A 65898-nucleotide genomic window follows, 5' to 3' on the forward strand; every position below is an offset into this window, starting at 1 on the left:
GTGAGTGCTCTGCCTGGTCTTTGCTGCAAGTGTGTGTGCAGTACACATGGATGCCAGAAGAGGGCATCAGATCCCCCTTGCCCCTACCTCCCTACCCCTACCCCTACCCCGAGAACTGGAGTTACAGATGCTTGTGAGCTGTAATATGGAGGCCAGGAACTAGACCTGGGTCTTCTGCAAGAGCTACAAGTCCTCTTAACTACTGAGCCACCTCTCTAGCCCCCCCCCTCAAGTGATCAACTCCTTAATTTTTGCTTTATGTTTACTAAAAATTAGAATAAACTTTAAAAGTCCAAACAAAGTAGTGAGGTGTAAAAGAAAATATCAATCTCCTCCCTAACTGTCATACTTCTTCCTCAAAGATGAATAATACGGATAATTTATTGAGTGTCCTTCCTAGAAGTATCTACACACATGTCATGATGTCAACAAGCAAACATGTGATGGTGCTAAGGAATATAAACAGTCAACTAAAATGGAGCCTAGTAAGAGTCAGTTTTCCTAATCCATGTGTTGATCTGATCTGATCAGATTCAGAAGGAACCCTGGAATAAAGAACCTCCCTTCTGCTCATGGCTATACGAGCCCAGCAGATACCCAAAACTTTGGGATGATACTCTATGGGACCAACATGTACGTGTGTGTCTTAGAGGGGAAAACAGTTCTGTTCTGGGTTTAGAAAGCCTGTTTTGTAACTAAGCCACTGTCTCCATCTTCTTCTGAGAAAGAGGTGTTCAGCAATCTAGTCCTTTTTATAAATTAGGGAAACTGGTTAGGTGGCTTGGGCCCCAGCAGAAAAAAGAAACCATGGACTCACCAGGAGGAGGCAAAGCCTATGACTTCCCCTGAAGGTCTTTTGTGATCTAGGGAAGAGTCCTAGGTCAGGTGGACACATGAGCAATTAGTAGGGAGGAAGGATACATTCATCTATGGACCCAGTTGTGAAGATAACAAGCTAATTACAAATAACAGATTCCATTTAAAATATTCATGTGTACTTTATATATGTGTGTGCATGTTTATGTATATATGTGGTATAATTTTCCCTTGCAATTTATGGGGAACAGGTTCAGTAATACTTGAGTGTACTAAACCCTTTGGATGCTCAAATCCTTTACATAACATGGCTTAATATTTGTTTATAGCCTACACATATGTTCCTAATACAATATGAAAGATATAGAAGCCAAAGTTAGATACATTGCTTAGAGAATAAAAACAAGAACAAACACTCACTCATGTTCAATAAAGTTGCAATTTTTTCCCAATGTTTTTATCTGTAGTTGCAGAGACCATGTGTGTGTACAGTCCTTACATATGCTGTTCTTTGGAGAACTACTTAATTTAATAACATATTGAACTATTTCTATATTTGTATTTCTACTCATTTCCTTAAATGAGTATATGTAACTTTATTATACATATTTACTGCCAGTGATTTAACTAGTTCCTTACCAAAGGACCTAAACTCCTCTAAGTTATTTACCATTACAAACAATAGGGTAGTATGTGTCCTTGCATGTTTATGTTTACACATCAGTGAGATAAACTCTTAGAAGTGAATTTTCTTGTCAAAAGAATGTAAGAAGAGAGTGTATACTGCCATATTGGTCTTCAAAAATTATTTTCTCAGTTTATACTCCTTTGAATATAATACAAACCATTTTCTATATTTTTGTATGGTACAGAGAATTAACTATATGTGTTTTCCTTTTGTACTTTGTTGGTGAAAAATCCTATTTTATTTGATGTTGCAGAAAATATCAGGAAATAAAAAATACTCTACCAGTTTTTCCAATAAGGAAGCCAATGTTGAAAATGATGATACGGCTTATTATATTTCTAGAAAACAAAGGACCTGGAGAGGTGGTGCAGCTGTCAAGAGCCCTTGCTGCTCTTGTAAAGGACCCAGGTTCAGTTCCCAGCACCCAGCACTCAACAATAAGTAACTCCAGTTCCAGGGGATCTAGCGCTCTCTTCTGGTCTCAGTGGGCACAAGGCACAAACATGGTACACAGATATACATGCAGGCTAAACACTCATACACATAAAATAAAATTTTAAGAAATCTTCAAAAATATAGAAGGGTAGGGTGATGTGTTTGATGACAAACCATCATTCGTTCATTGACTCAGTTACTTAGCTTTGTGACTTTTCAGCACTGGTCTAAGAATACAACAAATGCTTGTTTTATCTTTATATCAAGTCTTCAAGGCATATACAGCTGATAGTCTCACTTCAAAAATGAGGTGGCTGTGGCAATAAGGAGTCACTGGCTTCAAGTTGAGTACCTAGTAAGTGTCAAAGTTGTGGCTGGAACCTCAGCTGTGTGATTTAAGGTTGTCTTCAACTCATCAACAAACTCATAAGACTTTTCACTTAGCAAAAAGGGGGAAAATAGTTCTCCTAATGTTCTCAGGCTACATGCCAGTGTTTGAGCATAAAGAAATACATGTGGACCAAGGAGAACCATTTCAGTGGGCTTATATCACATATATTATAATATTCACCCATTTCCACCATCTCTATTTCCACCTGTCTCTAAATGAGACATAGACTCTTTAGCTTCATGTGTGTGTGTGTGTGTGTGTGTGTGTGTGTGTGTGTGTGTGTGTGTTATATGTTCATATGTGTGTGAATGCAGGACCACACACACCACAAAGCACATGTAGAGGGTTGAGTATAGGACAATGTCCCCCTTGTTGACTGGTACATAAGCTGGGCTAGCTGGACCCTGAGTTCCTGGTAACTTTCTGTCTCCCATCTCCTGTTAGGGTGTGCTGGGATTGCTGACATGTGAGCTGCTATGACTGGCTTCCTTGACGTAGGTTCTGAACATCTGTACACCTGTCATCAGGTTTGTACAGCAAGTACTTTACCCACTGACTCATCTCCCTGGACCAGTTGTTGGTCTTTTCTATTCAAAGCTCCACATGCTTTATGAGCTTAGGTTCAGGGAACCAGCTGTGCCACATCCATTGCACCTGACTTGCTCTAAACACCATGGGTAAGTATAGGCCTGAATAGTATTGGCAGGTCATAATCTTAATGAAAAGCTTAGAGAAAAGCAAAAAAGACACATTATTTCTAATATTTTTCATAATCAAACCATTTTATGATAGATAATTTTGCAACTAAGTAAACCCTAAATTAGCATTTTATGATAGTTTTATAACTTATTAAGCCCTCAATTAGCCTTATTTGAATAGAAGATGAAATGCTACATTGTCTTGTTATATCCATATAAATCAGCATCTTATGAAGGTAAATATAAAACATAGTTATCTAAATAACAATTATACAATTCTAATGAGAAAACTGGTTATAAAAGATCACCGAATAGTCCCATCGAATACAAAGGACCTTATTAGGTTTGCCATCTTTATGTGTGTTGCACATGAATATCCAGTGCAATAGCTCACAAAGAGGATCCCAGCCAGCACTTAAGAGGTTGAGTGAGGAGGATGATCAAGTTGTGGCCTAGCCTAGGCTGGGGATATGGTACATACCATCCTCAGTCAACCACGTGTTTGCCATACAAGAATAAGGCCTCGAGTTCAGTCCCTAGCACCAGCATAAAATAGCCAGGCATGACAGCATGTGCTTGTTACTCAAGAGACAAAACAAGGGAATTCTCGGGGTGTGCCAGCTAGCCTGTCAGCCTACCCAAACCAGTGAACCCCAAAGCAGTAAAAGATCCTGTCATACAAACAAGGTGGTCGACTTCTGGAGAACAACATTTGAGGAAGAACTCTGGTTTACACACACACACACACACACCACAAATCATTTACACAGCTGATATTAATAGGCACCAGGTCTATCAACGTTTGCAGTCTGCAAACTAAGGCAGCTCTGAAGGCCTTTGATCTAGGCACGGGCAAGCACTGTCCAGGCTCACATTTCACATTCCGCACCTTCTATTCTTACAAAGCCCCAACCAATGCCAAAAAGGATATCATTAATTAGGCTTCTTAATCGACATTAGTACACAGAAACTACTTTCCTGGGCTATGGGGAGCAGCCTCTTTACTGAGACAGCGTTTCTTTGGTGGCTATGGCTTTCTCCAGTCAATAATGCCAACGACCGTTCAGGTGAAAACTTTGTACTTGTCCCCTTCATAATAATCTCACTTTTGAAATGATAATTTAACCAGTATCTTTTAGGACTTAAGCATCGTAATAATTTTCCGCAAACTGAAATGCACCTTGGAAATAACAGAAGCTCTTTGAAATAGCTTGGCACTAGCTGGGGGGGGGGGGGGCATTAGCATAACAATATTCTCAACTACTCCCCCCCCCACCTTGCATCTTTCCCGTTTCTCCCTCTCTGACACCCAGGCTATCCCCTCTAGATTGCTATGTATTGAGAAACAGAGATGGGCTCTGAAGCATGATGGGGTATCAATAAGTTTTAAAGGCAATTTGATAAAGAGGCATGCAGTTCGAGATCGATCGGCCTGATTCCCGTGAAGCCTAAAGTAATTACACTGAAGACTGCACTCATTTGGAGGATAGGCCTGACAGAACTCTGTCATATACTTTTAAATATATATTACATCATGCTATTAAGCTCTATTATAGAGAAAGAAACACTCGACTCAGTTGTTAAGAGGTACAGTAATCAAATAGGCATCGCAGCCTGGTCTAAACAATAGGAAAGTATTCATCCATCTGCCCACACACCCGTTCATTCACTCATTTGGTGGCAGGTACCTCATTAGTTGGCTCCCTGCTAACTTTTAGAAATACAGCAGAGGCATCTCACTTTATGGTGATGAAGACCTGCAATTAACATACTGTGGAAGATGACAGAAGTAGGTCACAAGATGATCCGTGTTTCGATGACTAAAGCAGAGACAGGGAAGTCAGGAGAAGACCGTTTAAAGCCAAGCATCATACAAGGCCTCCAAAAGGGTAGAGTCAACTAAATATTTACCCAGTGGGAGAAAGACAGCTACGGACATTGATAAGGAAGAGGACCATGGTAGAAACAATAGTAGGTACTTTTATAGGTCTGCTATAAAAAAAAAAAAAGTCCTGGGTAAAGTGGGCTAATCTTAAAGTGATTGGCTTTTCCTTTGAATGAGAGGGCAAGCTGAGGATACAACTGAGCAGAGAAGACCTGTGAGTGGGGATCATTCCTTAGCTATGCTGAGACGTCTGAAGGCGGCTAGAATCACCCAGAGGGAAGGCAGCAGATTGAACTCTGTGGTAGCCACATGGGTGACGAGAGAAGGTTATATACTCTGAAGTCCTTAAAGGCAGCAACAAGGAGACATGTTGACTCATTGGAGGTTGGATTGAGAGGAAACAAAGAACTAGAGACAAATCTGAGGTCTTTGACTAAGGAAATGGGAGGGTAGGAAAAAAATGTCAAAATGAGCAGAGAGGCTGGGGAAAAATAAATATAACATTAAACAGTATTGAAAATATCACTGGCCAAACAGGAGAGAATCTACTACTATTCCTTTGTTCAATGAGGACAATATCCAACTGTCTTTTACATACTGGTCTCTCTCTCCATAGATCAGTGCAGCCACCTCAGTCCTCATCAGAGAAGCTTCCTGTGGCAGGAATGGAGGCTAATATAGATTCACCACTGGTCAACATGCAGAGAAGAAATGTCTGGGAAGTGCTCGGCCATAAGCAACCTGTAGTCTCAATTTTCTTAACCAATATATTTTATTACAACTTATTAACTGAGCACACGTCACTTATAACCCGACTAACCAAAACAATAGGAAAAGAGGATTAAGGAACATACTAACAAAACCGTAAGGATACCAGTTCCAAGGAACGATTCTTCTGGCGTAATCAGCAGGATTTCTTCTGCTGGAACCTGGTGTAACCAGAACCTGGAACTTCAACAGGATCCTGAGACCGAAGCCTTCCTCGAGTGGTTCTCTCTAGGAGAGCCTCGAAGTGCAGCGATGAACAGCCAAAACTATCCAAAGTCTCCAAAAGCCCCGCCTCCAGCTCTGGGCTCATTTATATATCTCCTCCCAGAGTTCGTTCACGGGATCTTTTCAGCTGGCAACAATCAAGCTCCCCACTCCAATGAGGTGGTTGGTCTTCTAGTGAATTAACATCACCTGTTCTCTGACGAGACCATTTCGATCCCACACTTGGGATCATGAAAAACAAGTTTATCTCTCCTTCAACAACCTACCTCCTCCTCCTCCTCCTCCTCCTCCTCCTTCTCCTTCTCCTTCTCCTTCCCCTTCTCTCAAAGGGATAGCTGGAAAACAGGACCTTCTGGAAAGGACAGGGCCGTTGCTTTCATGAACTCACAGCAGCCATGGTTGCAGGCACAAGACCTGTACAAGATCAAGCCAATGAGGTTTTCAGTATGTAAGGGGAGGGGCTGATGAGCCCCCTACACTTAGCTGAGGAGCTGTTAGCAGTTGATATCTGATGTGGGAGAGTTAAGTTTTCTTTGGGGATATTTCACTGCTAAATTAAATTGCCCGTGCTCCAGTGGGTGCCTCAGACTCTTGCACACATTTGTACACATGCAGGCAGCACTAGTTAGACTCAATAGGGTAGCTTTTTAAAAAAACAGGATATGAAAATGTGAGAGAATCCCAGAGGAGTCCAGGAAGAGCTGAAACAGAGGAAGAAGGGGTGGATATGATCAAAATTCATTGTATACATATATGAAATCCTCAAAGAATTATTAAAAATAGGCTCCTTTTTAAGATTTGTAAAATGCCTCTGGCCAAATGGAGAAAAAAAATATTTCCATCGCCTTTAATCACCCACGGTCAGAAAGGATGAAGCAAAGATGACCCCTAACTGGAGATCAGTTTTTTTTATATGGGGTACTTATAACATACAGATAGTAAACATCTTTGGATCCGCAGATTGTAAATATCTTTTGCTCTGAGAATACCTTTCAAGCTTAAAACATGATTCTAGAAACATAGGTTTTGTTCATTTTGGGCATTGGTTCTCCATTGCATAAATGAAATTGTTCACTTGGGGGGAAAATAAATAGTCAACACCTATTATAGACCAGGCAAGATGCCGAGCAACGTCAGTGGAAACGCTAGGCATTGGGGGTATAATTATGAACAGTGCATGCTTTCATTTGTTGCCTTTTCATCTTTTTCTAGCATTTTGATAATATGCCTCTGTTATAAATAGGCTATTAGGAGGTAAACAGTACTGTGCAGTCTCCAACCTGGACACTGATTTAGCCAGAAATGACTGGTAGGAATCTTGATCTGAAAGCGCCAAGCAGGGAGAATGAAGGGGAACGCTGCTTTTGAAATGGATGTTAAATATGAGTGTGACCTACGAGAGAGCGAGGCCATTCATATTTACTATGTAAAATGTTTTCCATTACAGAGACACTTCGGCTGTGCCATCTTCTAGATTAGGAAAATCAGACATGCCACATTAGCGATTTCTCTGGGGCCATGAAGCTCTCAGGAGCTTGGGGGAAACCATACATCAGAGTAATAATGGCTATGCTAACGTTAGACCGGTGGAGAAGGAGGAAAACACTGGAGATGGATTGAAAATGCCACTAAATCAAAATGACTGAGGCAGCGCACTAAATTGGCAGAATTAATCAAAGGGTAACTTTGACGGGGGTTCACAGGGGTGAGGAGCATGGCACCTGATTGTCAGCAGGAACCCTAGAGGCGCAGAAGCCACAGTGGACTCGCCCCACTCACCCCTGCCACAGAACTGTCAGCAGCCACTGAGAGGCATAGTGGACTGTTTCTTGGCAGTTCCCAAACGCAGTCTGATTTTCTTGAGCACACTCAGTCTTGTGCTAGTCTTTGACTCCTTTTTAACTTTAATTTTAATTTTGATTTTTTTTTTCTCCCTGCTAGGGAAGTAAATTTCTTATTTGAGATCCAAAGATATGGTAGAGTCCCAAATCTCCCCTTTGCTTTATCAGAAAGCGTGCATGCTCACGTTGACCCGCATGTACCGTACCGCTTGTCACAGTTTTTTTTTCTTTTTTTAAAAACCACTTATTTGCAGTATAAAACTTCTACAGAGTCTGGGTTGAAATGTTATTAAAAGTGTCTCTTTGTATTCATCCTTTTGGAAGTAATTAGCAAGTTACTTTTTTCACTAGTATTAATTTTAAGGCATTTTCCTTCTCATTATTAAAGATTCACTTCTTCTGTTCTTATGGATGAGGTACAGAGTCACAGAGGTGAGGTCTCAGGAAATCACCCAGGGCTGGGCATTAAATCGGTTATGCCTTTCTCCAGGCCCCTCCTGACTTTTAGATCAATCAGATTTTACTTTTGAATGTTTTTGAGCTTCAACGAGAGAATCCACTAACTGAGCTGGAATGCACCCCGCCACTTCTGTCCAAAGCCAGCCCAGAGACAAAGGAGCTGGCCTCTCTGTGTGTCACCTAATGGAATCTCTCCCAGGTCCCCAGCTAAGTGCAGGAAAACTCAAGTTTTAGGCCGGTCTTCAACTTCCTAATCCCACCCTGGGGCCTTTCTGCTTGACCTGGCCATCACTGCTTAGCAGACTGGTCTAGGCAGGCTGGACAGCCTCCTGCACCCCTGGTGTTGAGGGGAGTCTGAAGGGAGCCTCACTGTTCTGGCTTCGAAAACGCCCTGGTGGCCTGACTAATACTCAGCTTCTAGGGGAGCTCTTCTTCCCGCCTTGTTTAATGAGCTAGATCTTTTTCTTTCTCCTTTTTTTTTTTTTTTTTTGTTACCGCGTTGTCTGGGGGAGGGGGTGCAGGATAGTATTTTGGCCACCAACCGATAAGTTAGAGAAAAGTTCCTTTATGGGAATCCTTGTTCTGACTGACTTTTCAAAACAATTTCCATTTGACTTTCACAATGGCTACAACATAAAAGTGATTTGTTGGGTGTCACTAATGACCTTTCCCTGGAAAGCCGGATTCAGATTCCTGACGACAGTAAACAACATCTATCAAAATCTTCCTGCAGCACCTTGGAGCCAACAACTGTCCCGACATTGCCTCTTAGTCCTTCTAAATTAACCACATCCTGCGCACCACATAAGCGCGCTCGTGCACACATGAGGCTGATTGATTTACACGTGTATTTTTGGCATTTATAGTTGATGAAGATGGAAATTGGGAGCATTCTCCAGGCAGAAGAAACTCATCTGAAGTTCTGGGAAAATCATGGATCCTCATTTGTAACTTTGATACCCATGTTCCCACTGTGAAGTTTTAGAGATAATTAGCATGTGCCTATCATTGGGAAGAACGGGACATCAGTGCAGTCTTTTTCTTAAAGCTGGAGGAGGCAGCTGAGGACACAGATCAGAGAGCATCACAGAAGAATGTTTCAGCCCCTCACAAGAATAAGGCAGCTTTACACCAGTTGTTCTTAAAAAGAGGGCTATTCTTCAAAAGTGGTTGTATTCTCTATTTCAATGAGAAAACATTCCACCCACAGTGACAAGCATTTATGTAAAAATGTCAAATCTCAAAGCCTGAGCAGAGGGCTGAGTCTCTGCAAACATCAAGACCTGAGTTCAAAGCCCCAACACTCAGGTAAAAAGCTAGGCAGTGCTGTGTGCGCCTGTGCTCATAACCTCATAACTGGAGGGAAGAGATGGGTAGATTCCAAGAACTCACCATCCAGATGGACGACCGGGTAAACCGGCCAGCCTCTGCTTCAGTGAGAGAACCTTCATCCAAGCAGTGAGGCAGACAGAGACACCTGAAGTCCTGCTCCATCATATGCACACACCCAGTCAAACACACACAAATGTTTAAATAAAAATAAAAATAAAAAAAGACTGAATCCCATTGTTTCAGGCTCACATACCTCAGTAACTGACATTCGTCATCATGACATGACCTCACCAGAGAGGACTGTTTGGGACCCTTTTGATTACTCTTTGCCATTTTAGAACAAGGCAGGCAAGGCGATGCTCACAAGAAGGTAAACCACTGATACTTGGTTATGCAATTTAATCTTTGATGCTTAAAGGATAAACACTACAGTGATAGCAGAAGGAGTAATAAAATCAGTGTATGCAACTTTACACTAAGTGAATTAAGAATACCAAAAGACCTAAAAAACAGGACCACCAGCACCAACAGGAGACCTTTCTTCGACCTCACAACTGCGAAGATGACCGTTGTGATCTCTTCCCAATACACTAAGGGACTTAAGATGTAGAAAGCTCAAATGGGTTGCTCAAAGCTTGGTCAGCCATGCCTCCAAAGGCATGGCTCTAGGGAAGAAGTGCTGAAGGAAAACACAGCAGGAAGTGAAGCTTTCAGGCGGTAAAGAGGCCAGTGTTGGTGGCCAGATAGCGAGGGAAGGTGAAGGAAAAGATTGGGTATCAAATCGGACTCATTCCAGGTATGTTTGATAGATGATAACACGTTGATACACATCAAGTATGACCACGTAATTTCACAGCATAAGTAGTAAATCCTGGGGAAATCTGTGTTAAAAGTATGCTTAGATTTATGGGTCCCCCTTCCCACAAACTTTAACACATACACCAAGTGTTGCTTATAGTTCCTGGTGCTTGGAAATTACCTAAAATTCAAGACCTAAAATTTAGTGAAGGAACTCCTTGACGAACCCCTGCTCTTGAATAGAGATGACCTAAGTCCCAAGGGTTCTTCTTCCTGCTGGGCCACCATTATCTCTGCAGTGATTCACAACTGCTGAATAGAACCTCCCTGGGGGTTGCCCCCAGAGTTCCTCCCCTGGGGGCAAAGGTTGACTAGCTTCTGAGCATGCTCTGCTAACACCTTCTGCACGAATTTTAACCACAGTTCCACCAGCTGCTTCTGGGAAAGGAATCAAGCTTATTAGGAAATCACAAGAAGTTCCCAGTCTTCAGGCTACCCCTTAAAGAAATCACAGACATGGGCTGGGCGTGGTGGCGCACGCCTTTAATCCCAGCACTCGGGAGGCAGAGGCAGGTGGATCGCTGTGAGTTCGAATCCAGCCTGGTCTACAAAGCGAGTCTAGGACAGCTAAGGCTACACAGAGAAACCTTGTCTCAAAAAAACTCAAAACAAAAACAAACAAAAAGCAAAGAAATCACAGACTTGCCTCAATTTCTGTGAAAACAAGAAAACAAAGTCTAGAGATCAGACCTATCATAAACGCATTTCTCACTAATCTTTACTCCTTAGAAGACATTTTGGTGATCTATTTTTGTTAGCGTTAAATTAATCATGTCCCAAAATGTTTTGCAAGTCCTGTTTTGTGCATGTCAACACTTCAGAAAGCGAGAGTCTCCTGAGCTAATTTGTACTTAGTGACATAAACAGGTTGATAAACTCAGATTATTGCTGAGGATGAAAAGATTTGATCCATTCTAGGTCTATGCTGATTTGAGATTTTTATCTGGTCATGCAACATCTATGCCTTCTGTATCCTGTTTGGCAGTTATGATTTTTTTTTCAATATTTTTGTTGTTGTTGTTGTTGTATCCAAGGGCACATGTGCCATAGTGCAGTGGAAGATATCACAGAACAACTTTGTGGTGTGTCTTTTCTCCTTCAGTCTTTAAGTGGGCTCCAGAGAGCTCATATTGCCAGGCTTGTGTGGCAGCAACTTACCCACGGAGCCATTTTGCAGCGTCCCCCCAATCCCACTCCCCAGAAGCTACTACTTTCTGTTCCAGAATATAACTGAACTGAGGGGTGTCCTTGTTGAGTTTTATACTCTGTTCCCATGGTCAGTCTTTCAATGTCTAAGTGCTTTACCTTAACTTCACTTTTATGGCCCATGGACCTTTATTAAAGGGGGTCTTTTGGCTTTCAAAAGGAAGTGTTCGAAATGGAAAGGAGAAGAAAGAAGGAGCCAAACTAGAGAAGAGAAAAGGCAGAAGAATATGAAGACTCAGCAGCAGGAGTACAAATCCAGAGCCAGTCAGCAAAGAAGTGTGATGTCAGAGACGGAAGAGGCAAGAAGAGAATACGGAGGGAAGGTGGTATGGGAGGACCAAAGGCCAAAGATGGTGTCTGGAATGAAGAAAGGGCTTAATAAACATTAGTTGCTGTAGCTATTGTTCAGGACACTTATTAAACAATGTAGCTTGTTAATAAGTGTGTGTGTGTGTGTGTGTGTATGTGTGTGTGTGTGTGTGTGTGTGTACGATTATATTTGGGGAGTATAAGAGCTTCCTAATGTTTTCCTTATACTGACCCTTTTGATATTCAACAGTGGATCTTCAAACTCAGAAAGGACTGAGCGAAAAAAATAAAAGAGAAGTACCTTTCTTTAGAAGTTGAAAGCTTGGCCTTTGAGGTCTCAGCTGTGCGGGCCCGGAGAGGATGCAGGCAAGAAGACTTGGTGAGATAACGGAGATTTCATCCTTCTCTCTAAGAGCCATGGGGTTCCCTGGGTCCTGGGGCTGTGGTTGGACAGTGATTGGTGGCCAGCAGGGAGAAGGAGAAGCTAGCCATAGGGGCTGGTCAGACCAGAGACAGTATGGACAGAAACAAGCACAGGGATGGCATGTAGATCTGCCAACACATCAATGGCAGGCACTACTCATGTCATAAGAGAAGGGATGGCTTACGTCACATTAGCAGATGCTAATGACAGTCACAGGACATCTGCAGCCCATTGTTGAATTCCTACGGTAAGCCTCCTGAAGCACCTTATATATACCAAACCTCATCGACTCAACTGCCCTAAAAGGTAGATATTAGTTGTGAATTCCATGTAGTTAAATGCTCACCAAGTCGTTAAGTCACTATGGAAGGCCATATAACTTAGCTAATAAGTATTGAGTACAAATAAATGATTTGAGAAAATTTTTTATCTGGAGCCTACAGGAGAGACTAGAGGGGTGCACGGACTGGATTTGCAGGAATTAGAGAAAAGAGAGAACTGAATCAGGCAGGGATGTGAAGGGGTACATATAGAGAGTCTGGGGCCTGAGGGAAGATACTTTCAGGTGTCAAGGATGACTCCAGACTTTCTGGTCCCTGTGTCTGGGAGATCAGAAACACAGAGAAGCAGAGGATTAAGAGTGGAGAGATAAGTCATATCAGAAAGAAGCTTGGGCTCAATCCCGCCTTAAAGTCAGGGCAAAGATTGCAACACAGCAGAAACCATCACAACACACCATCATCCATAATCGATAAGTAATTCAACTGCAATTTCTCATCTCATCAGATGCCTGATAATCGATCCCTGTGTCTAATTGCTTAAGTCACAAAATTGAGAGCATTATGACATGGCACTAAATCAAGACCAATGAAGACGATGGAAAGATGTAGCATCCAGAATTCCTTCTTAAAATATTTCACAGATAAAACCAGATAATAGGATTCTGGCCTTGGATTTTTAAAAAATCAAATTTTAAAGGACTTGTGCAAGGTAGAATAATGGTCCCTCAAAGATGCTGTCTTAGCTCAGGCTGCTACATAACAGCTTATTACAGACATGTAGCTTAAATAGCATACTTCATTTCAGATAGGTAGGTGTGGGAGTCCAAGAACAAAGCATTATAAGATCAATTGTCTGATGATGAAGCCTCTCTTCCAAGTTCCTAGCCGTCACCTTCTCACTATGTCTTTGCATGGCAAAAAGAAAAAAACCAAAGAGATCACAGACGCCCTTCTCATGAGGGTATAGGTCCCGCAGGGAAAAGCTCCTCTCACCCCCACCCCCCAGTGAGAATAAATTACTTGTCAAAGGTTCCAGCTTCTAACAGTATCACGTTGGTAGTTATAGTTTTAGCCTATAAACATTAGAAAAACACAGTCAGTCCACTATAGATGCCCATAACCTCATTTCCAAATGTTGTGAATAGTTTAGGTTATTTGGTAAAAGAGGGATTAAAGTTGCTGATGAAATTAGGACTGTTTGTCAACCTTAAGTCTAACTTTAACTAAAGGAATTGCTTTAGTTTATCCAAGGTGGACTACATGATCACAAGGTATTTTAAAAGGTTGGGGGTATGACAGAAGATAACTGGAAAGATGGCCAACATCAGAGAGGTGCTCCAACACTGCTTATTTTAATGATGGAAGGAAATGTTTTTAACAGAAGGCATACATGTACTCTCTAGAAGCAAGGCAAAGTTTGCAATCACATTTTCCCTTAGAGCTTCCAGAAAAGAATGCACCTAAGCTAGCACCTAGATTTGGGCCCAGTGGGACCCATTTTGTACTTCTGACATTCAGACGGTTAGATGATGCATGTCCGTTATCTTAAGCCCCTAAGCTTGCAGTTATTTGTTACAGCTGTCATGAGGAACGAATATGGCACATTGGAAAACAAACTATTTCTTCAGATAGTTCAGATTTTCATTTCAGCCACGGATCTGCAGAATGACACTTGTCTATGTGAAACAAACAATCACCGATTTCCACTTGTGTTCCTCGCCATGTGGACAGCCAACTAAGAACTGAGCATAAAAATGTCTAACTTGGTCATCTTTTAGTCAACATTTACACTGGAGACAAGTCTAGCATCTCCTGAGAGAAAAAAATCTTCCTTTTACCTGGGTGTATCCCCTTGAAAACCAAAGGTGGCCAAAACTAGCAATTTGTCTTAAAAAAAAAAAAAAAAAAAAAGGAAGAACTGTGATCCTTTGTTTTAGCATCATGACATAAGCGAAGAGAGCCTGGCTTCAGGAAAACTTCTTAAACTGTCAGTAGTTGACACAAAAAGATGGTTGTATCATTTCCTTACAGTCAGGTTCCTCCCTGGGCCCTCTGTCAGTCACTATAGCTGCTCTTCCTGCTATGGCTTCAGGGTCTTCTGAGCAGGATGCAGGGTTAAGGGTCATGTAGTCCCATTCAGATCAGTGCCACCCTTAACCTTATTAAGAAACAGGACAAGAAAAAAAATAAAAATAAAAAAAAATAAAAAAATAAAAATAAAAATAAAGAAACAGGACAAGAGAACTCCAGGCAGTGTGCGGGGCTGTAGTCCCATTAAACTTCCTTTAACCAGGTCCCCGGTGGAGGGTGATAACACAACGGACGCTGCCTTCAAATGTAGAATGAAACCTACCCTGTTCGGGGGTCAGAAAATAGGGGAGAGCTCCGTGTGGTTAAAAGAGCACTTTGGTTCATTTAGTATGACTTACTGCTTGGGGGCACCTGGGATGGAACCAGCTTTGTGCTAACTCAACATTATCACCTGCGCAGGAAACTGCATTACCCACCTGCTTAACTCAAGTCCGTTACAGAAAACAGCACCTCTGACCTCACTTTCAGGCTTTGAATTTCATGAGCGAACACAGATCCTTTAATAGAATCAATTGACCTCTAGCCGCATCAGGAGCCAATGTCAAAAAACATAAGCGTCGTCCTAGGAGGAAAAGAACAAAAGCGGTAGCCAAATAGAAATCCGTATCAGTTGCTGAGAATTCCTTCTGCCAACGAGTGCTCAGACCTCAGCTTCTTTTTCCTGTCCCAATAGTCAGGTGTTTAATGATCAACCAAGAATTTCTGAGAGTTTGGCCAGGCATAGTGGACAGACCCAACAAGTATGCTTAATGCAAGCATGCTTAATGCTGTCTAGAAATTTGTAATTAAGTTAGGAAAATCATCCAGAGATGGTTACAATGAGTACTGTATGCTTCGTTATGTATTTGCTGGTCTTGCCTCTATACCATAGACGCAAGGACATGTGTCTTATACTATTATATCCCTGGTGTCACGCATAGGCGTGTATTCAACATATGTATGTATCTGTGAATGTATGTATGTATGTATGTATGTATGTACATATATGTATTTTTAATTGAAGCTATAGACATAGGAACAGTAGCACCAAAATTTATTTGAAGATTTTAAAATGCAAAAGCATTTTTGTTGTTGTTGTTGTTTTGTTTTGTTTTGTTTTGGGGAGCCTCCTAGGTGATTGATTGGCCATGTCAGGGTGAAGCTGAACATCTCCTTCCCAGCCACGGACTGTCACAAACTCAGCGAACACAAGCAAGCCCTGTTCTATGAGAAGCGCATGGCTGCAGGGGTAGCTGCTGGTGCTCTGGGTGAAGAGTAGAAGAGCCGGCTGTGTGGTCCAGATCAGTTGTGGGGATGACAAACAAGGCGTTCCCACAAAGCAAGGTGTAATGACCCACTGTAGACTCTGCCTGCCATCAAGCCGTCAAGTAAAGGCCACTCTTGACATGGACCAAGGAGAACTGGAGGGAGGAAGCACTGTCTGTTTGCAGACATAGTGTAGATGCCAGTCTGAATGCTCTCAACTTGGTTATGGTTGTTGAAAACTGGAGAGAAGGACTGACGGATACCACTGTGCCTCCAGCCTAGGGCCCAAAAGAACTCGGAGAAACTGAATGATTTTCAGTCTCTCTGAAGAAATGACGCTTGCCAATGTATTGTCAGAAAGACAATGTTTAATTACCTTAAACAAAGAAAGCAAGAATCTCAAGACCAAGACACCCAAGACTCAGCATACTGTTACTCCGCATGTTCTGCAACACAGATGCTGACGTACTGCTCTAATGAAACAATGCACTAAAAAATAAAATAAAATAAGGAGGATGCAGCAGAGTATGCAAAACATTTGGTCAATAGAATGAAGGAAACCAAAGTAAAACAGCAGGAACTCACTGTCAAGAGACATAGGCTGTCCTCCTCTCTCAGAGCCTCTATTTCTGAGTCCAGTCAAAAATAAGCACTTAAGAATCCACAAGTAATAAACACATGGTTTGACGATGAGAAATGAAGATCGTGAAATGTAGCATAGGAATTATGTTATACTAAGTGTTTAAAGCCACATTTCCCAACACTACACGTAAGATTAAGAATATGCTACGTGCACATAAGAAACACATGTATGTATGTGCACCTATATATGTATGGAAGAAATTTAAGAGACCAAAGGACCTCATGTATTATAGAATGAATCCTGAAGAAGTTAACCATCCATCAATTGCTCTTTATTTGGATACAGAGTTCAAGTAAAAGATCAAATTTATGGAGTTAAGAAAGATTGTTCCAGTTGGGCATGTGGCTAAATGGATAAACTGATTGTATCCCAAATATAAGGACTACAATTTGGAGCCTCAGAACCCACATAATATGCAGGAACACTTGTAATCCCAACACTTAGGAAGCAGAGGGAAAGGATCTCAGGGCAGTCTAGCCAGCTGGATTACCCAATTGATGAGCTCTAGGTTCTGCTGAGAGACTTTATCTCAATAAGTAAAATGAAAAAAATGGGGAGTGTTAGGAAGATACCTGACATCAACTTCAAGCCTATACTCTATCTATCAGTCTATCTGTCTGTCTATCTATCTATCTATCTGTCTGTCTATCTATCTATCTATCTATCTCTTGCCTCTCTCTTTCTTTCTCTCTCTCTCTCTCTCACATGCACGAATATGCACACACCTGCACATTAACATATATACACAGGTGTGCACACACACACACATGCACAGTAACACAAACACATAGATGTGCCCATGCACATATGAACACATACATAAGCACATAAATAACACACACACATACACATAAGATAAAGAAAGATTATTTTCACTTGTTCATTTTCCAAAGAGTAGTGAAAGACACATTCAACTCCACAGTCCTTAGCTTCCTACTTCAAGAAGAAGCATAAAGAAATCTGTAGTACTATATGAGAGCAGAAGAAGGGGCTCTAGAAAGTTGGCGATTCAAAGCAAGTTGGCCACTCTTTCATCTTTGTGAAATACAGTGTAGCTCTAAGTCCTATACTCTTGACCTTGCTCTGGGTCTCGCAAGCTATGAGACCTAAGGAAACTGTGTGCCTCACACATGCCTACCTGTGGGTAAGGGTTAGTAACATTAACTACGTTGCAGGCTAAGGAATAATGGCAGAGACAACAATACAGTGTGCTATGTGGTTGGTTCCATCTCTAATTCTCCTTTCAGACTCTCTGATAGTGGACAGTGAGCAAAACTAACAGGTATCACCTCTTGACCACCAAAGAACTCAGGAGCTGACACGCAATCATCCATGTTATCTCCCTTTGTTATGGGGTGCCCAAAAGAGATGACCACTCAGACACAGGTTACAGCCAACTGAAATTCTTCATTGCAGCCAGCTGGGACTACACTGAGATGTTTGGGTCGCAAGTATAGCTCTCAGCATTTAGAGCAAGAAGCTTGTGAAGGCAAAAACCACATCCTGGTGTCTTACTTGGCAGCTACAGGGGTGACTTTTGCACAAGCAAGCCATTTAACAGAAGCTAAAGTAAGCTAGCTGGAGCATCTTGATAGTCCTAGAGTAGAGCTAGGTAATTTTCCATCAGGAAGATCAATTTCTAGTTAAACCTTAACAGGCCTCGGCAAGAATACAAGATGGAGGAACTTCTGCATGGTCTTGCCCTGTTAACATTCCCCACTGGTTCTATGGGCATCAATCAAATTCTTGATTCATACTGTCTAGGGGAGCATAGTTTGTCCTAAGGACCAGTATTTTAACTGGGTTTGCTCTCTGTTTGATGTAGTTGGCTATGCAGTTTATGATGCAGGGTCCTGCTGTTCACCTGATCAGAATAAGACTCAACTGTCTATCTAGTGATGACAATAAGGTCATGGAGAACAGCTAAGCAGGGACTGATACCAATTATCTGATTTGTATCTACTTTCTTTTCTTTACTTGATTTTTTTTTTAACCATGTTAAAAGTTTTCCTAATTTCCACTGATTGGTTGGCATAGAAACAGCAAGTTTCTCCTAAAGCCATGCAAAACCCTCCCTGTTTCATAAAAATGGGGTCCATCCAAGCTCCTTGAGTTCCATGGGACTACCTCTGCAAGGTAGTCAATTTGGCTCTCCAGCTTGGAGATAAAAGTCTTTAAATAGCCTGAGTCTAAATCTATCTGGAAACTGAGTTCCCTAAGTTGTTGGTTCCCAACAATCAAGGCAGAGGTGTCTTTGGCAATTGTACCAATATAACTGCTCCTACTGGAACCAGGACAAGAAATGGAACCTGTTTGACCTGTATGAACATTGAGTTAAGGTCAATATGAGATCTCTCTTTTTCTCCCTTGTGGGGAGTAAACTTTCCAGCAAATCAGAGGAGGCACATTTAGTCAAACCATTTGTATAAGCATACCATGTAATTTGAGGAAATGGCGCGGGTACCTTGTCCTTGGCGAGACAACCCACCATTGGCAGGGCATGCACAAAAATGAAATCCCCAAAGGCCTTCTTCTAGCCAGTCTTCTCTACTGAACCCATGCTTCCCCTGAATCCATAACACTCCAAGCCTGGTAGAGACTTAAGAGAGCAGAGACCTACCCAAAAGACAGATTACCATCCCCAGTTTTTCTGAATTCCCATATTCATGTTTGGGGTTAATGGGGATTTTACATCTTAGATTATTAAACTCTAGGCAGTACTATCTTTAAGGGGTCCAAATCCCAAGTGATGGTTCAACTGTCCTCAGTGGCCTTTTCCCCCAAGGGATAACACCAGCCACTTTGACAGCAGTTGGGGTGGTGAGCATCCCTTTCAGGCAGGTTCCAGAGTCCAGGCAAGAATCCTCTTGATCCAAACCAAGTCTCTTGACTGAAATAGTGGGTGGATTTGGAGGTGGGAGAAGGCAGGATTCCCTCAAAGTCTTGACAGTAGCCCAGCAAACTTTATTGCAAAGCCAGAAAAGACTTGATAAGAGAGTGATGAGACATTTCTGTCTGGGGAATATCTCAGAGGTGGTCTCTGAGGCATCATTTCCAAAGCCCCTAGTGGTGAGGAGTATATCAGGCCCCGAACAGGGGGACAGGGAGGAGGTCGGCTCAAGTTTTCACTGGTTTCCAGGACCATTTTGGTCAGAGTCTCCTTAAGAGTTTTACTCATCTTTTCTACCTGACATGCACTCTGTGGCCTATACACCCAGTGAATTTTCCAATTAATATTTAATACCTTTGTTAGAACTTGAGACACTCTGGCTGTGAAGGCCAGACTATTGTCAGATCCCAATGCTAAAGGCAGTCCAAACCTAGGAATTATTTCCTGAAAAACTTTCTTAGTAATTATTGGCGCAGTCTGTTTGGATGGGGTAGGCCTCCACCCATCCTGAGAAGGTGTCTGCAAACACGAACAAATATTACTAGCCAAAAACAGTAGGCCAGATTTCAATAAAGTCCAACTCCCAGTGTCCCCCAAGCTCATATCATTGAGCCTAGATCCTTGTAGGGGTTTACCTGAGTGTAGGCAGCACATCTGAAAGTAGTGTCTCTAATTATGCTTTCCAAAATTGGAGCATAAGACCTGGATCTGCAGAGATCAGCAGTTCTGGTGGTTCCTAGGCGGGTGGCTTGGTAGAAATCAAAAACCGGTCTCCCTCCCAGACCCTAGACCCATGGGAAGGGTGAGAGTGTTCTGTCTGGAAGCACCCACTATCCTTGCTTATCCTGTGCGCCCGGTTGTTGTTATACCCAGTCCATCTTGCTCAGGGTGTACTAGTAAACTGGGCTATGTCAGGGCTACCAAGACTTGGGGAGCCACCTCCAAGGTAGCCAAGTCAGCTGCTCTGTTGCTTCTAGCTTTTGAGGACCCTCCTTGTTGGTGTCCTTTGCAACAGGCAATGGCCACCCTCTTTTGGAACCAGATAGCTTAAAACGGGGCTAAGGTTTCTTCTCTACTTTGAATTTCTTTTCTTCCCGAGGTTCGCAATCCTTTTGCCTTGTGTACAGCCCCATGGCCATGGGTGTGGCAAAAGCATATCCACGATCATATACATTTATATGGCAAGAGCCTTATCTTTCTACCAAAGGAGTGTTTGAGTCAAAGCTAAATTTTCAGTCTATTGCGCTGAGGTTCCCCTGCTTAAAGATTGTGCCCAGGTAGTCTTATCTCAGGCCACCCCAACTGCCCCTAAATCCCATCATGAACAAAACTGGTTCTTCAGTGGTTGTTTATATGAGAAGGCTGCCTACATACCAAAGCAGGGTGCTTTGTAGATATTTTTTGACAGTGGCCATGCAGGGTCTGCAGGGAACAGCATATGAGTGCTTCACTGATGGGACTCTACGCAGCAAGGCCCATAGAAACCCCTTCCCACTTGTCAAGCGCCTGTGGGTGAATTTCGGTGGCCTCTGTGCTTATTAGCTAGACCGTGTGTGCGACAAGCTCTCTTTGCTTTCCCTATGCTGTTTATATTCCTAGTACTATAGTTTCACTTTGTCAGTCATGGGCAATGCTAGGAACACACAGGCCAAAAGCCCCATGGATGATTCTATGTTTACCTCAAACTCTTTCAAGGGGTAAAACTCTCTCTATCAATCCTCCACATGTGACCATTAATCTTGGGTAATTTGGGGCACACAATCATGTCTTGAGAGAAATAGCTAGTCACACTGAGTAAGCCTTAACAGTTGTGGGGTGCAATTGGGGTCCTGCTTGAATAACTGTTCTGGGGAAGGTACGTCTTATCAGCAGAGACTTAAAACAATGGATCTTGATGGGATGGAGAGATGGCTCAGAGGTAAAGAGCACTGGCTGTTCTTCCAGAGGTCCTGAGTTCAATTCTTAGCAACCACAGGGTGGCTCACAACCATCTATAATGAGATATGCTGTCCTCTTCTGGTGTGTGGGCCTACATGTAGGCAGAACCATAAATATATCTTTAAAAACAAAATTTAAAAATGGCTCTTGAAGAGATGGCATTGGAAATCGATGGGTACATATCAGAAAGGTTGCTTGGTACAAATGAGCACATCTCTGCAATTAGAAGTATTATGACAGGATGCTCTATTTGATGCCTTGGCGTAAGATCAACTTTAAATTGTACTTTCAAGGATAGAGGGGGATGGACTTATGCCCACAAATGGTTAATCTGTCTCTCACCTTGGACCACTGTGTAACCACATTGCTGCCAGCTAGGTATGTGCTCATGTCCACAGGACGTGCCTGGCTCAACATTTATTTTTGGCTTGCTGAAATTGTGCTTAGTAGTGCAAAATAAGGTTAGGAGCTGATCGTCCTAGTGGGAGGGGGAAGGAGGTAGGGAAACTCTGGGGGGGCTTTTATGATGATGGGCCTTTTATTATGCTGTTATATGAGTTTTAAAATAAAATATCAAATACTATCACTGCTCGGGTAACCAGGCTTGTGATTGTATAAATAAGGATGGTTCCAGCTATTTGGGGGCCATTTGCTTGAACACCAACAGGCACTCAGTGTCCTCATTTACACTGATGCCCCTTTCCTGTCTCAGGTTTGAACCCACCAGAGCAGGTCTTGGGCAATTTTTGTCTAAATTTCAACAGAATCTGTCCTCAGGATTTTCACAAAACAATGTTAATGAGCTTTTTGAACTGTTTCTCCTGGTCTATTTCTCCTATTTTCTCTCTGGTCTCCTTCCCTAAGGCAGTGATCTGCATGTGGGACAGTTCCTTTCTCTGCTTGCCTTCCTCTGAATCACAACTATTGGAAACATACTGAGCAATTTCAAGAAGTTGAGAGCTACTCATCCTTTCAAATCCATCTAATTTCTGGAGCTTTCTCTGTATGTCTTTGGCAACTGCATGGCAAAGGCAATATTAGAGGCTCACTGGTTTTAGGGGCCGTCTGGATCTACAGGAGTAAATACCTGATCTGCCTCACAGAGTCTTTCCAGAATCCCAGAGCGTGGTTTGTCAGGTCCTTAAATGGCCTGACTTAGATAAATTGGTATGTTTTCTGCCTTCCACTTTTAACCCTCACCCCCACTCCCCAAGTAATGTTTGGTGAAGAAGTGTCAACACCCTCTTAGATAGTTTCCAACAGGCTGATGAGGGCTTATGGCTTCTCCAGAGAAAGGGGGAGTTTGGGGTCTTCCAATTGTATATGTCACTGATAGAGAACCATGAATGGAGAAGGAATTCAACTTCCATCTTTTCTGGGGGGGCACTGGGGGGAACTATTTTCACTATTTTCTCCTTCTTAGGGCACAAGTAGCAGGGAGGGAGGGAGGAGGAAGAGGAGGGAGAGAGAGGGAGAGAGAGAGAGGAGCTGAGCAAACAAGGAAAAGTTTTGGGTTTCTCTGAGCAATCCAGCCAGGATTCAGATCCCCAAGAAAAGGGCCTAGGTTTTAAGCCAAGGAGAAGTCTCACCCCAGAGAAAGCTATTGGCTATTACAGGAAAACCAATGGCTATCACTGCTACTCCAGCCACCAGTATAGAAACAGTTACAGCATCAGCCAGCTGCCAGCACTGTGCCCACTGTTGCTGTGGGAAGAGCGGTGCCAAGGCACAGGTGGGCATCCCAGCACAGCCTTGAGTCTGAAGGACATCACACCCCATCTGGGGACAGCAGTGGCTGTAGTCTCACAATAGCTCATTTCCCCTTCCCCTTCAGATCTCTTTCTTCAACCAACTAAACTGACTGAAACACAAAGAAAGAGACATAAGGAGACATAGTCATACAGAGAGAACATTCAGCAGAGACATCCAGGGGTGGCCACCACACATTCATACACTGGAACACACCAGAGGAATGGATCCTGCACACGGGATCTACCATCATGTCTGACCTTCCCTCTTGTGTCCTAACCAGATGATGTCTCCTATAGAGCAAACTTAACCTTTGGAGGTGTTCAGACAACGTGACTTTTGATTTATCTCTTCTTCTTTTGGGTGGAGGCATTGGAGTCCCTCCGTAGCACAGAACAGCAATCAATCAGAAAGAATTGTCCCATGGCCTTGGGACGTCTCAGGTTGTGCATTCCCTAGGAGCCCTCCCCAGCCAGAACACTATTCCCTGCTCCAGGTGCATCCCAAGGCACCTAAGTGTCAAGGTCCAGTTTCTGGGCAGCTCTCTGAGGACATAAAAAATGTTATAGGGAGCCTATCAGAGATAAGCACTCAAACACAGTTTGTAGCCAATTGAAAGTCTCTACTCCAACCAGCTGGGACAATACTCATGTATTCAGAGTTTCAAGCATTTAGTGTAAGAGTCCTCTGAAAGCAAAATTGTCTCCTGATTGTTACTCAGTAGCTGAAGGGGGGAGGTTTTGCACAAGCAAGCAGTTTAACAGAAGCTAAGAGAAGCTAGCCAGGGAATCTTGACCTCAGGTTCCTAGAAAAGAGTTGGATATTTTTCAAAGGGATTCTCCATCAAGGAGATGAAACTTTAGTTTAGCCTAAAATGGCCACAGGAAGAACACAAGATAGAGGAAGCTTTGCATGTCTTGCCCTGTCACACCTCAGAACTGTGATGCTGGTTATTGAAGATAGTAGAGCCTCTGCCATCTTGAGTGCCCAAGTAACCACATGGAGAAGAACATCCTTATTACTGTACACATTGCACAGGTTTCATGAAGATAAATCAATCTGTGTCCCAGATTTCAGGATGAAGTTATTACAAGAGTTCAACTTCATCCTCGAGAACTAACACAGAGAGAATTATACTGGAAACAATAACTTGATACCCAGGTATGAGGGCTCATACCTTTAATCCTGGCACTTGGGAGGCTGAGGCAGAAGAAATTCAAGGTTTGAGGCCACCACAGACTACACAGTGAGTTCAAGGCTGGTCTGGATTACAAGTTTGAGGAGCTGTCTCAAAAGTCCCAAAACAAGTAAATAGAAGAAAATTAATCTCTTAAAGGAGTAATGCAAAAACATAGCTAATAAGTTATGTTAGCTATATATAACATATATTATATAGCTACATATAGCTGTATAATATGCTGATAGCTACTTGTTGAATAAATGAACACATGTCAAATATTAACCATGAGCTTCAAGTTCAAGATGACCTTTCTTAAGATAAGCCTTCTTATTTCATTGTCAGAAGAATTTCAAGTCTCTCTTCTGGCTACTGCAACGGTGAAAGGCTTAGACGTTCCAAGCATTGTCTTAGTCACTGTTCGTTCTATTGCTGTGAAGAGACACCACGGCCAAGGCAGTTCTTAGAAAAGAAACCATTTAATGGGCACTTGTTTACACTTTCGGAGTGTTGCTCCATTATCGTCATGGTGGGGAGCACGGCATCACAAAAGCAGGCATGGTGTTGGAGAACTAGCTGAGGGTTACACCTTGATCCACAGACATCAAGGAGGAGAGAGAGAGGAAGGAGGAAAAGGAAGAGGAGGAGGAGGAGGGGAGGAGACTGGGCCTACTATGAGCTTTTGAAACCTCAAAGCCCCACTCTAGTGCCACGCCTACTCCACACCTCCTAATCCTTCCTGGACAGCTCATCAACTGGGGACTAAGCTTGAAAATAGATGAGCTTACATGAAGCTACCTCATTCCAAGCAACACATGCATCTTTTGCCCTCTGTCACCCATACTGTTTTGTCCCATGATTACCTTGATGCTGCTCTTAGGCTTGTCTCCGTTTGCTTCAAAAAAATGTAACCATGCCAGTTAAATAGCTTTTCAAAGATTCATGCAGTGAACACATAAGATACCACAAACATCATTGAAAACACAAAGTACTCTGAAAATACCTCTTCCAACTTGTTGTTTCTCGTCCCCTGTACTTCTGCTTTCTCTGCTATCCATGGAATCTTCTGGGCATTTTTCTCACTTCTGAAGACAAAGGACATATACACCAACAGCCCCTATACCAATGTATCACAAGCCAAATGACTTTGAACAACAGAAGAATTTGTTTGTTTGTTTGTTTGTTTGTTTGTCTCAGAGACATGTCGGAGGCAATTTTTCCTTTACTTCTCATCCAGATACAGCAGTTGTCGTCAATCTTCAGCATAAAGACTTATCCCTCCAATTTGTCTCCATCTTTTCAGGCCATTCTTCCTATGTCATTGTGTCCACACGTGACTGTGTTCATAGAAGAGCAGCAATATATTGGACTAGCACCTATCAAAGACACCCATACGACCTTAGCTTAACCAACTGTACTGGCAATAACAATATTTCTTTACTAGACCCATTCTGAGGCACCTGGGTTTTCAGAGACAGGAATATAACTTGACCTGCACTTGAATCACTTCAATTGCATTCCTAGGGAAACAGAATCAACTCCCATGAATTTGTCAACTTCATTACGTATTTGGTATTCTTCATGCCTTACACAATGTCCATCGCATCTCAGCTATTGTGCCAAAAGTCTTTTCTACAGAAGAAATCCACTATGATTTCCACCAAGAGTAACTGAAAATTAAAGACTTCAATATTAAAATGCATCAGCCAACTGGAGACAGCCAGAAGAAGAGGAAATAAAATTCCCGACAGTAGGATGCGCACTAAACAAAGACATATTGACATTGTGCAACTGTTTTGATGATTCTGAATGCAGGGCAAGGGCAAGAAATTTAGATTGTGAGCAGAAGGAAGGCTGGAGATAAGAAAGACAAGAATTTCTGCCATGTTTTGGGCAGGAAGACACAAAATTTGAGGCATTATGAGCCAAGATTTTGGTAACAAGGGAAACATCGACTGCTAAGCCTGACTTTGCATTTGGCCATTCCCATAAGCACATGCCAAACAGTACAACTCAGCCAAGTGGCTTAAAACTAAGCAGATACACTGAAAATCAGAGCAGAGTTTTTTTATGCTTTTGTGTCACAAGAAACAAAGAACAGGAGTTTAGGACCTGGCAAGGTGAAAGACTTAGAGAACTCCACTAACTCTTCAGAGCTTTTGGCCATAGAAGTAAAGGGAGCCAACAAACCGAGACATAGCCAAATTGAAATGTATCGTTTATTATGGTTAAGAAATAGCAGCATAAGTCAGGCATGGTGGTGCACGCCTTTAATCCCAGCACTCTGGAGGCAGAGGCAGACAGATCTCTATGAGTTCAAGACCAGCCTGTTCTACAGAGCAAGTCCAAGACAGCCAGGGCTACACAGAGAAATCATATCTTGAAAAACAAGAAGAAGAAGGAGGAGGAGAAGGAGGTAGTGGTAGAGGAGGAGGAAGAAAAGGAGGAGAAGGAGGAAAAGAAATAGGAGGATAAAAGATATCAACTCTGGGTTGGAGAAAATAACATTATCTAGAGACACTATAACTTTCTATTTATAATAGGAGAAAAGTAGCAAAAATTATTATTAGGCAGGTCAAGAAATAGGGCATGTTCAAATACCCAAAAACATTCTCATAATTGGTTCATATATTAGAGTTAGAAGAAAAAAAGTCTTGAAAATGTCTCTGGGTTATAAGTTCAAAACAATAAAGTAGAAGAATTTTCAAATAGATGAAAAGATGAGGAATTTTATCAAAGATCTGAAATGTAGAAGCAAAGAGTCAAATGAGAACTCTAGAAATGAAGCCTATAATTACTGAAATTAAACCAACTGGAAATTAAGACTAATTACTAAATTAGAAACTTAATACCACAGAAGACAGCGGAGATACAACTTTTGGATGGAAGGTAATGTGATAAAAATACTGATAGAAAGAGGCAGAAAGAGTCCAAAAATTAAAAAAGAGAACAGAAACACATGTGAGATAGTAATGAAAAGTCTAACATATTTAATTAATGTTTCAAAAATACACAATAAGAGGTTGATATTTAAAAGGATGCCTGAAAAGTCTCCTGGACTCATGAACATGGTAACACAAAGTTTGGGGAATCCTGAGGACCTTAAGCAAAGTCAGTATCCCCTAAAATGCACCCCAAAAGATTAAATCTACCCACATCCCACCAGACTGCTGAAAACCACGGGTAATAGCAAGGAAACATTTCAAGGAGAAGGGGGGAAAAGATGCTGTCTTTAGGAAGCATCAGTAGCTAAGTTCTTATCAGAGATGAAGCCGATCAGAAGACCACGAGAGGCCATGATGAAAGTGCACAGAGAAAACTGCCAATCAAGAGGTCTATCCTCAAAACTAAAGGGGAGACTGGGATAGCAACAAAGCTCCTCCATAGCAAGGATACATTGGTAGCACATCTAAGCTAAACAGTGAAACTGTTTTTTAAAAAAGGGGCCTTTTTTTCCATATAGAAGGAAACTGTTTCCAAATAGCAACAAGAAAACACAGGAAGCAACAGAGAGCCAACCTTTTCCACAATCCGCTGGTAGCCCTCATCACAGCCACACCTTCAGCTACTTATAGCTGGGCCCCAGCAAGCTGTTGATCTCTCGGTAAGTCCTTAATGGTTAGAATCATGTTATGTCACCTGTACTCCAAATGTTTGTTTGTTTGTTTGTTTGTTTTTGATAGTTCTTGTCTTTGGGGGTTTACTGTTGTTTTTGAGTCAGGATCTCACTATGTAGCCCTGACTATGCCAGAAGTCAACATGTAGGCCAGACTGGCCTCAATCTCACTTCCTTTGCCCCTGCCTCCCCCAACCCAGTGCTGGGATTAAAGGTGTGCACTACCACACTAGGTTCAAATGAATATTTCTTCAGTCTCATCATCATAGGACTCAGAGAAATTGTCTATTCATATTATCAGACAAACTTTATAGAGTCAGCGTAAAGTTTAATCTTCTTGGATCCACAGAGAATGCAAATGCCTAAGTCATACACACTACAGACCCCAGACTTCGTCTCACATGACATCTCTTCTCAAGAGAAATTACTGCACTGCCTTTGTAAAGGGAGCCTTGCAGATCAGCTGGGTTTTCTTATACACACCAGTAGTAAAGATCGAGAGCCTTTTGTTTATTATACTGAGCTTAAGTGTTTGTTTGTTTGTTTGTTTGCTTGCTTGCTTCATTTGGTTTCACTGAGCCGACCCTTAGTGTAGAAATCAAACTGACCTCAAACCCATCTCAGTCCTTTGGCCTCAGCCTCGCTTGCCTGGGATGACAGGTATCAGCCAGCCTGCTGGAGCGCTAATGAACTTTATCCACGGTCCAGGAAGCTGCAGGAAAGATGGTGTGGGGGGAAAGGGGGAGGGGGAGGTCATCTTTTGGGTTCCTTCTATGAGCTGTGCATGCTATTTCATTACTCAACAGCCACCAAGAGCTCTCCATGAACCATTAAAGATTTAAGTTCCCGAAGATGTAATGAACTAATTCTTTCCTCTACCCCCTTTACAGAAACAACAGTCAGGTGATAGGGAGAGGGGAAAAATAAAATAGGCTGTGACCAGGAAAATAATGCTGCCTGCCTTCTTTTTATTCTAAAGACTCTGCAGCCACTGGCTTTTTTTGACCACTCTCCTTAGGGGCAGAGCACTACACAGCTTTTTCCAAGGCTCAGAAACTAACTACCCCGCAGTGAACGCGCCCTCCTGATGGGGCTTCAGAGGGCACTTCCTCCTGTCTTATTTGCAGCTCTCAACAATAAGCCCTCTCCCACACAAATACATATTTTTCCTTATCTTATTTTTAGAAATGCAATTTGAAGAAGGGAAACCGGGAACGTGATCTGACATTCTAATTGTACTAGATTCTTCCATCTGAGGCTCTGGCTAGGATCTGGCTGTACATACAGCAGCGCGCCAATGGAGCGCAGCCTAGCGGGCAGGCAAGCAGCCCTGCTCACCCTGATTGCAGACCATGCGCATTGCAACTGCAGGGAGGCCTTTCCACGCATTCATTAGTGAAAAGCCACCGTGCACTGTTATCGCTCCTTATTGCACTGCTGTCTGCTGTGGACTGCGGTTGTAGGAAATGAGTTCGGGCTTCTGTGATCCAACGAATTTGGATTTTCTGCCTTAAATTAGCTGCAATTCCTGCAAGCCACAAGTGTTTATTCTGTGGATTCCATCGGTACTTTTTACGTCAGGTCTTGGAAGATGGCCCGCTTAGTAAGATGTTCGCTTTGCAAGCATGAGGACCTGGGTTCCACCCCCAGAACCCACGTAATAGAAGACAAAAAAGAAAGAAGACCCGCTGTGGTGGCACACACTCATAGCCCCAGGATCAGGAGAGATGAAGACAGGTGGTCTCTGCGGTTAGGAGGTCAGCCACCCTGGCTGCTTAGTGAGTTACGAGCCAGAAAAAGACTATATCTAAATGTAAAGAAAAGGAAGGAGGAGGAGCAGGAAAAGGAGGAGAGGGAGAGGGAGGAAGAGGAGGACGTGAGGGAGGGGCAGGGGGAGAGGGAGGGGGAGGCAGAAGACGGGAAGGAGGAAGCAGGATGGGGAGGAGAAGCAGGATGAGAGAATCTGAGGAACAGCAGCTTGGCTTGGCCTCCACACCATCCGTGCATGCGTGCATGTGTACCTGCACACCCACAAACACGAACACACAAAATACGCTTCATGCCAATACCAATTTTTAAATTAATTAATATGTGTGCTAGTAGGACCTTAATTAACTGACTCAGACATATTCTTAGAAAGGGGAGATTGCCTTTCAACCTAGGGATTTGGTTCTCTCAAAAACACTAACTCTATTCCCTCTTTCACACTTTCCTTTACTCCATCTCTCTTGCCTTCCCCCTTTTCCCCCCGCCTCCTTCTTGCCACTCTTTCCTTTACGGATAATTATCTCAGCACCTAAGATGCTCCCCACACTCCAGGAGGAGCCAAACGGACAAAGAAAATCAGCCGTTGCCTCACTCATGTTGGGGAATGCAGATAAACAAGACCAAAAACTCATCAGACTGCAAAGTAAGATGGATGGGTCGGGCTCTGATGTGTGGGGAGGGAGCAGGCGTGGGAAGGAGACAGATCTGAGTCAGAGAACAAAGAACTAAGCATCCCTGCTTCCTAAAGTGGTCCTCACACTTGGACTGGCCCTGTTGCCTCCAGAAGGACTAGTATTGGGTGATTGGTGTTTCAGCTTCAGAGCCCAGGGAAAGTAGTCAGTAGAGGGGCCAGTAGGAACAGTCTGTCTCAATGTACCAAACAGCAAATGTTGCTTCTGTACTTACTGCCTGGTAGGTACTCTGTGGGAGACTGAAGAACGCATGGCTGTGCAAAGAAGATGTGGCCCCTGGCCCCTAGGAAGCTGCCGGCAACAATGTAGCTCTGCACCTTAGTTCCTTTTTAATGGAGTCATGTGTAGCTGCTGGGCCAGAGGAAGGTGTTACGGACTCAGTGTCCTCGTTAGTTTCAGGGGGACTGTGTGACAGGAAGGTGTGGACAGGGTTACTAGGGACCCATGTGATGACGTGCAGAGGTAAAGAGACCATCCCTACGGTGCTTTGGAAATCCTCCGATGACACTTGATAGAGGCACCTCAACCAGTCAGTTAGAACCAGGGAAACAGAGCTGAAAGTTTTGTTATGTAGAGAAGGAGATTGCTTTTGAAGAATTTAGTGTATGGGGTTTCCAGTGACTTGACAGCCTGAAGTCCATAAGAAAGTTGGAAACCCAGGATGCTTTGGTTACGTATATTATATCCATGGAGCATCCCTCCTTTTCTGGGAAAAACCTAGCACTGCTCTGAAGGCCTTCAACCCACTGGGTGAGATGTTCCCCCACATCGCAGTGTGCCTCATTTTAAATTAATACATTTCACTCACATAACAAAAATCATCCAGTAACAGCATGGGTACCAGTGTCCAGCCAAATAGCTAGGTGCCGGAGCACAGATTGGGGGGGGGGGGCACTTGAGACTAGTCGTCACTGCATCAAATGGAGAATTCTTATCACACAGTACAGACACAGCTGTTCACAGCATGGACTCAAGATACCAGCAAGCGTGGCAGTGGTGGCCAGTGGTGAGGTAGAGAACAAAATTTGAGGACTCTCATGAGCACATATGATAAGTTCCGTGTATTCCCTGAACCATGAGACCAAAAAGGAGTCTGCTGGTACGTGGTACGTGCTGAAGTAGCTGACGTACAGACTTACACACACACACACACACACACACACACATACACACACACACACACACATTGAACTCCATTAACTTAAATGAGAGACTTGGTAGCGTCGTCAAAGGGATGCGTTTTGAAAATGGAATAAAGCTACACTATAGTCTATGGACGGAAAGAACCCCAGATGGGTGTCTTTTTGTCACAAAAAGGCCATAAGGAACGAAAAACAGAGAAGAAGACATGGGTGGGCTGGGCAGGCTCTGTATGTAAGTTTGGAAGGATGGAAGACCCTAAGTGTGACACATGGGGTTAGGCATCCCTTGTGGTTATAGTTTTCATGGATGACATATCCGTTGTCCCACTAATCTACTCTTTAAGACTGCAGTGATCTATTGGCTAGATCTTAACAGGAGGTCGAGGTTTACTGCAGGCATTCTCCTTGGCTGGTACAGCAGTTTGTGCAGGACCCCTGGGTCCAGATCCACCAGCCTTGATGGTCTTCTTGTAGGGTTCCTGGACCCTCTCCCCATTTTTCTATACCTCTCTAACCTGGAGTCCAATAGCCAGTCCCAGCATCTGTCGCAATCCCCTGCTGAGTGAAGACTCTCAGAGGACATCCATGTTGGGCTAGTCTCCAATTATAAGTGAATATTCTCCACAGTTGTGTGGAGAACAGGGACTGACTCTGACATGAACTCTGGCGCCCTCTATTTGACCACTTCCCTTTGGTGGGGAGGCCTGGTGGCACTCAGAGGAAGAGGAAGCAGGCTATTCAGATGAGAACTGAGAAGCTATGATCACATGGTGGGGGAGGAGGTCCCTTTCTGTCACGGGCCTAGAGGAGGGGAATAGGGTGAAAAAGGGAGGGAGGGTGAACACGCAGGTACAAGTGAGGGGATAACAATCAGGATATAACCTGAATGAATTAGTTAAAGAAAAAAGAAGAAGAAGAAAGACTGTAGCGATTCAAACTACCACCCTGTTTCCCCAGTGTCCAAGGCTAAGTGCCTTGAGCTGATGAAATAGTCCAGTGGGGATTGGTCCACAGTTAACATAATTGTCTCCCCCAAGCCAGCTTCTCCTGCTACAGTCCACTTGTGTGCAGGCAAAGATGCCATTCAGCCATTTAGTCACCTGGAGGAAGTCCTTAGCACATCTACCCAGCTTCAGCCATTCGCTGACCTTGGCATTACACACACACACACTCACACACACACACACACACAGAGAGAGAGAGAGAGAGAGAGAGAGAGAGAGAGAGAGAGAGAGAGAGAGAGAGACAGAGACAGAGACAGAGACACAGAGACACAGAGACACAGAGACACAGAGACAGAGACAGAGAGACAGAGAGACAGAGACAGAGAGACAGAGACAGAGAGACAGAGACAGAGACAGAGACAGAGACAGAGAGACAGAGAAACAGAGACAGAGACAGACACAGACAGACAGACAGACAGACAGACTGACTGACTGACTGACTGACTTACTATTTAATCAGCTGGGTCCTACCTACTGCCTCGAACTCTCAGTCACCTCCGACCCAGATTTCCCATCGCTGCTAAGCAGACGGTGACTCCGACCTGACAACCCATCAGTATTATTTTCCATCTCCAAAGCCCGTAAGGATGAAAATGGGACACCCAGCTTGAGAAACCCCTTATCACCGCCCTTGTTGGCTGGCTTCTCCCATCTTACCCACACCTGGCAAAGTCAACCCTCACCTTTCCTTTCTTCTTGCGAATGGCTATTCAGTCCTTCCCCTTCCTTACCTGGGATCTATGTCTACTCGTTGACCCCTGACTTAAACACATTTTTCCCCGACCATACCTCCAGACTTTCATCTCATACACACACAGGGATGAGTTCGTCTAACTCTGCCCTATCCCCAGCCCTGCCAGTCCAGTTCTGAGCACCACTAAAGTTCTAGACTCAGCACTGATGTCTTATCAACCCTAAGCGTAAGATGGGGTTTCTGCAAAGGATGCTCAGGGAGTGCTAGGGCCCAGTCATTTCAGGCACAAGGACAGTGATGCCTGGCATTTATTGGAGCCATGTGTTTTGTCACGACGCAACTTAAACAAAGGACAAAGCTGCACAAAGAGACAGTCGCTCTCCTGGTGCTCTGCCTTGAAAGACACAGCAGCACCTCAGCAGCCTCCACAGCGGGGTTACTCAGACTACAGTTCGCCCAAGTATTGGTTTACCTTATCAGCACCCTTTCTCTATCAGTTAACAATGAGTAGCTCTTCTAAAAATAGGTAAATAAAGACAAATCAAAAGAGCAATAATTTCTATTATTCTCCAGCCAAATGCAGGGATGGCAAAGAGGACAGGTCTTTGGTGGGGGCGGGGGCGGGGGCAGGGGTGGGGGTAGGGGGAATGTGATGTATGGTTTGGCATTCAGTAAAGTAAAGCTAAAAGAAAGTTCACATTGTCTGTTGTCAATATAGGTGAATGGCAGGTAAGGTCACTCACCTGCCAGATGACATTTGGTGCTATCAAGACAGCCACTTAGAGAAATGCAGTGGATTAAAGGAATCCTTTGCAAGAAAAAGACATCTGACAGTGCAGGGACAATTGAGGGTTTAACTCCAGAGAGAGTGGAGCTCCAGCCTAGAAAACCAAGCATAGGGGAAATGGAATAAGAAAAACAACTAGGGCAATTCCTTCCATGCCCATCCCCCACCCCTACACACACACACACACATATACACGCACACACGCACACACACACACGTGTATGCACATGCACTCACACTTGCACTGTGGGCCCAGGCACATGGGCACAGGTGCACATACATAGCCCAATACCTTGCTTGATCACTGCTACATTTTCCAGTGTACCCTGGCCAGAGAAACCGTTCTTCTGGCGATAAGCAAATAACAAATTAACTCAAGACTCAAGACTCATGCTAAGTTCATAGAGCTGATACAACAGTGGCCGATATAACAGCTGAGGTGTAGTTATTATCTCTTAAATAAAATGAGAAACTAATTCACATCCGTGTGATTCAGAGGGTGGTGGTAGGTACACGTCTCATTCATTCATTTGTGAAGAACTCCTCACTCATTCATTATCTATTACAGGGGCAACCGCATAAAGGCAGTATACACGTCAGCAAAATAACAGAAGCCACCATCAAATTAAAGGCCGAAACTTCACAGCCCAATTGCTAACTCAGAGATCTCAGACACGTTCTTAGATGTCTGCATACTGTGCTCTCAACTTTAAAATGGGGACACGAGAGTATTGTTGTCCCATAAGATAGTTATGAAAAATAATTAAGTTTGTAAATATGAAGTCCTTATTGTACTTGCCTTCTGAGACGTAAGTTAACAATAACAAAAGAATCGGGAAGCTACAACTCGTTTTAACTGAGCATCTACTACATGGCATTATCATCATCATTACTATTATTCTTAGTCGTGCTATTTATTAGCATTATTTCTTGGATCTTTTACTTTTGGATTCTATTTTATAGTGTGTGTGTGTGTGTGTGTGTGTGTGTGTGTGTTATATGTTCCTGTGTGAATTGGCATGAGTCATTCGGCAACCTGCTCCATCAATCTTTGCCTTGTTCCTTTGGCACAGTGTTTCTCACTGAACCTGGAACTATGTGGTGGTAAGCAAGACTCAGAGATCTGCTTGTCCTCTCTGCCCCCCACTGAAGGAGAGATAAACCTGTTTTTGTTATGATCCTAAGTGTGGGATCAGAACGGTCTTGTGAGAACAGGTGAGGTTAATCCACTAGAAGACAAACCACCTCATGCGGGAGCTTGACTGTTGCCAGCTGAAAAGATCCCGTGAACAGACTCCGGGAGGAGATATGTAAGTGAGTCCAGAACTGGAGGAAGGCCTTTGGAGACTTGGGAAAGTTTTGGCTGTTCGTCGCTCCCCTTCAAGATGCTCCTAGAGAGAACGGTTCGAGGGAAGGCTTCGGGGCTCCAGGCTCCTGCTGAGGTTCCGGGTTCTGGTTACTCCAGGTTCCAGCAGAAGAAATCCTGCGAATTATGTCAGGAGAATCGTTCCTCAGAACTGATATCCTTACAGTTTTGTTATTCTTTAATCCTCTTTTCCTATTGTTTCAGTTAGTCGGGTTATAAGGCACGTATGCTTGGTTAATAAATTTGTAATAAAATATATTGGTTAAGAAAACTGTGTGTATATTTGCCCAAAATCTAGCATACTCTAGGTATATAAGTAGTAAAGAACATCATGCTCAAAGCCAAGAAGAAGCCATGTCTTCTTGGATGTTGTTTGACAAAGCAAAGCAATAATAGAAGTCTGATTCAGAAGAAGGGTGGAAAACAACAATAACAATAATAATAATGGTAGGGATCTGGGCGAGGGGCAGGGAAGCATGAGGCTGTGTCCAGAAAAATCAGCAAGGACCAAGGCAGTCCTGTGAGCCAAGGGATGTGAGAAGGACCATGCCCTCCATATGCTGAGCCAAGAAACTGAAACACGATAGAAAGCAACAAAACAAAAAACTGAGCCAAACGTCAGAAAGTCTAATCATGGATAGCAACACAATGGTCAAGCTTGTCTAAGGCAGTGGCTCTCAACCCATGGGTGACAACCCCTTTGGCAGTTAAACAGCCCTTTCACGGAGTCTCATATCGGATATCCTGCATATCAGATACATGAGTCATGATTCATAACAGTAGCAATACTTCAGTTAAGAAGTAGCAAGGGAATAATTTTATGGTTGGGGTCAGCACCACACGAGGAACTGTACAAAAGTGTCACAGCATTAGGAAGGTTGAGAGCCACTGCTCTCTAAGGACATATGGGCGGTGGTCCTCATCTTTTTCCTCACTGCCCTGGCAATGTGTGGGCACCCAAACGGTGTTGGCTTGGCTGCTATAATGTTGTTTGTTTTTGTTCTTCTCTGTGGAATGATTCGCATGGCAGACTATGCTTACATTGGCTCTCTCTTCCACTCCTGAGATTGGAAGTACTTAAAAAGTTTCAAATGCTTCCCCAACTTGGCAGTCCCAGAGAAACGTTCACATTATAGATATTCAGTACACGTTTCCTGAATGAATGAAGACCTACCATGGGCAAATTAACAGACACCAGGGTAGCATGATCTTGAGCCAAATGCCTTCTGAGAGAATCATTCCTTACAACCTCCCCCATCCAGAGCAAAACGGTTTCAGGGTGTGGGGACATCTGTTGGTGATGCCTGCCAAGAATTGACAGTGCCATCCTCTGAGAAGAGCAAATCAGTTCTGCTTTGGGGAGCTACCCTACCCCGCCCCCTCCCGGCTAAGAGTGTTCTAAGAGCATAGCCAAGTCTCTTTCTACCCCAGAAATGTTAATCTTAAGCAAAACTTAAGAGGACAGGAAGCTGGCTCAACCCAGCAGTGACAGAGAGTCTGCACATTAGGTTCTGCTACCTGGGTTGGCTTGCATCCATTCTCTGGGAGACCTGGTAACCCTGGTAACGCAGCTCTTCCTTTGAGCCACTTAACTCCTCATCCTTCTAACCATTTTCTCTCGTAAGTTAGCAAGTTACTAGCGACATAGTAAGTTCGTCCATTTCAAGAGCTCTAAACTAAGAATCGACCAGGCATGATGGTACATGCTTGTAACCCCATTACTCAGGAAGCTGAGGCAGGAGGATCATATTGGCAATATAAATGACCTTGTCTCTTCATACCAAACCAAAGATAAACTGAGAATTCAACTGATGGCGCACACTGACACTTGACTCTCCAACAGTGTATTTCTCAGTCTCGGCTCACATTGGACTCCTCGGGGAGTTTTTAAGATGACAGCATTCAGGCCAGACCTCACACCTATTAAACAGGACTGCTTGGTCCATTAGGACTTTTTAAAGCCTCCCCAGGGGATTCTAATGTGCAGCCACGGTGGAGGATCACTGCTCTCAAGATGAGAGTAAATCTGCCGACCTGCCTACTCTAAGGAAACGAGGAAGCAAGGGGAAATTTATAAGCAGCGTACTGAGAACAGGAAATGTACCTCCACTCAGAGATCATGCTCTCCGCTCCCCCTGAATTCAACGCCTAGAACTGGATTTTCCTCTTCAATTACTTTGAGTGAGTGTTCATGCATATGGGCCTGGGTATGGGGTGCTTGTGGAGACTAGAAGAGGGCATCAGATTTCATGGAGCTGGGTTACAGGCTGTCACTCAATATCAGTGCTGGGAACCAAACTGCAGTTCTCTGAGAGTGCATCAAGGATTCTTTACCCCTGAGCCATCTTGTCAGCCTGCAGAAATGCCCTCTTTTACCACCAGCTAAAATTAAAGAACCTCACAACTGTGTGTACCTTCTAATTTTGTTAACAACACAGTGTAACACAGCACCAGGGATGAAACTATTGCATTTCACAGATCGCCACAATCTATTCCAAGCTTGGAAGTAGTTTTACAGAGAAACCCTAGAGCTAAGTTTAAAGGGATGCTACTTTTTTGTGTGTGTGTGACATCCGTTGACTAGAAGGTGAGCCTGACAGGAAAAGAAACTAAACAAATCAACAATTTTCACCCCCTCTACTCATCTTGCTTTGGGAAGACCATATTTTGTTTTGTTTTTCACTTTTTAAAAATATTTTTTATTACCGGGCGGTGGTGGCGCACGCCTTTAATCCCAGCACTCGGGAGGCAGAGGCAGGCAGATCGCTGTGAGTTCGAGACCAGCCTGGTCTACAAAGTGAGTCCAGGATGGCCAAGGCTACACAGAGAAACCCTGTCTCGAAAAACCAAAAAAAAAAAAAAAAGAAAAAAAATATTTTTTATTAATTTATTCATATTATATCTCAATTATTATCCCATCCCTTGTATCCTCCCATTCCTCCCTCCCTCCCATTTTCCTCTTATTCCCCTCCCCTATGACTGTGACTGAGGGGGACCTCCTCCCCCTGTATATGCTCATAGGGTATCAAGTCTCTTCTTGGTAGCCTGCTATCCTTCCTCTGAGTGCCGCCAGGCCTCCCCATCCAGGGGACGTGGTCAAATATGAGGCACCAGAGTTCATGTGAAAGTCAGACCCCACTCTTCACTCAATTGTGGAGAATGTTCTGTCCATTGGCTAGATCTGGGTAGGAGTTCGAAGTTTACTGCCTGTATTGTCCTTGGCTGGTGCCATAGTTTGAGCAGGACCCCTGGGCCCAGATCTGCCCATCACAATGTTCTTCTTGTAGGTTCCTAGGACCCTTGGGATCCTTCTGTTTCCCCATTCTCCCATGTTTCTCTCACCTAGAGTCCCAGTAGGATGTCCTCCCCACTGTCTTACTTTCCTGGTAAGTGAAGACTTTCATGGGATGTATCCCTTGGGCTAGTGTCCAGATATAAGTGAGTATATACCATTTGACTCTTCTTCTGGGTTAACTCACTCATTAATATCTCTTTTTTCTTTGACTAAAGTTACTTATTCATTTATTGTCATCCTATGTGCATGGGTGTTTGCCTGCATGCACATCTGTACACCATGTGTATGCCCTGACTACTGGGGCCAGAAGAGGGTATCAGATCCACTGGACCTGAGATTACAGGTGGCTGTGAGGTCTAGGAGTGGAGCCAAGGTTCTCTGCAAGAGTAGGTAGCAGGAAAAGCCTAGCCAGGAAGCAAAGCAATTAAATTAACAACCACAAAGACACTGTTGAAATACCTGACATTTCATTTCCTAAAGCAAGGACTTGCCAGGTCATATGAATGATTTCTATACAAGGGCAACCTGGTGACCATCCTAAAATCCAGCTGTTGGAACACACAGTGCACAGGGAATCCAATAGTCACACAAAGACTCAGAAAATGATCTCTTGGTGGCCCAGCACCGTGGGCTGGCTCTCATACCCTGGGCTAGCTCTAGCACCCTGAGCTTGCTCTCACACCCTGGGCTTGCTCTTGTGCCCTGGGCTGGCTCTAGCACCCTGGGCTGGCTCTAGTACCTTCAGTTTGGCTCTAGCACCTTGGGCTGGCTCTCAGTCATTCACATTGCTCTCTCTTGACTAGGACTCTTCTCCAATGCACAAAGAACTATATTAAAAGGTCACAGCATCAGTAAGGTTGAGATCTACTGCTCTTCCCTGAAGATCAAGCCTCCAATATGTGAAGAACCCTTGAAGGACAAGCAAACCAGATCCAAGCCATGGCCCTTAAGTTAATGATGTGTTATGCAAAAAGGGATATGGGAGGATTTTAAAGTTCAGAGTCAGGCAAAGGGACTAGACTCAATAAACACACATATGGACTGAAAATACTTTCATATTAGTATGAACAGAGTGAAGGGCAGAATTCAGCAAATCAAAGCACTGAAATTACTAAATCTCACTCGATGCTTATTTCTTTGTGATTTTAAGTGTAAGGAAATGTTTCATGTTCCGAATATGTGTGTGTGTGTGTGTGTGTGTGTGTGTGTGTGTGTGTGTGTGTAGTAAAAGCATTTGTACAGGGTCTGGTAATAAAAACATAACAACTATTTAATAAGTACTTGTATGGTAGATATTTTATAAACAGCATCAAAACAGTACCAAATATACTTTTGTCCCCCTTTTATGGTTAGGAGGCCTAATGTGATTCCTCCAAGGTTGGGGCTGGTGAGTAGTCATGGCAGGTCCTGGCACTGTCCCAACTTAACTCCTCTCTGTACCCATCCCACACTAAGAAGGCTGAAGAGCTGCAGTTTTCAGCTTCTTTTGTTCTGTGAACTCGGTTCTGCCAGGCAGATCAAGCCCAGAATACCAGGAAGGCAGACATGAGCAGCAAGTGGAGGTGTGGGATTCTTGGGCACTGAGTCCTGCCTTTGGTTGGGGCAGGAGCGTGTTGCCATGTGTGGGAGCGGCAAGCTGTAGTCAGAGCTGGCAGTGGGGTCCGGCCCCAAGCAGTCCCTGACTATTTTGGAGTGTTTCTCCTAGCAGGATTATTTCTGTCTCTGTGGACTTTATTCCCTGACTTTCCCAGAAAGTCTCTAAATTACCCATTGCCCTGCAATGAAGGGATTTTTGCTTAAATTAACTAGGACGAATCGTGTTTTGCAACTGGAAGAAAGGGGACCAAATCAATGATCTCTTAAACCTTGTGACATTGAACTATATCTATAAGAGCCTTGCCATTAAAAAATGGGGTTTTGGGTTGTTGTTGTTGTTGTTGTTGTTGTTGTTGTGTTTTGGATTTAAGGGTGGTTGTTTTTTTTCCTGGAAATTATCTAGAAAGAAAACAAGTAACAATTGCATTATCATCATCAACATCAAAAATAACAATAACAACAAGACAACCTAGATTTGAGCCTCTTAAGACTACACAGATGACTCTAGCACAGCAGAGAGTTGATTGCCAGAGAAAAGAACCAAACTAGTTCAGAGAACTAAGCTTTTGGGGAGTGGACTCTGGGGAAGACTCAAATCAACAGAAGTGTGGGAAAGCCACAGAAAGCAGAGCCCCCTTTTCAGCTAGGGTGAGAGAGAAGTTGAAAGCATCTGGGCAGATGGTTCAGGATGAGTCTACTGTAGCCCTGCTGGGGGACAAAACACAGCAATGTGACCTGAACCCCCCCCCCTTACTGGCTCAAAGACTGCAGGCTTTAAAAAGCAGGTACAGTCCTGGCTGCTAGCTCACAACGTATGATTCAGAAACAACTTCTCAACCACTGGCTTTCTTTTAAAAAGTCAAGTTCTTTCTATTGAAATATCTCTGTGCCAACCATTTGCATATTGCCTATAGGTGCTTTCAGGCCATAAAAATCCATCTAGCCTACAAAGCTTGAGATGTTTACGAGCTGAGCCTTTTGACAGAAACATCTGCCAACCCTCAGTCTAGGTGGATGGGAGGACAAAGCCATTTGAAACTGATGTCCGTTTAATGTCTCTGACAATGAGCAAGGGAGAGAGGAGTGTGGATATATGAGCAGACGGAGTGCGGGGTTGCTTCCTAGCAGGAAGAAAAGTTTTGACCCCTGTGGTGGAAGCAGTATCCGTGAGTATTCAGTCTGCAGGCATCCCTGTGTGGGTGGAGAAGGGACTGGAGTTGAGGTACACCACAGAGACTAAAGGGAAGAGGGAGCCAAGGGAGCTTGAAAGCAATGAAGCAGTAAGCCAGAGGGCAAAGATGGTAAACCAGGAGAAAAAGAACGGAAAAGGTTTTTAAAAAAAAAAAACTCCAGACAACACTCAGCAAGGTGTCCAAGGGATTCAAGGGCCCTAAAGAAGGGTTACCTGTCATTCAGAGGCATGACAGGTGGCCCATGCCTCAGGGGCCCCAACAAGAGTTCTTAATTGCTCTATGAACATCTATTATGTACCAGGTCATCAGATTCTGTGGAGAAGCTGAGGGGTAGGTCGTGGCCTTGAAACAGTGGAGTAGCTGGATGAGCTGACTCTGGATGAGACGGGACTGTTGCCTTCAGCAAGAGTCGAGCATGGGGGGGTGCTCTGGAGGGCTCCCCCTCTGGTGATTTAGACACTGGCCTCTTCTGAAAGAGGTCTGCCGGAATTTCAAAGAGCAAGATGGAATGCTGTTTCCGGGAAGTGATTAAGATGAAAGGAAGGAGATGAAAAGCGAACTAGAAGGCGAAAATGGGTCTCATGATGCTTTCTGAAAGATGGGTGCTATAACCAAAAGCTTTTTTCATCCACAGACATGTCAACTGGGCAGCGTTCATTGTAATAGAATTTGACCTATAGGTGAGGACTTTCCATTTTCTCTGGCAACAAGGGACCCCCCCTCCCCCGACAGCTGTGTTTTAGACAAATAGAAAAGAATACCAACTCTATTGAAAAATCACAATCCATGCTGCCCACCTTATGAGGGGGGGCGTCTAGTTTACCTCAGAGTAACGAGAGGGTGAACAGAGGAAAAGAACTCTTTGGTCTTTCTTAGCTGCAGTTGGAGTTGCCGTGGAGGAAGTGCAGACAAGAAGGCTGAGCCCATCTGAGGGACGGAGCACAAGAAAAAAAAAAAATCATGTTAAATAATCAGCAAACCTGGCCTTGCTGGAAATGCGGTGCTGTTGTCGTGTTTGTCTTCCATGGAAAGTGAGAAAGCAGCTCAGACACATGGGGCGTTGCCTAAGCTAGGGAAAGCAGGGAAGAGAATCATACAAGCTAAAGTCTGGAGAGACTACAAAGGAAAGCTGAGTCCTTTATCTCCTGGCCACTTTGTGTCACCTCGGAAGGCTCACAACTTGGCAGACGTCACAACGTTCTCCTGTCCCTCTTTGTCCATCGGAGAGGATGGTTGATAAAGCCCTTGCCTCCAGTCTTTCCATCTACATCATCATCATCATCTTAGCCAACAAGCTTTCCAGTCTGTCTGGTGAGACGGACATTGTGCTGTTTCCACTTCCGTCTTGGCTGGGGAAATGCCATCACATGACGTGATTTTTTCTGAACTTTGGTTTCTTCCTCTGTAAAATGGGGCACACCGTTTTTGCACTGAGGTTTCCCAAGTAGTTGTTATAGGATGACATTTGTGCCTAACTGTATCCCATGGCAACACACATCATGAGCCCAAAAAAAAAAAAGGAGAATGGTTGATAAAAATTATCTCTCACTATTCAACAAATTTGAACTACTGATATGACTAGTGACATCATTATGTTTAATGAAAGAAAATAATTATGGGAAGGCATAGGTACTGACCTCTAGTGATTTTTCCCCATTTCTGAAAAAAAATCAAATGTTAATATTTGGAAGCCAAGTGTGCATGAAAGGAGAGACCCTCCAGGGTCTGGGAGAACCTCCTTGCCAAGTGGCAGCCCTGTGGGTCCCATCACTAGATGGACCAAATCAAGGCACACAGGTAAAGGGTCAGTGCAGTTGGGGAAAGGAAAGCTTGCAGAACACAGTATGTCCAATGGATTCTACCGCCGAGCCACTTGGAGTAGAATCCCAGCTCTTCCAGTTTTGACATGTGATCCTTTAAAAACGTCTCAGGCTCTCCAAGCCTCAGCCTCATCATGTATGGAGTATACATCACACACACACACACACACAATATATATATATATATATATATATATATATATATATATATATATATATATAATTATAATATAAACAGGTACCACTACTTGCCTCTCCATTTTGTTATACTCTTCTTTCAGAGCCAAGAAAAAAAAATTGAAGATGAGAGACGGGAAATACTGCTGCTTTACGGAGCAGCCTACTGGTATCCCAGAGTGAGAAGTAGGAAGTGATAATATTAGATGGAGAGATCTAGTTATGGAAAAATCTGGCTTTGCATTCCCTAGCTAGGAAATCTGTGGTCCTTGGAAGATACTGTGAGAAAAGAGGTACTCACTGGGAGACCTGGGGCATCATCGTGCAGACAGAGCCCTTGGTTAAGGACCAAAACTTGTGAACCACAGGAGGCTCAGATGTTGCCGTTGGTCTAATTGCACTGTCAAACGCGTAGTGGATGGAAGGAGAGACAGTGACCTCACGGGAGCCTTTTCATTGCTCTCATTGGTAGCATGAGAAGCCCAGAGCCTCACACACGCTGAGTGTAAGTCACAGACCCCCTCAAGCAACTGAGTTATACGCCAGCCCCTTGACAGACTGTTGCTAATCAGGGCACTCAACTCTTCTCTGGCTACAAAATGCTATCAAGAAGTAAACCAGGAAAGTAAGCTAGTCAAGAAGCCAGGAAGCCCACGCTTATATTGTTAGGTGGCACTTTCCAAGCGTTAGCTAAATACAGCCTTTGTTTTCTGTTTGCAGCGACTTGACAAAGTCAAATATTACTTTCAAGGCAATGAGAAAATAAAAACAATATTAGAAGCCTTTCCCAAATTAAGTTATGTGGCCTGCTCTTTTAGATTCGGCAAACATCTTTCCTCCCGCCATGTTGTCCTTTATTAAAATCTGATACTAACGTGGGGCTAATGTGACAGCCCCAAGCACACAGACAAAGTTAGAAAGGAAATAGGCTTTTATTACTTTTCTAAAGACAAAGCAATAACTTAGAATAACAGAATAATGTTTAAACTTTCTGCCACGTGTCACCCTCAAATTTCCCCCTTTCTCTTTGTCCCTATCTCAGGGATATTTTTTTTTTGAAACAATGGAGGTTCTAGTTACAAGTTCATGATAGGTGGGTAAGCAAGTATGGTATCTCTTCTGTGACATCTTCTAGAAGCAGGGAAAACTTCCTGTGACGTCAGTCTACAAATTTACTCTTTCCTTTTTTTTTTTTTATTCTCAGGTATCACAAATAAACTAATACAGTGATTGGACCTGGGTCCTCTCCCTGTCACTCATCCCACACATCTAAATTAGTCACAGAGTTTGTTAACCTTCCTAGTTTGCAGTCCTTACACCCCCCCCCCACTCCCTCCCCCTCTTGGATTTTAGACACTGTTTTTTTTAATGTATTCTTCTAGAACCTGAATTGGGCTGTTTTCAAAGTGCACATCTCATCCCTTCCCCGTCTCTTTAAAATTTCAAGGATTTCCCATCAATTAGCCTGGCATAGCCATATTTCCACTCCCTTGGACCCCCACCAGCTCTCTCCTCGACCTTTTCCGCATCCTCCTGTTCCCCACCCACACCTTTATGGTCACTACCTCCCACCAGCAGCGTTGCAAAGCCTACGGTACTCTCATCCAACCATGCAATACAGATGTCCACTTTTCACATTCTGTGTCTTGTGTGCTATTCTACATCCCTGCTCGTTGGATTTAATAATTAGAGTGTACGTGCCCTCAGCCAGCCCCTATATAACAAGTTTTATGAATGCTAAACATCCTGAAGCATACAGTAAGCTTGTAGGAAAGGCATTACCCTCCTCCCTTAATAGACAGGGTCAGGTTACAAAACTAACTCAAAACACACGGTTAAGAGGAAACGTGATGTCGGGTTAGATGGTGCAGCTCTTGAGTTCAAGCCCTTGCTCACACCTTGCACTAAATCTCCCCGCTCAGTCCAATTCAGGCACCGTTAGTGAACAGCCCGCTCTGACCACAACCCTCAATTGCTAGCCCATCCTTCCTAGGAACTTCAGGAAGAGGCTCATTACATGCTTTCATGGCTCTTCTGCTCATCTTCGACCATAAGTTACTAGAAGGCAGACACCATAATTCATCATGGGATCCTCAACACAGGTGCTCAATACTTGTTTGATGAATGGCCCAATAAGGATGATAGATAGTCTTATTACATGTCCCGTAGTTGGCATAAGAAGAACGTCAAAGGAAGTACATACAAAGGAGTGTTTGTTTCTTTTAGACTGCTTCTAGCAAACATTATATCTAAGCCATAAGCCATAGGGATACTTTGCATGTCCCCACTGCACCCAGTTCCTAAATTCAGTAGTTGTGTTTTGTAGACCAACACTACCATCCAGAATGTTCGAAGATCCTACTAATGTTCTATGTCTGTGTTATCCAATAAAGGTACATTGAACACGAGCCTAGGGACTGAAGAACTGAATCTTCCACCGTGTTTAATTTTAATTCTCTAATGTTTAAATAGGTACACGTAGCTAGTTATATAAAACACAACACGATTTGGACCCGTTAGCAAAGGGGCAGAGGACAGGGCGGTGACGGGAATAAGTGGAACTCAAAAGTAACCCTGTGTGCTGGGTTTGTCTGGGCCTGAAGAATCAGCCAGGATGGTCAGTGCTAAAACCGTGACAGTCCTGGGCAGACGGGGACAGTGAATCATGTTACTCAATGCCTAGTAGTTTGACACAGGACCTATACTCAAAGCAGGAAAGGCAGCTGGAGAAAGCCTGAGCTTAGACAAGGAGGAAGACCTAGGTGCATGACAGAGGAGGGGACAGCCATCCCAGAAGCAATTGTCTCTCGTCTCTTGATGTCTCAATGTAGCTACACATCCTAACACCTGGTTTCCAGCATAGAGATTTCAAACAAACATGTGTGACACTCTTTGATGCCTGCTCCCTTTCAAATGCACGTGCTTTGTTTTACTCATCTGCCTCTTAGCTGGAGAAGCCAAGACGGCAGCCTACTCAGCGCTCTTTGATCTGCCATTTAAATTTCCATTTTCGTCCCATAATCTGTTAATCTTTCCAGTATCTCGGTGCAAGGTTGAATTAAATTCCCATATTGAATCCCAACATGAAAGGCATTTCTTTGTGAGAGGCTCAGTAAAATGCTCGTCGAAATGACATTTAAAATGTTCTGCTCTGTAATGGAATGATAAAACAGGGCTCCTGGTGTTAGTACACACTGGCAAAAAGAACATTTTTTTATTAGTCAGAAACTAAAAAAGATAGAACAAGATAATTTTTTAAAAGTTTATTTCTGCTAGACTGCCATGGTGGTATTATGACTCAAAATATAATAGTCACTGAATTCCTGTAGGACTCTAACTTCTTAAGGAGACATCAGACATCAAAGCCTGAGTCACATCACATTAACCACCAGTGGCCAGAGCAAAGTTTGAATGCCACTGGAAAAGCTAAATATTAGATTTTCCCTGAAACACTTAAACCCAAAGAAGCCAGCCTTGCAGTTGTCACACAGTCTTGTGTGCATTCTTTATAGGCCTACAGACAGATCATTGCATACCCCACTTCTGTTGCTATGGTGACCCAAATAAATTCTCTCCTGAGATCCATTTTTCTCAGATGCCATTGCATCGGGTCAAGAAGGCAGGCAGGGTAGCAAATAACGCACTGGCCCTAAACATTCTCACACTCTCCAGGCAACTACAAAAGAACCATCTCCTCACACATCACACCCAATCTCAACATTTCTGAGATTCTAATTCCATGATAGCCAGTAAAAGAAAAAAACAATTACCTCATGTTTTGCTATTTCTTTTATTTGCTTAACCATCAAAATGAGTGTTGCAAAAGGCCGAAAGGGAGAGAAAGGAAGAAGAAAAATTTTCTGCTATCTATCCATTATCTCTTCATGCACCTTCAAGACTACTCAGAGGAACGCATAAAGCCGGGGACTCTTGCTGTCCGCCCTCCGTATATTAACATGACATTAGTAGTATTAAATACAGTAGTTAATGCTCAGAAGTAGGACTAGGGGGAGATTGTGAAGGAAACAGCTACTGCCCAAGACTCCTGCAGGAAAGCATTGACTCATAGGAAATATGCAACAATTCTCTACTAGAAGAAATCACTTTGAAAGTGTCCGTCACTACAAATGTTCTCTCATAAAGTGGCTGGTGCCTAAGACTTGCCATATATATCAACTACATCACGTGTCATATCAAATAGACATGTCTCAAGATGACCACCTACACAGGCAGAATTTCACAGTGACCATATATGCGGAACAGGAAACATTCTAAACCCACCCCTAAAGGTTCGAGTCTATTCATTTCACCTGAAGATGTAAACTGTACTGATGGCAAAACCAACTCAAGGGATTTTAATATGGTAGAGTAACGTGGGAGCCCTCCCCCAAGGCATACTGATAATAAACAGGAATGGGTACCACGCAACACATCATGCCTTGCCTCCATCCACTTAGCGATGGTTAATTCTGTTCTCCAGATGAGGAGACTGAGAAACAGCGGAGTGGATAGCGTGCAAAGGTCTTGGCACTGAGCCAAGAAAGGGTCCTGGCGCGTGTATCCTATCTTGGCAATCTGGGTTTGCAACTGTGTCTTGCCCTGTGTCTCTGGTGGTATGCGATACGGCTGGACAAAGAGGGTTTCTACCCTTAAAGCTTCGAGTTTCTCATTTCTTTTTTTTTTTTATTATTATCAATTTATTCTTGTTACATCTCAATGGTTATCCCATCCCTTGTATCCTCCCATTCTTCCCTCCCTCCCATTTTCCCCTTATTCCCCTCCCCTATGACTGTTCCTGAGGGGGATTTCCTCCCCCTGTATATGCTCATAGGGTATCAAGTCTCTTCTTGGTAACCTGCTGAGTTTCTCATTTCATGTGGTAGCATATTCTGTCCTTCCTCCCTCCCTTTCTGTTTCTCTCTGTGCCCTTCTGTCTCCCCCCCCCCTCCGTGTGTGTGTGTGTGTGTGTGTGTGTGTGTGTGTGTGTGTGTGTGCGCGTGCCCTTGTGACATTAGTTTGGGAGCCTGTGCATCATTTGTGGGAAATGGCCTAGTTGAAGAAACAGGTCGCTGTGGCTAGACCCTTGAGGGCTATTATGCCCAGGCTCCCAGCTCCTCTGCAATGTGAAGAGTTGCCATAAAGATCTCACCAAGCCTTCCTGGCCCTGATAAACTGAAACTCTTTTAAGCCAGGAGCCAAAGTAAACCTTTCCTTCCTTAAATTGTTGCTGTGAAGTTTTGTGTCCACAGCAATACAGAAGTACCGATACAAGCTACACACGCAAACAGCAAGTGGAGACAGCTAAAGGTACCCAAGAGGGGAGGGTGGCAGAGAAAGTGTATACATCAATCAATGGGTAGTTGGCCATATTGACACAGCATCTCACAGGCACTAGGTCCCCACAGTGAGCTCTAACTACTCTGCAGCCTTCCTGTACCCCTTCTTAACATTCGGGTCTGTCTCTTTTCTCTCCATTAGTAGTTTAAGCAGGGTTTGGTATTTGGTGGTCAGCCTCCAGATTTCTCAGTGATTTTGGCATACTACTAACCTTTTTGTTGTTTTTATAAACCAGTATCAGCTTCTTACTAGGATTCCAAAAACCACTCATAGACTTGAGAATCTTTGGTCTTGAAATGTCAGTTGGGTTTCTTAATGGCTGACAGGGCAAAGTGGGAAAGAGCTGACATTTGCCTCAAGGGCAACAAACTTTGGGAGGGTAATACATCTACTTTCAATATGAGGAGACATCTGTTCTAGAGATCAAAGGGGCCCTGAGCTTTCTTACTCCTCCCCAGAGGATACCTGAGGGTCTTAGCAAAGGCTCCCCATGTATTACCATTTGCTGCTCTGGGCACAAAATGGCTCACCAACAAGACTTGGGGGTTTTAGTAACTACCTCATAAGTGGATTCAGCTCTTAACCTGGGATTCCTATTTGCTTCTTTATTCCCAATGATTTAATATCTCAAGTATCAAATTATGTTTTCTTTCCAAGTTCCTCCAAATTAAATGAAGAGTAAATAAAAAGGCCTTAGACCAAAAAAAAAAAAAAAAAAAAAACCAGAGTAATTTTGTTAAGAACATGATAAATGTGATAGATTACAGTAGCCCGAAAATGCCATTATAGTCAATTAAGAAGCTACATTAATGTAATTGTAGACTCCCTAGCATTTTAGCCCAGCACATACAGTATTTACAGATAATTGCATAGGAAGGGAGAAAATGCAAGCTGTGAGTTTGCCATGCACATGACCAACACTGTCAAATTAAAACCTGGTTGGGTTTCTCTTTGACTTATTAGTCTTTTTTTTTTAAGCTTAATTTTATCTTTTCACGAATTGGAAAATGCACCAGCACACACAGTGAAATGTCTTCTGGTAGGATCCATACCCCACATAGTGAAATAATGGATACCATTGCATACCACGGTAGGCATTTGGGTGACACTCATTCCAAATCTGTATCTGTTTGACCCCCATTTTACTGAACAAAGAATTCTAAAGCAAGTCAATATTGTATACATGCTGGAGACATGGCTCAGTGGTGAAGTGCTTGCCTCAAAATAGAGAAAAGAAACACACTTACACACTACAACACACACATGTATATGCATATGTAAAATCTATACAAATATTTATGTACACATAATTTACAGTTAGCACAAAAATTATTTTTATACTTATAAGTCCCCTGACTTATAAGAAGTACTCTTCTGACATAAAATAGTATTAAAAAGACAGAAGAGAGAACCGGAAGTCGCGCGTAGACCTCTTTCCTCTTGCGGCCATCGCTGGATCGCAGCCGCCAAAATGAAGTTCAACCCCTTCGTGACTTCTGACCGGAGCAAGAACCGCAAACGCCATTTCAATGCCCCCTCTCACATTCGGAGGAAGATCATGTCCTCCCTGCTTTCCAAGGAGCTGAGGCAGAAGTACAACGTCCGGTCCATGCCCATCCGGAAGGACGACGAGGTGCAGGTTGTCCGAGGACACTACAAAGGCCAGCAGATTGGAAAAGTGGTCCAGGTATACAGGAAAAAATACGTCATCTACATTGAACGAGTGCAGCGAGAAAAGGCTAACGGCACAACTGTCCATGTGGGCATCCACCCCAGCAAGGTGGTCATCACCAGGCTAAAGCTGGACAAAGACCGGAAGAAGATCCTGGAAAGGAAAGCCAAGTCCCGCCAAGTAGGAAAGGAGAAGGGCAAATACAAGGAGGAGACCATCGAGAAGATGCAGGAGTAGAGGCCTCTCACGCACAGCTCTCAGTAAAGACTGTTTTAAGTAGTAAAAAAAAAAAAAAAAAAAAAAAGACAGAAGAACCAATGAAAGAAGATATAATAGAAATGCTCAACTTAATTGGAAGAAATCTGAGTTCATACTCAACTCTATGGATATAATTGCATAATCCCCAAATAAAAGCAAACCCTCTAGATCATTTTTTTTAATTATTAAATTCAGAGGTTGAATTAGTTCAGCCACAAAGGCCCTTTGGTGTTTAGAGAGTCTCTGGTCCCTCTGGTCCCCCACATAGGACAAATACTTTTCAGTCACAGCTTGTATCATTAGAATAAGCCATTCTACATTTCTTCATTTTAATGCATTGTCTTCAGAGGAGGCAGTTTCAATTTACAGCAAAACTGAGCAGAAGGTACCAAGATCTCCTTTAGATCCCCTGCTCTCACATAGCCATAGCCTCCCCTGTGACACAGGGTCTATGTGGTGGCTTGGATGGGAACGTCCCACAGAAACTCACGTGGACCTCAGTTGGTACTTCAGTCTGGGAGGTTGTAGGACTTCGGGGGGTAGGTCATGGAGACTCGCTGGAGAAGTATGTCACTAGGAGTTGGCTTTGAAAGTTTATACCATTGACTCACCTCTAGTTTGCCCTCCCTGCTTCCTATGTGAGGTGGAGATGTGATCTCTCAGTCCTGGACTAGCTGTCTGTCTCCATGCCTTCCCTGCTAGTATGGGACCCTCCCTCTGAAACTGTAAGCCAAGAAAACCTTTCTTCTTCAGTTGGTTTTGGTATTGACATTTTGTCGCAGCTACAGAACAGTAACTAATACACCCTACATCCACATCCTCCACCAGAATGCTACCTTTGGTAATACAAGATGGCTTCCCACTGCCAGCTCATCCCTGTGAGTCCACAGCTAACCTTAAGGTTCACTTTTGATGCCTCATGGCCAGTGGGTTTAGACGCATACATTGGAATATAATAAATAGTATTCTCACTATCCTGAAGATCACCTGTGCTCTCTATTTATCCCTGGCCCCCTCACCTAATCCCTAGCAACCACTGAAAATTCTAGACTTTTCTAAAATGACACATAGTTACTTTTATCCACTCCCTAATGAGAGATAGCTTGGCTCCTTCCAACTCTGGGAAATTATGAATAAAACTAATGTAAATGGCCTGCATATGCTTTTGTAGGACTAAGGTTTTTGTCCTTATTTATTTTTATGTGCATTGGTGCTTTACCTGCATGTGTGTCTGTGTGACGGCGCCAGATTGCCTGGAACTGGCGTCACAGACAGTTGTGAGATGCCATGTGGGTGCTTCGAACTGGACTTTGCCCTCTGGCAGAACAGCCAGTGCGCTTAACCATTGAGCCATCTCCCCAATTTTAGATTTATTTTAATATGTGCTTTCTTCATGTGTGTGTGTATACGTATCTGTCTGTGTTCATGAATGTGCAGTATCCACAGGGAGGGTACATACGTAACTACAGGCATTTGGGAGCCACATACTATGGCCTTGAAATGTGAACTCCGGTCTTCATGATTGGGCAACAAGTGTTCTTAACCACTGAGCCATCATTTTGCTTCCTGTAGATGAATTTTTATTTCTTCGGGCAGATATCAAACGCCACGGTTTCTGGATATTACGGTTAGAATGTGGTCTGTTTGTTCTAAGTGATTCTGGGGCTGAACTGAGGATCTGAGGTGTGCTACGTAAGTGTTTTACAACTAGACAACATCTCCAGACCAGAGTGGCTGTACCATTTTGTACTCTCACCAGCAAGGTGTGAGAGTTCTTGCTCTACAGCGTCACCAGCATTTTATGTTATCCGTATTCTTGCTTCAGGTCATTCTGATATATATCAGGCACGTGTCTTGGCTGTGTCAATTTGCAGTCCCATGATGAAAAATGACTGGAACATTTACTTATTGTTTGTTCACTCATTTTGTTTGTTTGTTTACCGTGTGTGTGTGTGTGTGTGTGTGTGTGTGTGTGTGTGTGCGCGCGCGCGCGCATATGTGTGGGGATGGGAGCAGCATGAAGCTCTTCCAAATCAAACTCAGGTTGTCAGCCTTGGCAGCAAGCACCTCCCTCACCGACCCATGCTACTGGTCCAACATAGAGCATCTTTCAATGTCTCTTTGTGATCTGTAAGTCTTCTTCGCTACAGTGTCTGTGAACATCTTTGGCCCATGTATTAATATAGTTTTCTTACTGTATAACTGGCTGTTCTCACTGCTGCTACAAAATATCTGACAGGAGGAATTTAAGAGAAGCAGCGTTGATTTGGGCCTGTGGTTTCAGAGAATCCAGGCCATCGCATACAGGTGGCATGGCCTTTGAGGATTGGCCCACGGCAGCTCAAGTTTAAGACATCTTCACTTTTTGACGTCATGGCTGATTAGGAAGCTGGAAAAGGCCAGGTTGTAACCCTCAAGGGCTACCCTCAGAAGCCTATCTCTTCCAGAGAACATCCGTGACCCTAAGGTTTCATAAGCTTTTAAAAATAGTGCCACCATCTAACCCAAGTGTTTAACCACATGAGCCTATAGAGGACAAAACACACTGAAATAATAACTGCCATTGGTCCATTTTAGGAATTCATTTTTTGTATTTTAGATAAAAGTCCTTTATATTTTGCAAACATTTTCTTCCAGTAGATGGGTTATCTTTTTGTTCTCCTGAATAACATCTTTTGCGCAGCATAATTATTTAATGAGGTCCAGCTTATCAATTCTTTCTAGTGTCCATTGTGTCTTTTGTCTTATAAACAGTCGTTATCAAATTAACGTCCTGGAGATTTTCCCATTTTATCTTGCAAGAGATGCATAGGTTTTTGTCCACTTGTCTTTTAGTTCACATTTCTGTCCCTGATCTACCTTAAAGAGGTCATCTACCTCACAAAGGTGATCTGAGACTGTGTCTCAGTGTATGTGTGTGTGTAAATATATATATATAATTTTTGCATGAGAGTAACCAGTTTTTAAACCACTGTGTGTGTGTGTGTGTGTGTGTGTGTGTGTGTGTGTGTGTAAAACCCATTGTAGTGTGTGGTGTGTATGTGTGTGTACACACTTGTGAGCTGGTACACACACACACTGTATAGATTGTGTTGTAAAGAGCCAAAGACAACTCCGAATGTCACTCTTAGGTCATATATGCACCCCCTTTTTGAGCTAAGATCTCTTACTGGCCTAAAACTAACAAGTAGGGTAGTCTGACTTCAGGCAGCGAGCTTCAGGGCTCTGACTCTCATTACTTCCTCAGAGCTGAGATTTTAAATGTACTCTATCTCACCTGGCTTTAGGGGGACGTTTTTAATTTTTATCTTATGTGGGTTCTAGAGATGGAACTCAAGTCTTCACACTTGCAAGGTAAGCACTTTAATAAGCTATTCCTTGGCCTTGTCTCTATTTTATGCCTAAACCTCTTTAGTTAAATTTACGTAGCAACTTCATTAAACAGACAATGAAGCGTTCCTCCACTGCTTGCATGAGCAAGGGCAACCTCATCAGACTCGGAATGTGCCAAAGGAGGTTGATCTGGGGCTTTTCTGCCTCCAGAAAGCAATGGGGTCTACGTTTCTTTTCTTTAAACATCCCCTAGTGTGTGGTACTCTGCCCTCACAACACTAATGGACAATGACAATAAGAGAATAACATGGAGCAAGTGGTCTGTTTTTAAATACATTAGACACTTTTGCATATGCTTAAAATGTATACTGGATGATTGAGTACATTTCATATTAAGATATTTGTACTGATTAAGTTCAAAATAAAAGAGATGATGGTCACTTCAAGGTTCATGAACTTACATGTATTTCTAAACTCATCATGGTCATGGTGGTCCATGTGCCAGTATTTGCTGAGTACTGAGCACTGCATTGAGAGTATTGGGTCTTTGGTCCTCCTAAGCATCCCCCCAGGGATGGTGCTACTATTACACATACTTGAGAGATGCTCAAAGAAAGCCTTGGAGATCTGGAGCAGTTGCCCATGGCCAAACTAGTCAGCATATTCAGGAGTCAGGACTAGACCTCAGGTCAGACTACAAATATAATGTCACCTGACTACCAATTCACGTGTGGACTCCAAAGGAGAAGTAATTCTTCTGTCTCTGCTCTCTCGTCATTAAAAAGATTGGAAGGAAGTAGACATAAGATAGACACCCTCCATCTAATTTCTCCTACCAAACTTGCGAAGAACAAGTAACTGCACTTCCCCTTGAATGATAGAAAACAAATGTTCTTGCTAACAGGCTTAGGTGGAAGCTATCGACAGGAATGAAATCTCAAATGACGGCTGCCCAGAACCATGCGGCAATACATTATCACGCATATCCTTCATGGATCATCCATTCACTTTCCTTAACACCAAGTTTAACTTTGCAGGAGGCAAGTTGCATTATGAAACTGGAAAAAAAATAGTTTGAAAATGTTGATATGATTGTCTGTCTCACAGAAGGGAGACAATTTGCAGGGAAATAATTGGTACATTTCCCACTGCATTATGCTTCTCAAAACATGTTACTGTGGGTAGAGATTAGCTTCCCTTTTCTTTGGGAAGAAAATGACTTGTCTCCCATAGTGAATAGAACTGTCATTCTGAGAGCTGACAAATGCCAACAACCTTTGGAGGTGTAGTGTGCCAGCATCTAAACAGCAAATAAAATAAAATGAAGAATCCAGTAACCAAAGAAAGAAAAGTCATAAAAGGGAAAACTTGGGAAGGACCCTAGTAGTGCTAAAACACAAAAAATAAAGTCTGCATAATGCTAGAAATAACAGACTAGTAGACCAAAAAGAACAAAACCAAGAATAAATCATTTTAAATTAAAGCTATCCCGTTACTTTCCTTCTGGATGCCGGGCTCCGGGAGTCCATCTTAAATATAATGGATTCTATTCTTCTTGGCTCAAAACTGAGTATTACTAGGAAGGCAATTTGTACAGCTGACCACTTATTAGAGCAACAGACACTCAGTCTAGCAGTGTGCACAGCCAGGGGTGGGCTCACTGGCTGAGGCAGCACCTGCTCCATCATGCACCTGTACCTTCGATTCCTGTGGTGGCATAGAACACGATGTGCGAGCAACCAAATAGACAGAAAACTATACAATGATGTCAAGTAAGTGAAGAATCCTGGGTGGCAACTATGACAAAACTCACTACGGTTTCAACAGTTGGTGGCAGTCAAGAGAAGATTCGGGTCAATCAAGGTCACCTTTTTTTCTTGTCAGAAAAAAAAAAATATTATCATTATAATGGCAGCATTTTCTTTCTGACTCTTTTTTTTTTTTTTTTTTTTACCAAATATGGATCTACAACTGATAAAATTCAAATGTCTGTTCTGTCAAGACCAAGCATTTAAATCCCTATTATCCTCCAAATATCCCCACTATTGTTAGCATAAAATTGAGTGAGAGATCAGTTTTGCTAAACCCCAAAGCAGTTGCTGTATCTCAGAAATCTCACTTTAAACAATGACAGGTGCTTTTGTACATCTCACCGATCTGTAGATGTCAGAGGTAGAAGGGCCTTGAGCAAATGCCCCGGCAGTTTGCGTAAGAAATGTGGTTCCTCACAAGTAACTGCAAGAGTAATTTATGTGTGCTGTCTGTCGAGTGCCTAAGAAATGCCGCGGGCTACGGGAAGGACTTAACACATGTTATTTGCTTATCATAGTTCTGTGAAATATGCCTTTATCAGTCTTATTTTGAGGTTGTAGAAACACAGCTAGAGAGCCCAAATCCTTACTCGAGATTTGGTTGCCTTGTACTCAAGTTTAGATTCTGTAGGGTTTTTTGTTGTTGTTGTTGTTGTTGTTGTTGTTTGTTTGTTTGTTTGTTTTTGGTGGGGGATGGGGGTGGGGGGGTGGGGGGGGAGCCAGACATGGTGAATTTTAAGTTGTGGGTTGGACACCTTCATATTCTTTTCTTGAACCTTCTCTGCATGCAGCTGAGATTCTTGGGATAATGTGATTCTGTCAAGTATCGCTATCAAATGTTGCTAGCCAGGATGGTGTTTCCACAGGTTAATTATTAACTACTCATAGAATCTTCAGAATGTATTATGAGTTATAATATTTTTTTTTCTCCTTTCTCTGGAGGAACAGGTCCTATTATTGTAAATTTTTCTTTCAGGATTTTCTTCTTCTCATCCTAGTAGAGATCCCTTGTATTAATATGCTGATTAATACTCAGCTATGGACTCAAGGTGATGCTCTGCCACGCTCCACCACAGATCTCCAGTGTCCTTTGTCCATAAGGCTCTCATCTCTCTATCAGAAACTCTAGCTGTGGTCTATCTCAACTCAGCCTTGTCTTCTCAGTGCAGGTGACTGCCTGCTCTGCCTGGATACCCTTTGTGGTACCTCAGCCTGGAAGTTTCTTCTAGGCAGTAAGTCAGAGTACTCACAGGGTGTGCGGTCTGGTGTCGATTTTCTTTCAACTTGTCCAGTGCGATTCATATGTGTGGCCCAGTTTTCTAATGGTTCAGAGACAGGAAGCAAATCTAGTACCTGTCGTTTCAACTTGGTCAAAGGCAAACAGTCTCAAGTTCAAAGGTTCCATCACCTAAGCCCATCATATCTACTTGACTTTTCAGAAAGTATTTGAAACCAAAAAGATAAGTGACATATTAAAGAATATACTATATAGAACATACTATATAGAACAAAAAATCATTTTCCTGATCACATGTTGTTGCCAAGATCCTTCGCTGTTCAAGAATATTAGGAAAAGGAAGGAGAAACATTCAGACTCAATATTTAGTTTTTTTTTCACCTGTCACTCATCTCAAACAAACATACACATGTGAAAATGTATACACACATTCATGCAAACCACACATATACACAAAGCTTTCATTTACCACTAAAGAATTATAAAGGAAATTTTAGAAATATAAAAGTCAGAGGAGGGGCTGAAGAGATGGCTCAGTGGAGAAGAGCGCTTGATAGTCTTGCATAGGACTTGGGTTCAGTTCCAAGAAAACATACTTGTCCACAACTATCTGCAACTCTGGTTCAAGACAATCCAACTCTCTCTTTTGGCCTCCTTGGGCATCAGGCACATATGTGATACCTATACACACATAAAGGCAAACATACACATACGTGTGTGTGTGTGTGTGTGTGTGTGTGTGTGTGTGTAAATAAATCATTTTGTAAAGTCAGAGAAAATGAAATAGAAGAAGTTGTAATCTCTAGTTATTAAAATTTCCATTGATATGTGAGGTTTTGGTCTAATGCTAGATATATTAAAAGTTAGACTGTCCAACATTTTCTTAGAGTTCTATAATTAATACATTTTATACTTGATATCATACTCTTTCAATTTTTACTTACTGAGTGTCATTCATTAATAATTGCAGGCCATTGTTACCCTCTGAAATGATGGGTGTTATTAAATAACCATATCAACACATCACAGTCCTTCAATTTTCATTTCAATCAACTACACATTTCTTCCAGGATTTCCAAGAACACAAATCAAATCCTTTAGTTCCAAACATTCATCAGTTTCCACAAATAACATTTTTTAAAAACATAGCTTAGCTAGCACTGTCTTCAAAATCATAGGAAAAAATTAAATGTTCTTTTCAAACTTCTATTGTTTATTCCCTTTTCAACAGCCCTACTTGAATAGCCACTGAGCATCTCGGGCCAGTCATTTATTTCCATCCATAAAAGCAGATTAAATCCAAGAGAACTGGCCCAGAAATCTTAGAAGAATTGGGATAATGCTTGATCTCTCAAAATCTCTAATGTATTTTCCAAATTTATAGTGGCCAGTATTTTTGTTTGGTTTTATTTATTTATTTATGTATTTATTTATGTATTTATTTATTTATTTATTTTGAAACAGCATCTCACTGTATGGCTGAGAATGGCCTTGAACTAATGAACTTTCTGCCTCCACCTCCAGAATGTTGAAAAGGGTACAACACCACAGCTTGCTACATTTTTATTTGAGGATTCTGGCACCCCTGAGTGTGTTTGAAATAGGCATATGCTTATATTTTCATAAAGCCTAGAAAAGGCTATATGTTAACATAACTGTGCAAGTCGGTAGACTATTTTAAAACTTGAAGGCTGTCATTGGGATAAGATATGAATATTTCTGCTATTGGAAAAAATCTTTACACAGCTTCTCTTCCTGGTGATTCCAACAAGTTTTAGCACAACATAAATATAAAATGTCATCAACTTCTCTAAACACCAGGCACTGAGATGGTAAATGAAGACAGACCTAGTCTTCTTTTCAGGAATAGTTATCTTTGGATGAGCTGCTCCATGGTACTAGTGACTTTGAGGTGTCTAGCAGACAATAAGAGGTGCATACCAAAGCCAATTTCAATTAATTCAAGATGGAAAATCCTATGTGACACTATCACACACTCTACCAAAATTGAGATAGATTGCATCTACAACTTCACATTACTTTTATCTACTGATCTTGTAGCTCTGTCAAAAAAAAAAAAAGCAATCAAGTTGGTCTGGCATGATTTGCTCTGTTTAAATTTCTGTTTCATAATGTCCAATATCATTATCTTTATACATTTCACCAATGCTTGCAGACTTTCTCTTAATATTCTTTCTATTCTTTTAATATAGACTGCCTTTGCTATTGCTAGGTAATCATCTCGGCATTGTTCTTTTTAAGAACAACAATAATCATTCTCATTAGAATAATGCTCCAGCAATTATTTCTCATATTTGGGTTGATAAAGGGACTGGGATCAATTCTAAAATACTTATGGTGCATTTACTAATTGCTTACTACTCTGATGAGCAGTATGGTCTGGAAAAGGAGAGAATACTCTGAGGCGATTAATCTCACAAAGGAGATACACATTGATTTGTTGGGGTTCTAGTTTTGCAGATACTCAGTATTTTGTAAATCTATAGGACAAAAAGCATCTTACTGGGAAAAATCATTTTCATCCTTAATGGGGAATTCCTTTGCATTTTTAACAAGCACCTTCAGGTGATTTCAGCATCAGCGTGTCTTAAACTATACTTCAAATCAACTGGCCTATACAGTCAAGTATTACAGGCAAAGAATAGCGCTCTTATACCAATAACACCAAACAAAAAAATGTCATCCCAGGAGCATGGGACTTTTAAACAAGACAGTCATAGAGTTTTGATGGTATTTCCTCAGAATATGCTAGAATTGCTTTGACTTAATTCACAAAGGTAGACCAAACCAATTATGCCAGAAAAGTAAGAAAACTAAGCAACATGGATGAAGGCAATAATAAAGCATTAATAAAATAAATAAATTCATACTAACTGATGCTTGTCAAAATAAACACCTGCCTCTGTGAAAAGGAAAAAATCAAGTTATTCTTTACGTTAACACCAAGATGTGTGCATGTAGATTGTTTCATATTATATATTCTAAATATATTCCAGACCTGAAAATATCATCAACTGATTAAATGGCAGCCCAGAAAGCAATGTGTATCAATTATTTCAGTGTCCAGGAGGTTTTTATCCTACAAGTAAATTGTGGCGGTGTTCCTCTAAAAATATAGATTCATGAGCCAGGCAGTGATAGCACATACCTTTAATCCCAGCACTCGGGAGGCAGAGGCAAGCAGATCTCTTGCTTGAGTTCAAGGCCAGCCTCATCTACAAAATGAGTCCAGGACAGCCAAGGCTACACAGAGAAACCCTGTCTCGAAAAACCAAAAAAAAAAAAAAAAAAAGATAGATAGATTCATGAACTAGCAAATGGAAGTTCTCTGAACATGTATACCCTCCTTTCTGCAAATATCTAAGATGGTTCTACTGGGTCTTTTCATTCCTTGTATTATTGAAGTAAGACAATCCTACTTGTCAGAGCCCAAGCTAGAAAATGGCCTCTAAAACAGGAATGATTTCGTCATAGATGACTCTGGAAAGAATAAGAAGAAGGTAGGGAAGAAGATGCAGGGAAACGGTTCCCCATACAGGAAGGAGAGCTTCCAGAGACACAAACCATGCCAGACAAACTTGACTGCTTTTTCTTTTGGGGAGGGGCATGGTGCTCAGCTAAGGAAGGCAGAAAAGCAGGGCCTATGGAGAAATGGATGTGAGGCATCCAGGAAGAGAGAGAGGAAGGATGCACACTTGGCCCCTCCCATCCTCCCATCTCCAGTGTCCACGTGCCTCTCAAAGCTGGACATGAATCAGAGATGACACAGACCCTGGATGTCAGCAGAAAGAAGGCTCTGAGAGCAGACTGGAGACTGCCAGGCATGGTCCAGGAAGGTGACTGTGGTGAGGGAAGTTTTTGTTTGTTTTGTTTTGTTTTTATACTATTTCTTTCAAGTGAGGAAATTTTAGTTTGCATAAGGATTTTTAAAGTTTCATAAATTGTTCAATTATTTAATAATTCATGGCACACATTACATTTTATTCTCTTACATTTTTGCTACCCTGGTTTTATACGAGTTAAAACCCAAGGCTTAAATAGACTTCATTATCCCTTTTTATTGTCACTGAATGCAAAGTGCAAATCTTTTGTAACGACTCATCTCCTTTACCTATACATCGGAAGGTATTCTTAATTCCTTCCTAATAGCTGTTAAATGTCCATATATCTTTATTCCACGTCTTTTTAAAATAAGCATTTCTAATGATAATTTGCCATTTAACCCATTTACTTACTATAATTTTGTTCCTATCTGCACTCATTAGTGAAATCTTTGTATCTAATAATTTCTACTCTCCATGCACAGGGCCATCTATTACTCTCCTTCATTCATTTATGTAGCAGGAAGATGTGTAAAAAAAGACAATTTGGTATCTTCCAGACCCTCAAAAATCTGTCATAATAGTTAAGCGTTGCAAAAGAGGTTAGTGTGTTTATGTGTATGTCTGTGCATGAATGTATGCACGTGTGTATATATGTATTGTGTATGTGTGTCTATGTGCATGAGTATGTATGTTCATATGTATATGTGTAGTTGTGTGTGTGTGAGTACATGTGCAAATATAAATGAGGAACAAAGAAATATAATTAAAGAACCTAGCATTTCCATCCATGCATCCGTGTGCCTATACACAAATGCAAACCGTAAATGATTTAACAATTATATAATCACATCCTCAAAGTGCATAGCTCCATTTGTAACAGTTGTCTGAGCCTTCTAGATTATCTGAGCCTCCCTAGATACTTTCTTCTGAATAACTGATTTGTAACCATCAGATCCAGCTCTTTACTGGTCATTCAACACAAATGTAAGTAATTTGTGCACCATCATTTTCCTACTCTACTTTTCCACTCCTCAACTCCCTATCAAATGCGTTCTGTTTCATGCAATTTACTATGAGCAGCTGTGATGCTGAGGGATCCCATTGCTGTCTGTCTCTTCTTGAATCTCTGTCAGGCTTCATGTCCGTAGGGTCATTGACCATTCAACATTTTATATGCATGTTTCCTCAAAAGTCCTTAAAGTTCTTAAAAGCACCATGCCATCCTCATGACGTAGCCGGTGTGAAATATTCCATAAGAAGCCGATTCCCGGAATATACTCACTGACTGCCGCAGAAGCTTCAAAGTCAGTCCTAGAGTGATTTGTAGTCGTCATAAGATGAGGGGTCTGGGAATGTGGCTCAGTTGATAATGTACAAAGCCCTGTCCTTGATCCCCAGCACCATAGATAAGCCAGGTAAAGTGACACACACCCGTAATGGCAGCACTTAAGAGAGAAAGACAGGATGCTTAGATGGGTGTGGTCATCATTGGCTATACAGCAATTTGAAGGTTAACATGAGCAGCCTGAGACCCTCTCTCAAACAACAAACCAACAACAACAAAACACTGGGGAAAAGACAAGAAGGAAGGAATCTGGAGAGCAGAAGAGCGACCTTTGACTTAGAGCAGTGGTTCTCAACCTCCCTAACACTGTGACCCTTTCATATAGTTCCTCATGTTGTGGTGACCCACGACCATATTTTTTTTATGATTACTACTTCATAACAGTAATTTTGCTACTGTTGCGGCTCATAATGGAAATATCTGTGTTTTTCTATGGTCTTAGGCGAGCCCCATGAAAGAATCATTTGGCTCCCAAGGGGTCTCTGCCCACAGGGTGAGAATCACGGACCTAGAAGAAAGCAGAAACACACCCACTTCATATATGCAAAAATAAATCTTTAGAAGACTTCTCATTTCCTTTGTAGAAGTTTCCAAGACATTTTTCTCTTCCTTTGGAGACAAAAAATATATATTTTATCTTCACTGATTAAATTTCTTTTGTTTTAGCCAGCAATATATTTTTACTGCCTCTCGTATCTTGAAAAATAACTAAGGAATTTCATCTCATAGTCACTCCTTACGATCTGTCTTCCACCCTGTCTTAATTTAGTTTTATCAGGAGGATCAAGTCTAAAGGCCCTCCGCAGCACTGATGAGAGTGCTCACTAAATGTGATTTTTTTAACACGCAAGTCTCCTGATAGCCTCTTCCCAGAGCCTCCTGAAGGTCAAGGGGGATTACACCAGTGACAATTAAGCAGTGTGGCTTCCCTTCAGGGGCTCTTCCACCCCCACCCCCCACTTCCAGGACCTTAGACTTCTGCCCTATTTCCTCATTTAAACCTCTTACCACCAATATGTCTTCAACTTAAAAATCAATTCTCTCCCTGTTTCGGCTCCAGTATCACCATTGCATCTTCATTTAATCTCCAGGGTCATCTCAATCGCCATAAATCTAAACATAGCAATCAAACGTCTCGTCTCTTTAAAATGTCTTGCCACAGGTGGGGTACAAATCTCACTTCCTGATTGATTGGGCAATTTAAAAGAAAGATGGCGAACAGAGAAAATTATATTTCCAGAGAAAGGCCACTGCATCGAAGACACGGAGATGGAAGGAAGGGCAGCGCTTTCTCTCTCTCTCTCTCTCTCTCTCTCTCTCTCTCTCTCTCTCTCTCTCTCTCTCTCTCTCTCTCTTGTTATTGAAAAGGCTTCCCTTTTAACACTTGCTTTACGGAGCTTTTTTTCCCCCTGAAAACCCCATCTTGTCACTTACAAATGCAGTCTGAAAAATCAGGGCGGGGATGTACTTTAGCAAGTGTCCAGTTTACTAGAAAAGGAAGGCTCCTAATAAAAACAAAATGGGCTGCTTTCTGCCTCTGCAGACACCTATCCCACCGCTGAGAATACCTGACACAAGCTTCCTTAGGACTAAAGTTGTCTCCCTCTGTGGTTCACTGTGTGCTTCCGGAATGGACACTTAGTGGTCAGCAAGCATTAGACCAGATATCTGTCTCTGTTTCTGTCTCTTCGCCTGACCGTAACAAAATGCCTTACTCTGGGCCATTTAGATATAATGGAAATCTATTGAGCACAGTTCGGGAGGTTGGAAAACCCAAGATCTAGGTAGCAGGAGCTCTGGCATCTGGTGAAGGCTCTCTCCCTCTCTGCTTCAGCGCTGGCAGTTTTCCATGTGGAAAGTAATCCTACTTTTCATAGTGGATTGCTCATGAGGTCATCCCTTCCCAAAGGCTCTTCATACTATCACCTTAAATTTTTACAGATTATAACTTAACGAATTTGAGAGGGAGCATTACTGTGCATATCGCTAGGGTGGTGGAATCTGTTAGGGTTCATCTGACACAGTTCCTTAGTCTCAGCAACAATAACTTGATGCACATTGATGAAAATAACTATAAAGGAAAACAATATGCAGATTCGAATTCTTTTTTTTTCTTTCTTTCTTTCTTTCTTTTTTTTTTTTTTAATTATTTGAGACAGGGTTTCTCTGTGTAGCTTTGCTGTCCTAGAACTCACTCTGTAGACCAGGATAGCCTCAAACTCATAGAGATCTGCCTGCCTCTGCTTCCCAAATGCTGGGATTAAAAGCAAGCGCCACCACTGTCGGGCTTGAGTGCTTTCTATATGGAAAAAATTCTACAAACACAACAGAGAACAAAAAGGGTACCCTTCCTTTCTCCCTTGGAGTTTCCAGTTTCAAAAAGAGATGGCAGGCATCAACGCGACCATAATATTAATGATTAGAGAGTCGCAGACTGAGAGAAGGCTCCTGAAAGTGGCGTGTACCAAAGGGGACCCATGTAGATGCAACAGGCAGGGATCTAACCTGGGGATGAAACCTATCAGATAAGTAGGGGATATGGCAGTTGAGAGACTTGAGCAGGGCATTCCAGACGTGGGCAGAGAGTGGAAAAGTGCCCTGGGAACTTCTAGAGGAAGCTAGTAAAGGAGGCGGGTGAGGGTAGGTAGGAGAGGAGCGCGCTGGAGGGGTAGAACACTCTCACTGGCTTTTGCAAAGTTTCCATCTTCCCCAAGCCAAGGCTTCAAGCCAGAGACGGCAGCAACAGGCCAAGAAGAGAACACAGCAAAATGTAATAACCTGTCTTAGAGTGGGCAAACACGGGGTGGGGGGAGAGGAGAGGGAAGAGGAGAGGGAAGAGAGAGACAGAGACAGAGAGACAGAGACAGACAGAGAGACAGAGACAGAGAGACAGAGACAGACAGAGAGACAGAGACAGAGAGACAGAGACAGACAGAGAGACAGAGACAGACAGAGACAGACAGAGAGACAAAGAGACAGAGACAGACAGAGAGACAGAAACAGACAGAGAGACAGAGAGAGAGAGAGAGACAGAGACAGAGACAGAGAGAGAGAGAGAGAGAGAGACAGAGAGAGAGAGACAGAGACAGACAGAGAGACAGAAACAGACAGAGAGAGAGAGAGAGAGAGAGAGAGAGAGAGAGAGAGAGAGAGAGAGAGAGAGACACAGAGACACAGAGAGAGAGAGAGATCCATAAAGAGGCTAGAAAGGAAAAGACTCCAATAAGCATGCACCCTTGAACCAAGGAGTGTAAAACAAACTGTCCTTCACACCATCTAATTGACATGTTCCCAAACGCATAGCAGAAAATCACTGAGGATGCTGGGTCAGCATGGCTGAACACTTGGGATTATATCCTAATGAGAACAACCTGGGCTGGGAAGCTCAAATCACACTATGGAAAGGACAGCGTAGAAAGGACAGGAGATCACAGAAAAGGATCACTAGGATGGGTCCTGGAAAAAAAAATTGGGGGTACCTGGGAGCAGGTAAAATAAGAAGAAAAGAAAGAAAGAAAGAAAAAAGAAAAAAAAACTTGCTTTGACAAAGGAGAAAAAAATG

At 42.7% G+C, this 65898-nt stretch overlaps 1 protein-coding gene across 1 annotated transcript; it reads left to right on the top strand.

Annotated features, from left to right (window-relative positions):
• The first annotated feature begins 50245 nt into the window (after positions 1–50245).
• Positions 50246–50780, top strand: LOC311605306 (large ribosomal subunit protein uL24-like). The gene has a single exon (XM_084795718.1). It carries the CDS (start codon positions 50307–50309, stop codon positions 50742–50744), a length of 438 nt encoding a protein of 145 aa, XP_084651844.1. The 5' UTR covers positions 50246–50306; the 3' UTR covers positions 50745–50780.
• Positions 50781–65898: the final 15118 nt, after the last annotated feature.

The sequence above is a fragment of the Acomys minous genome, assembly GCF_964271855.1.
Source record: "Acomys minous genome assembly, chromosome: 9".
Classification (NCBI taxonomy): Eukaryota; Metazoa; Chordata; class Mammalia; order Rodentia; family Muridae; genus Acomys; species Acomys minous.

Bases quoted from the DNA above. Each gene is read 5' to 3' on its own strand.
- LOC311605306 (XM_084795718.1), top strand. From the start codon at position 50,307: ATGAAGTTCAACCCCTTCGTGACTTCTGACCGGAGCAAGAACCGCAAA.